At 42.3% G+C, this 72,089-nt stretch overlaps 1 long non-coding RNA gene across 1 annotated transcript; it reads left to right on the top strand.

Moving 5' to 3' along the window:
* Positions 1-46,945: 46,945 nt before the first annotated feature.
* Positions 46,946-62,010, top strand: LOC145516376 (uncharacterized). Its single transcript, XR_014061330.1, has 3 exons — positions 46,946-47,200; positions 49,708-49,919; positions 61,220-62,010. It is a non-coding gene; the product is annotated as an uncharacterized LOC145516376 (long non-coding RNA).
* Positions 62,011-72,089: the final 10,079 nt, after the last annotated feature.

Genomic DNA, 72,089 nt, shown 5'->3' with positions numbered 1-72,089 from the left:
TGGTGTTCAAAATTGGGTGAGCCAATTCCTTAAAATAAATCTCTTTCTATATGATATAGAGTTGACCTTTGAACTATGTGAGGGTTATGGGTACTGACACCTTGCACAGTTGAAAATCCACTTGTAACTTCTGACTCCTTCCAAATTAACTATTAAGAGCCTACTGTTGATCAGAAGCCTTACTGACAACATAAACAGTTGATTAACACATATTTTGAATGTTATATGTATCATATACTATATTCTTTACAATAAAGTAAGCTAGTGAAAAGAAAATGTTGTCAAGAAAATCAGAAGGAAGAGAAAATATAGTACTATACTATGTTTAATAATACCATTCATTTACATCTGTTTACAAGATGAATCATTGGTCAATACCTACAATAATATTGTCTTAAATTATACAAAACATAGATATAGATCATCTATCTGTATTTTTATCCATCTATCTATCTACACACAAAAAGCTCTCAGGAAAAAACAATTGCTCTTGAAGGATCCATAATTAGACTGACAGCTAACTTCTCAACAGCAATAACAGAAGTCTGTAAACAATGGAGTGGTATCTTCAGCGAGGTGAAAGACAGTAGCTGCCAATGTAGAATTCTATTCAAGATGAAACTGTCTTTCTTGAATGAGGACAAAGATAAAGACACTTCCAAAAACAAAGTGAAAAGGGTTTGCCACCAGCAGTACAGCTCTAAAGAAACCACTAAAGGAGGAACTTTAGGGTGAAAGACAGTGATCTTAATGGGAAGATTCAAGATTGCAAGAAGGAATTAAATGTCATTAAGACACATAGATGTTTTTTCTGAGGAAATGCAGTCAATAAATGCCTGAGAAGATATTCAACATCACTGGAGATCAGGGAGGTAAAAATCAAGACCACAATGACCCATCCAATTTTCAAAAATCAGAATGTGTTGGACAATACCAAGTGTCAGAGGAGATGTAATCCATGGGCTTTTACATTGCTGATGGGGCTGTCAACTGGAAAACTGGCTGTATCTCCTAAGTTAACTGATTTATTATCCAAAAATGCATCCTCAGCTTATATTGAGAAATTCTTTGTACATATACAGGAAACAGGTATAAACAATGCTCACAGCAGCATGATTTGGTAAAAACATGAAAACAATCCCAAATGCCATCAACAGGAGAACAGATGAATAAACTGTAATATAGTCACAGAGACAGATATTATGTAGCAGTCAAAACAAATGAACTACAGTAATATGCAGCTAATTGGACAGTTAGGTTTCAAAAGATTACAGGAAGAATGACATTCTTTTATCAACACAATTATGGCTGGCTTGCAAGTGGGAAAAACTTGCAGCAATCATACACATCCTTTCTGAGGAGGATCTGGCTCAGCATCTTTTGAGAGGGAGAGCAAGGGAAGGTGCTGACTTTATTTTGGACCATGGAGAAAAGATGTATATGTATAGATGCTTAATAATCCAAGAATGAATGTTCAGCACATGGATAGCTGTACATAACTGAGTTGGTATATTGGATGTTGTGGTTACCACCCCCAAACCCCCTTCAGGATCAGGACACTTATGTTCCCAGCTTCTATGAATGTGGGGTGCTGTGGTTTACAGCTGAGTCCCTTCCCAAGAACTGTCCTCTGCATAGGTTATGCTCCCCCTTCCCTGAGGGTCAAAATGTAGGATTCAAATGGCCAGCCCTCTTATTTCAATGTAAGATACATCAAGGGCCATTTGGGCTTCCTTAGTAGATCAGCTGGTAAAGAATCTGCCTGAAATGCAGGAGGCCCTGGTTGGATCCCTGAGTCGGGGAGATCCCCTGGAGAAGGGATATGCTACCCACTCCAGTATTCTTGCCTGGAGAATCCTATGGACAGAGAAACCTAGCAGGCTACAGTCTACAGGGTTGCAAAGAGTCAGACACGATTGAGCGAACTTCACAAGGGCTATTCAAGTTTCAAAGTCCCTCATGGATCAGGTGATGCTCTTCTCTCAATAGAATTGCATTTCAACTTCCCCTCTGCCCAATCCTGCTTCCTCACTTCCTCACAGGTGTTGCTGAGATGCCTGCTCTCCCTTAAGACCCCATGGGTCCAGCATCAACTGAGTGTTCTGCTAAGCACCTGGAGTTAAGGGGACCCCAACAGGTTACAGGGGAAGTCCTCTGTATGACCCGCCCCAGCATACAAGTCTCCCCAAAGGCACACGTCTTGGGACCTCCTGACCACCACAATACTGACCACCTGGCTACAAATTTGGGCTTCCCATGACCTCCTTGGGTTTAATAATTCACTAGAAGGATTCACAGAACTCAGGAAATCACTTTACTTATTACTATAGTTTTATTACAAAAGATATACACAGGAAGACCAGCCAAATGAGGAGATGAATAGGGTAAGGTTTGGAAGGTAATACAGTTTCTATGCCCTCTCCTCATGAAATGAGTGTGTGTCACCCTCCTGACACATGGATGACTGATTTGTGTTATGATGTACAGTAACTAATCAGGAAGCTCCACTGAGCTTTTAGAAAGACTCCAGAGTTTTTAGGAAGTTTCCTTACATAGGTGTGATTGATTAAATTATTGGGCAGATGATTAAACTCATTCTCCAGCCTCCCTTCCCTCCTGTCAGTCTGGCTGGCTCAAAAACCCAGCCCTTTAATCACACGTTTGTTCTTTCTCTTAACCAGCCCTTATCCAGTCCACATTCTGAAACTCTAGGGCCCCATCCTGACTTACCTCGTTAGCATAACAAAGACACTCCTATCACTCCGGAAATTCCAAGGGTTTTTGAAGCTCTATGCCAGGAACCTGGGACAAAGACCAGGCAAATTTATATAACTCCTTAAAAACAATACTGCAGGGAAACAGAAAAAAAACAAAAAAACCCCACACTTTTGCACACTCTAAAATCTCTGTCTTAGAGGCTGTTTCCAGGAAACCTGACCTAAGACAGTTTTTTTGCCAGGGGTGGTTGTAGGAAATGCAAGTGCTCTTTCAGTCCCCATTGTGCTACCATTTAAGGAGAAATGAGGAACCAGAAGCAGAGGTTATTAAGAAGAGGTGGCAAGAATACACAGAAGGCCTATACAAAAAAGATCTTCATGACTCAGATAACCATGATGGTGTGATCACTCACCTAGAGCCAGACATTCTGAAGTGCGAAGTCAAGTGGGCCTTAGGAAGCATCACTACGAACAAAGCTAGTGGAGGTGATGGAATTCCAGCTGAGCTATTTCAAATTCTAAAAGATGATGCTGTGAAAGTGCTGCACTCAATATGCCAGTAAATTTGGAAATCTCAGCAGTGGCCACAGGACTGGAAAAGGTCAGTTTTCATTCCAACCCCAAAGAAAGACAATGCCAAAGAATGCTCAAACTACCACACAATTGCACTCATCTCACATGCTAGCAAAGTAATGCTCAAAATCTCCAAGTGAGGCGTCAACAGTATATGAACTGTGAACTTGCAGATGTTCAAGCTGAATTTAGAAAAGGCAGAGAAACCAGAGACCAAATTGCCAACATCTGCTGGATCACAGAAAAAGCAAAAGAATTCCAGATAAACATCTACTCTGCTTTATTGTCTACGCTAAAGCCATTGACTGTGTGGATCACAACTGTGGAAAATTCTTAGAGATGGGAATACAAGACCACCTTACCTGCCTCCTGAGAAATCTGTATGCAGGTCAAGAAGCAACAGTTAGAACTGGACATGGAACAATGGACTGGTTCCAAACAGGAAAAGTAGTATGTCAAGGCTGTATATTGTCACCCTGCATATTTAACTTATATGCAGAGTACATCATGTGAAATGCCCCCGGGCTGGCACTCAGTTGTGTCCGACTCCTAGAGACTCCATGGACTGCCGTAAGCCAGGCTTCCCTGTCCATCACCATCTCTCGGCGCTTACTCAAACTCATGTCCATTGAGTCAGTGATGCCATCCAGCCATCTCATCCTCAGTCATCCTCTTCTCCTGCCTTCAATCTTTCCCAGCATCAGGGTCTTTTCTAATGACTCAGTACTTCCCATCAGGTGGCCAAAATATTGGAGCTTCAGCTTCAGCATCAATCCTTCCAATGAATATTCAGGACTGATTTCCTTTAGGACTGACTGATTTGATCTCCTTGCAGTCGAAGGGACTCTCAAGAGTCTTCTCCAACACCACAGTTCAAAAGCACCAATTCTTTGGCACTCAGCCTTCTTTATGGTCCAACTCTCACATCCATACATGGCTACTGGAAAAACCATAGCACAAGAACAAATCTGACTCCATATTTGATCTGTTACTTTAACTTTTGCATGCTATTGCTCTTGTTACAAATAACAATATTGCCTATATCTTGAAATATACAGGATAACCCATCCTCCAGGCTCTGACCTTTAAAGGTACATAACACTTCTCCATTCATTTAGAGATAAAATGTTGCAGAACAAAGAATGACATTTGTCTTATTGGAGGTTTACAGGACCACCATGACCTGACCTAGGTGGAGAGCTGCAAGAACAAAGGATTCCACACCAAAAATGTATGCAACCACCAGCCACACCCCTCCCCTTTTAATATAAAAGAAGCCTGAATCGTAACTTGGATAAGATGGTTCTTTGGAATACTAGTCCACTGTCTTTCTGGTCTGCTGGCACTCTGAATTAAGTTGCTATTCCTTGCCCCAACAACATGTCTATTTATTGGCCTATCAAACTGAGGGCAGTACTTGCGTCTTACTGTCTTTAGAGCTGAAGTGCTTAGCAAAGTGTCTGGAACAGAGCACGTGGTCAGTTACATTTAAATAAATGAAGGTCTGCCCTCATAAATTTATCAGATCCCACTTCACCCACTCGTGAAGTTAATGGTGGAATCCCGTCTTTTAGGAAGCAGGAATTTTGAAAACTAATGGATCTGGTATATTTCTTTCCCTCTAGTCAATAATAACAATACTGAAATTCAAAGTGCTAGTTGCTCAGTCGTGTTCAACTCTTTGCCACCCCATGGACTGTAACTTGCCAGGCTCCTCTGTCCATGGAATTCTCTAGGCAAGAATACTGGAGTGGGTAGCCATTCCCTTCTTCAGGGGTTCTTCCTGACCGAGGAATCCAACCCAGGTCTCCTGCATTGCAAGCAGATTCTTTACCATCTGAGTCATCAGGAAAGCCCTAATAACAATACCACAAACACTGATACACTCCCACACACACACCATAATATATAGATGAATGCATTGTTTAATTTTGTATTTTCTTCTGATTGTCAAGTTATTTGCCCTAGTTAAGGTCTTCATTCTTGAAGACAATAATAATGGTAACCATAGCTATCATTTATGGTGTTCCTTGGACTAAGGATTTACCAGAATATCTCCAAGGGTAGTTCTAAAGCATAGGCACAATTCTTTCTCTTTCACAAATACTGAGTGTGAAATGTTAATACCACAGCCATTATCACATGGCTTTAATTTTTAAAAAAAAGAAAGAAAGAAAAGCTAGTCCTGTAATCCAGGTGTGTGAGAATTGAGAGCCCATTCTCTTTTCCTAATCAGGCTGTTGCCCAGTATTTTTAGCCCATTGAAAGGGCTGTGGACTCAGGCTTCCTGGTACAAGATTTAAGACTCACAAATTGACAGCTAGTTGGGAATTGCAAACACTTTCTTTTCTTGCTGCTATAATCAAAGAGGCTTTCACTTAAATATTAAGGTTTGATGATAGAAGCATAAATAGAAACAGTTAATGAATATTCTAATTGTTCTTCTGTCCCCTCTTGCATTAACATGCATTGAATTTTTAGCTGGGTCATGTTCCCCAAGGGCTATCATTCTAGTTTATATACCTTCCTTCTAATTTCAACAATAAGCTAATTTCCAACAATAATTATCTATAGTTTAATGTTACCCCTAAGGAGTGTCTAATGTTCTGTATAAGCAAAACACACACAAAGTCTCCTCCTGGGAGTGGCTGTACTTTTCTTTTCACAGTTGAGATTTATAAGCTGCAGTGATGTGCTAAATTGCACCCCTCTTGAAAGGGATTTTTAAACTATACATATCCGAGAAGTGTTTTTTCATTTTAAGGTTGTACACTTATAATTCCAATGATTAAGTACTTTGGCTTTGGAGGCAATCAAACATGTCATCTAGTAGTTCTGTGATCTTGAGCAAGTTGCTTATCTTTTCTTGAGTCTTGGTTTCCTTTTCTGGATCAATATGAGGGGTTTTGTTTATTTATTTTTTACTATAAAGGCAACTATCTAGATTCAGAAAAGGCTATTTTTTGCTATTTGAAAAATTAATTAATAGTTAACTTATCTACAGTACAAATTCCAAAACCTAGTTTCTTCCTTCCAACAATCACATTTAAGATGGCTTTTGATTAATGTTTGCTCAACTCCAGTTGAACAATTTACAACTTAGTTAAACACCTTAAACTCTATTTATAAATTTAATATATTCAATTTCCTTTTCAAGCCCTTCAAATATCTCCCTTCTTAGCCAATCTTTCTAATAACTCAATTCTTATAAATTTAATAAGTGAAACTTTTAATGAATTTCAATTTGTCTTAAACATTAAATGCAATAAGCACACAAAGATTATTTCAATTTTCTTAAACCTAACACGAGAGTAATACTACTGTGGATTCTATCTACTTCATCCCCTTTAAACTCAACTTTAAACCTTCCTGGAGTTAAAGATTCTTGACTTCATGGGCAAGAGTCCCAGGCAAACTGTAGTAACTGTCCCAAGAGAACTGAGGTTACCATCTCAAGCAAGTAAAAAGGCTTAATGACCAGAGACCCAAAATCTGGGGGCTTTGTACATGCAGGAAGATTCTCTCATCCACCACTGGACACATAGATCCATTTCTATGGCTACAATAATAAAAGATTCAAAGTCCTTACTTTTCAAATAGATTTGGTCTTACCAATGTCTTCTGGGGGCAAGGTATACCATGACCTAATTATTTCAACTAAACATATCTACACTGTTTGGATCTAACTTCTTTCAATAATCTCTGTTCAGTTCAGTTCAGTAGCTCAGTCAGTCCAACTCTGCGACCCCATGAACCACAGCACACCAGGCCTCTCTGTCCATCACCAACTCCTGGAGTCTACCCAAACCCATGTCCATCGAGTCGATGATGCCATCCAGCCATCTCATCCTCTGTCGTCCCCTTCTCCTCCTGCCTTCAATCCTTCCCAGCATCAGGGTCTTTTCCAATAAGTCAACTCTTCGCATGAGGTGGCTAAAGTATTGGAGTTTCAGCTTCAACATCAGTCCTTCCAATGAACACCCAGGACTGATCTCCTTTAGGATGGACTGGTTGGATCTCCTTGCAGTCCAAGGGACTCTCAAGAGTCTTCTCCATCACCACAGTTCAAAAGCATCAATTCTTCTGTGCTCAGCTTTCTTTATAATCCAACCCTCACATCCATACATGACCACTGGAAAAACCATAGCCTTAACTATACAGACTTTTGTTGGCAAAGTAACGTCTCTGCTTTTAATATGCTGTCTAGGTTGGTCATAACTTTCCTTCCAAGGAGTAAGCGTCTTTTAATTTCATGGCTGCAGTCGTCATCTGCAGTGATTTTGGAGCCCAGAAAAATAAAGTCAGCCACTGTTTCCACTGTTTCCCCATTTATCTGCATGAAGTGATAGGACTGGATTCCATGATCTTAGTTTTCTGAACGTTGAGTTTTAGCCAACTTTTTCACTCTCCTCTTTCACTTTCATCAAGAGGCTCTTTAGTTCTTCGCTTTCTGCCATAAGGGTGGTGTCATCTGCATATCTGAGGTTATTGATATTTCTCCTGGCAATCTTGATTCCAGCTTGTGCCTCCTCCAGCCCAGCATTTCTCATGATGTACTCTGCATATAAGTTAAATAAGCAGGGTGACAATAATCTCTGTACTATCTACCTGAATTCTGCTTTCTTATTTTTTTAAAAAAAATTTTGTTTTAGCCATTTCAAAAACCCCCCAAAATATGTCCTTTTCATTAGAGGGGACTGGAATGCAAAAGTAGGAAGTCAAGAGATACCTGGAGCAACAGGCAAGTTTGGCCTTGGAGTACAGAATGAAGCAGGGCAAAGGCTAATAGAGTTTTGCCAAAAGAACACACCGGTCATAGCAAACACCCTCTTGCAACAACACAAGAGAAGACTCTACACATGGACATCACCAGATGGCCAACACCGAAATCAGATTGATTATATTCTTTGCAGCCACAGATGGAGAAGCTCTATACAGTCAGCAAAAAAAAGACCAGAAGCTGACTGTGGATCAGATCATGAACTCCTTATTGCCAAATTCAGACTGAAATTGAAGAAAGTAGGGAAAACCACTAGACCATTCAGGTATGACCTAAATCAAATCCCTTATGATTATACAGTGGAAGTGACAAATAGATTCAAGGGATTAGATCTGATAGACAGACAGAGTACCTGAAGAACTATGGGCGGGGGTTCCTGACATTGTACAGGAGGCAGGGATCAAGACCATCCCCAAGAAAACGAAATGCAAAAAGGCAAAATGGTTGTCTTAGGAGGCCTTACAAACAGCTGTGAAAAGAAGAGAAGCAAAAGGCAAAGGAGAAAAGGAAAGATATACTCATTTGAATGCAGAGTTCCAGATAGCAAGGAGAGATAAGAAAGCCTTCCTCGGAGATCAATGCAAAGAAATAGAGGAAAACAATACAATGGGAAAGACTAGAGATCTCTTCAAGAAAATTAGAGACACCAAGGGAACATTTCATGCAAAGATGGGCACAATAAAGGACAGAAATGGTCGGGACCTAACAGAAGCAGAAGATATAAGAAGAGGTGGCAAGAATACACAGAAGAACTATACAAAAAAGATCTTCATGACTCAGATAACCATGATGGTGTGATCACTCACCTAGAGCCAGACATCCTGAAATGTGAAGTCAAGTGGGCCTTGGGAAACATCACTATGAACAAAGCTAGTGGAGATGATGGAATTTCAGTTGAGCTATTTCAAATCCTAAAAGATGATGCTGTGAAAGTGTTGCACTCAATATGCCAGCAAATTTGGAAACCTCAGCAGTGGATACAGGACTGGAAAAGGTCAGTTTTCATTCCAATCCCAAAGAAAGGCAATGCCAAAGAATGCTCAAACTACCACACAACTGTACTCATCTGACACACTAGCAAAGTAATGCTCAAAATTCTCCAAGCCAGGTTTCAACAGTATGTGAATTATGAACTTGCAGATGTTCAAGCTGGATTTAGAAAAGGCAGAGGAACCAGAGATCAAATTGCCAACATCTGCTGGATCATCGAAAAAGCAAGAAAGTTCCAGAAAAACATCTACTTCTGCTTTATTGACTATGCCAAAGCCTTTGACCATGTGGATCACAACAAACTATGGAAAATTCTTAAAGAGATAGGAACACCGGACCACCTTACCCTCCTCCTGAGAAACCCATATACAAGTCAAGAAGCAACAGTTAGAACTGGACATGGAACAACAGACTGATTCCAAATTGGGAAAGGAGAATATCAAGGCTGTATATTGTCACCCTGCTTATTTAACTTACATGCAGAGTACATCATGCGAAATGCCAGCTGGATGAAGCATAAACTGGAATCAAGATTACCGGGAGAAATATCAATAACCTCAGATATGCAGATGACACCACCCTTATGGCAAAAAGTGAAGAAGAACTAAAAAGCCTCTTGATGAAAATGAAAGAGGAGAGTGAAAAAGTTGGCTAAAACTCAACATTCAGAAAACTAAGATCATGGCATCTGGTCCTATCACTTCATGGCAAACAGATGGGGAAACAGTGACAGACTTTATTTTGGGGGGCTCCAAAACCACTGCAGATAGTGATTGCAGCCATGAAATTAAAAGATGCTTGCTCCTTGGAAGAAAAGTTACGACCAACATAGACAGCATATTAAAAAGCAGAGACATTACTTTGCCGACAAAGGTTCGTCTTGTCAAAGCTATGGTTTTTCCAGTAGTCATATATGGATGTGAGAGTTGGACTATAAAGAAAGCTGAAGAATTGATGCTTTTGAACTGTGGTGTTGGAGAAGACTCTTGAGAGTCCCTTGGACTGCAAGGAGATCCAACCAGTCCATCCTAAAGGAGATCAGTCCTGGGTGTTCATTGGAAGGACTGATGCTGAAGCTGAAGCTCCAATACTTTAGCCACCTGATGCAAAGAAATGACTCACTGGAAAAGACCCTGGTCCTGGGAAGGATTGAAGGTGGGAGGAGAAGGGGATGACAGAGGATGAGATGGTTGGATGGCATCACTGACTCAATGGACATGAGTTTGAGTAAGCTCCGGGAGTTGGTGATGGACAGGGAAGCCTGGTGTGCTGCAGTCCATGGGGGGGTCACAAAGAGTTGGATACAACTGAGTGATTGAACTGCACTGAACTTTAGCCAGTGCGTGTGACTGAGCACATCCTTTGGTTGGACGCTACGTTATCTCCCATACTGGTTTTTCAAGTCATGAAGCCAAACTCATGCTAATGACTATATAACCGTAGAATTACATTTATATAACATTCTAAAAGGCAAAACTATAAGAGAGAAAATGGTTCAATAGTTGCCAGAAACTCAGGGTAGAGGGAGGAAACTGATTACCAGTGTACACTGGGGAACTTTTGGGGAGTGATGGACATATTCTATATCTTGCTTAAGGTGATGCTGCACAACCATGTCCATTTATCAAAACTCACCTCTTATACACTTAGAAAGGGTAACTTTTATTGTATGCATATTTCAATAAACCTGATTTAAAATGCATTAAAAAAAATCTTGTCAGGGTATTTTATTAAGCGTGGTGGATTGAATCGATGTGTATCATTGCTCCTTCCTGAAATCCTGTGGAGATGACTGAAAATGAGAGATGGAAACTTTTGGGGGAGACTGAAAGTGGATGGGCAACTGGTAACTGACTTCACAGAAAAGAGGGAGTTAATGTCTAATGCTCAGCAGATAGGATGCCAAGGTAAAGCAGAAGAATATTCTCACTAGAACCCAAGAGAGCTGAAGAGCACTAACTGGTAGGTTCTGAAGGGCAGGGTGAGAAGCGGGGTGGACATGAATATGACTGGCTTAAAATTAGGCCTCCAGATCCATTCAGTCACCCAGTGTATTCAGAACTCCCCTCCCCCAACACAGCAGGTAATAGGAGGCTTATCCTCCCGAATACCTGATCCCGCAGAGACTCAACTCTGAGTCATCAAGATAGCTGAGAAGAGTAAGAAAGGGGTAAAACAAAGAATTAACCCAAAGTCTCTGTACCGAGACTCAACCCCACGTTCCTCCACCACCCACTTTTCTTGATCAGTTCCCAGACGCCGGCAGCCAGGTGTATATCCATACCAAACAGGATATACTTCCAGCTATTTCCTCCCTGGACCAACACACTTGAGAGAAACTACATAGAAATACTGACAAGTTCACATTTGTCTAAGAAATGGATAGGAATGAACTAGAGTAAAGCCCACTAGTCAGCAAGTCACATCCACACAGTGCTTTTATACCTTATTCTAATTATTACACAGGGTTGCAAAGAGTTAGACGTGACTGAAGCGACTTAGCATGCACGCATGGTTGCTAATTACAATCAACAGCTAAGAACAAACAAAATGTGGAAATCTCTCACCTGAAAGAAAAAAAGACCAAAATATTTAAACTGGAAAGTTAGAATAAAAAGAAGCAATTTAAAAAGGTCAAAAAAGCAGAGCAAAATTTCCAAGGAATGAAAGAAGACCCTAAAATATCCTTGCCTGGAAAATCCCATGGACAGAGGAGCGTGGTGGGCTACAGTCCATGGGGCCACAAAGAGTCGGACACCACTCTTTGGTGGTAAAACACCACCACCAAAATATCCTTAGAGAACTAAAAAGAAGATATCCATTAAAAAGGAGAAACCATTATTAAAATGATAATTCATTTTTATGTTAAAAATCACAGGGACTTCCCTGGTAGTCCAGTGGCTAAGACTCCACGCCCCGAATGCAGGGGGCCTGGGTTCCATCCTTGGTTGAGGAACTAGGTCCCACATGCCTCAACTAATACCTGTGCATCCAAATAAATAAATAGATATTTTTTAAATAACATAGCAAAATTAAAAAGAGAGAGAGAAAGGGAAGGTTTGAAAAACAAAGTTGATGAAATCTCTTAGGAAGTAGATCAAAAGGCCAAAAAGGGAGTCAATTTTGTTATTGGGAGTCCAATAACCAAATAGCAAGTGTTAGAGAAGGTAAAACAAGAGAAAAATTAAAAGAGGAAAGTGTGAGGAAAAGAATAAAAGGAAACTATCCAGGACTGAAGTAGATGGGTTTCTAGACTAAAAATGTTCATGAAAAAGGTTCATCAGGCATTTTTCATCATAAAACTTCAGACATTTACAGATAGAGAGGATCCTTAAAAAGCTTGCAAAGAGGAAAAAGGGAAAACAGTTCTTGGCATGGAATGGGGCTTTTCCATAGCAATATTTCTAGCTGTGTTGGAAGGAAAGGAGACATTTCTTCAAAATTCAGAGGGATAACAATTTCAAAATTAGAATTCAGTAGTTGGCCAAGCTATTAGCCAACCATATTTTCAAATATTCGAGGACTTATATTTTTCTTTACCTCTCACGCACTGTTTATAAGGCAGCTACTGTGTTTGTCCAGCACCAAAACAAGAGAATAAACCAAGAAAAAAGATGACAAAGAGTTGAGGCAGAAAAAGATGCAGTGTGGGAAGAAGTGACCTAGAGCCCCAGGTTGTTAGCTCTGCACTGGGCACGGCACAGCCGTTCCAGAATAGAACAGCACAGAGGGTCCCAGGAGGAAAGGCTCGCGGAGAAAATGGAATCAATAGGATTCTCGACATGTTTGAGTATGTAGAGAATAATAAAATTTAGTAAGTTTTTCAAACAAATCTATAGAAAAAGAATCAAATTTGTCTTTACCAGAGACAGGGGATGGGGGGTGGGGGTGAACTGGAAGAAGACATCCAAAAGGTACAAACTCTCAGTTTTAAGATAAATATATTAGGGAGGTAACATGCGTGAGTACTCAATCACCTCAGTTGTGTCTGCCTCTTCGTGACCCCATGGACTGTAGCCCACCAGGTTTCTCTGTCCATGGGATGCTCCAGGCAAGAATACTGGAGTGGGTTGCCATTTCCTTCTCCAGGGAATATTCCCAAACCAGGTCCAACCCAGGTCTCTTATGTCTCCTATATCGGCAGGCGGGTTTTTATCACTAACACCACCAATGAACACATCTATAAATTTTACATGAAAGTTGTTAATAGAGTAAATCTTAAGAGTTCTCATCACAAGGAAAAAACTTTTTCCATTTCTTTAATTTTGCATCTATATGAGATGGGAGATCTTCACTAAACATTGTAATAAACATTTCATGATGCACGTAAGTCAACTCATTATGCAGTACACCTTCAACTTATACAGTGCTGTATGTCAATTATACTTTAATTAAACTAGAAGAAAAAAAGATTTAGTAAGTTTTTGCAATTCTGGTAGAGTTGATAAGAACCTATAAGAATCTGGGGTCTTGTTTTTCTTTATTGAACTTTCTATATTCTTATTGCTACTCATTATGTCCTGGAGAAACCAGTAAGTCCATTAAAAGGAGTTGCGGTTCAGAAATGAACAACAATTGCACAGTTAAAATGATGTGAGAAAAAATATTGATTCAACAAAAAAGTTTTGATCGGCCCATGTAGGAAAGATAGATGTATGTCAAGAGCAGGGAAGATTCCAAGGGCAGTGGGAAATGAGAGTACTTTGTTTCCTCCTTCCATAACAAAAATTCAAGTTTTGACTTTCGGTTTGGATGTAGAGAGCTGTAAGACACCATTGTACCAACCTGACAATGAAACACGATGGATAAGATACAAAGTCATAGTTTCATTGAACACATTATGGAGCTGAAAACACACGGAAACCTGAATGAACAAAAACCCAGAAGAAAATAAAAAGTTCTTTGCGGGAATGAAGAGACTTATGCCTGTTTTCATCTCTGAAAGAGCATCAGAAGATGTAACTCACCAGAAACAGGAGGAGGAAAAAGTCGGCTAACTGCTGACAATTAATAGTTGTGAGTGGGCTGTCATAAGAGATTAGAATTTGAAAGATCCCGGTTGAAGGCAAGACAGGAGCGCAGAAAGAAATTGCCTCTGAGGCATGCAAGTCTTCCCCCAAGGGTAAGGCAGCAGCTGCTGAAGGCTGGGGATGGGGAATGAGACACATTAAAAATACACTCACATAGGCTAAAGGTAAAGATACCATGCTAACTAACTAGCTGGAGTGATTTATACAAATATCACATAAAGTAGGCTCAGAGGAAAGAATTACCACCCAGGGATACAGATGTACATTTTATAATGATTAAGGGACGAATTCATCAAGAAGGCATAGTATTCCTAAACATTTATGTGCTTAATAACAGAGCTTCATTATACCTGAAGCAAAAGCTGATAGAACTGTAATAAGAAAGAGACAAATCCAAAATCACAGTCAGAGATTTCAACGCTCATCTCTCAAAAAGTGAAAGACCAAGTACTCTGAAAATCAGTAAGGACTGAGAAAACATGAACAACAATAATGACCAACTTGATGTAACTGCCACTTACAAAAACCACTCCATTCAGTAGTAGAATACATGTTATCTTCAAATACACATGGAACACTTACCAAGACAGACCATATTTAGGTCCATGAAACAAATTTCAGTAAACGTAAAAGATTTAAGTCATACAATATGCTCTCTAACCACAACGGAATTAATTTAGAAATTAATAATTAAAAATGCCTGGAAAAATCTATGATTATTTGAAAATAAAATAACATACTTCTAAACAACCTGTGGGTCAAAGACAGGATTAAAAAGAAAATTAGAAAGTGTTTTGTAATATAATAGAAACACAATATAATAAAAATTGGTGGGATGTACCTAAAACAATGCTTAAAAGAAAATTTATAGCTTTTGATGCTTATATTAGAAAAACGTAAACAGTGTTCTGATCTCCCACCATAAGAAGCTAGAAAAAGAAGAACCAATAAGAAGGAGAAATAATAAGCAGAAAGCAATGAGATAGAAAATAGACAATAGAGAAAAATCAGCAAAGTAAATAGTGAATTTTTTTAAAGAATATAATCAATTAATAAGCTTTTAGCTAGACTAATCAAGAAAAAGAGAAAGAAAACAAAGTAAACAGTACCAGGAATGAAAAAGAAGAATTACTACAGCTTCTGCATATATTTAATGAGTAATAAGCAGATATGTAGAATAATTTTATATCAATAATTCTAATAATTAGATGAAAATGAAAAATTTCTTGAAAACCACAGCTTACCAAAAGAGATACTAGAAGAAATAAAAGCTATAGACAATCCTATACCTATTAAAGAAATTTGATTTATAATAAAATACCTCCTTCCTGAAAACCTCTGGACTCAAACTGAAATCTCTCAAACATTTTAAAAAGAACTAGTAGCAACCTTACCCAAAATTGTTCAGAAATAAAAAAGATAGGGATATTCCCCAATATACTTTATGAAGTCACCATAATCTTAATACCAAAACCCAGTAAAGATATTACATGAAAAGAAAACTAAAAACTGATATTGTGTGAACAAAGACACAGAAATTCTTTCCAAATATTAACAATTCAAACCCAGAATATTTAAAAAGAAACATACATCATGGCCCAATGGTTACTTAAGCATTTTAAAATTAATCATTGTAATTCACCATATCAGCAGACAATATAGAAATCATATAATCTTTTCAAGAGATGCAGAAAAAAATTGATGAAATTCACCACCCATTGATGATCAAAATAATCAAACAAACACAATTCAGCAAACAGAGAATAGAGGCAAACTTCCTCAACTTAACAAAGGGAATCTATTACTACAAAACTCAGCAAGTTACATCATACTTCAAAATGAAAAAAATGAATGTAATTTTACCCCTAAGATAAGGCAAACTTCTTTAAATATCATACAGGAAGTCCTAACGAGTGAAATAAGCCAGGAATAAAAGATAAAAGGTGCTAAAATTGTAAAGAAAGAAGTAAATCTGTCTTTATTTTTAATTCAATAAATACTTCCTAAAATTGAAAAAAAATTAAACACTGTAAGTATATGACTGAAAAATACAGATGTAAATTCAAAAAAATTAAGACATTAAATGATGTGGGAGAGGAGAGCATTGGGGTAATGTAGTGCTTTTTAGCTTTGTAGTGCTTTCTGAGTTTTTTAAAAACTCTATTTTACTTTGATAAAAAACAAATTAAATTAAAAAGAAAAAGAGAAAAAAAGGCCTCAGCAGGCATTAAGAACATTTATTCAACTCCAACCACTTCTTCAAAGACAGTTTCTCTATTTAATAAGGACTTTTTCCTTGACTGTAAATTAAAGTGTTGACTGAGCTTTGCCCTCTTTGGAAACAAAGCTTGTGAAATCCAGAAGTACTTAAAAATGCAAGCACATTTTCATGTATTAATAGACTGCAATCAAAGCTTGGAATAAAAATAAAAATGTAAATTTCAGGCATAATTAATGAGCTTTAAAATTGCTTTTCCCATGGAAAGAATTAATAGTTTTTGGCTGTTAGCCCCAAGGGCAAGCATCTATGCTAGCATAAATGGGTCTGTAGACATATGAACGTATATTTTCATGGTTATTTGCATTAATATCTATAAATGTGTATACATTTATGTCCATCAACTAGTCAGCAAAAAGACAATTTTATGATACTTAATTACAATTTGTTTTAAGAACTTATTCTAACCAGAAAAATTCTACATTAGTTTTACGCTTATGCTACTAACCTCCATTTTTAGTATCAGCAGTCTATTTTTAACTCACGTTTAATGGGTAGAGACTGTTCAAGCAACTTTCTGAGTCCAGACATTCAGTTCACTCAATCTCAGGCCAAAGGCAAAAATCTAGGAAAGGGAAGAAATAACACATTTTCAATGGGGGACAGAATACTTCTTGGGTCCACTTCCTCAGTCCCTTTGACTTGCCCTCCTGCTTATATTATGAATAAACACATTGCTGCATTCTGTGGACATAGCCCATGGTCTCTATTTTTCTTTGTATCTGTGTATCTTGAAAAGTTTCCCCCAAATGAACTTATAATTGACATTTTACACAAGATGTCAAGAGATGGCAGTTACTCAATAACTACCAAGATTTCAAGAATTACAAGAAACAGAATTATCCCTCCAGGGAAATGCATGTAAAGCTTGTGGACCGCTTCTCAAGAGGAAAGGGGAGAAAATGCAGTAAGGCAGAGTAGACATATTTTGGAAAGCCAACACCCTCTGCACAGTGTTGACTGGTGTCAACTGAGAAAGAGGAGTATAACTCACATACATGAAACACATCAGGTAAATAACTATACCAGCCACCTGATCTGTGCCTATCAGATTCAAAGTGGCCACGGTTGCCTTTAGGTAGGTTATATCCTCATGAACTTGTCCTGATTCCTTTCCGTAGACTCAAAGAATAGCTGGTTTTTTGTACCCTTTTGAGAATCACTTTTTCTTTGCCCTCCACCCTAGCCCAAACAACCTCTTCATTTTACTTTTTAACTGGAAGACATTTATCTTTAAATAATGTCTCCAAGGACTCTGTTTCTGGGAAAATGGAGTAGACATATGTTTCCCTACTGCTCTCACTGTGAACAACTATAAACCTTGGACAGTGTACATAAAACAAACATAAGAAGACTCGGAAAGCTAGAGAGAAGAAGGCAGATCAACTAGGGACCTTGGGACTCAAGGAACAGTAAGATGATGAGTTCTTTGAGTTTTTAATTTATTTGCTTGCTTCTCAGCCCAAACTCAGAGCTAAAATAGCCAGCAACTCAGAATTACCCACAAGGGTAGATTAGCAAGTCCCCAATAAAAAGAAAATGGCAACCCACTCCAGTATTCTTGCCTGAGGAATTCCATGGACAGAGGAGCCTGGTGGGCTATGGTTCATGGGGTTGCAAAGAGTTGGAGACAACTAAGCGACTAAAACACACCCAGAATCACCTACAAGGGTAGATTAAAAAGCCCCCAACAAAAGTCTGCTTTCTCTAGCCAAAGGATCAGGGAAGGGGCAGCACTGCATGATAGAAAACTCTTAGACAATAACCAAGCCACTCCAGCCAAACACCTCTGAAAGAACTGTGGCCTCACCAACGTCTATGCCAGCAATGGTCGGGGGGGGGAGCCTAAACTTCCACCCAGGCAGGGGGGTGATGAGGCATCCCAAAGCCCCACCCAGGCAGGGGGGTGATGAGGCATCCCAAAGCCCCAGCAGATGACGTTAGAGAAGACCAAGGAGGGGCTTGGGACTTTCATCTCTGCCAGACAGTAGCACACTACCTTCCCCAGAAGTATTAAGAGAGACTATATGGGGAGCTTGGACTCTCACCTTCTCCTGGCAATAATGAAAGATCCCTCCTTCTCTTTGCTGGAGTGACGTCAAAGGAGGCCTATGGAGGGTCAGAACTTTCATTATCACCAAAGAGTAAAGAAGCTGTTTCCTTCTGGTGGGACCAATTGAGGTCACAGGGGAGGCGATAATAAGGCATTCCTACTTATACCAGTTACTTATACCTACCTACCCCAAGAAAAAGAAATGCAAAAAAGCAAAATGGCTGTCTGAGGAGGCCTTACAAATAGTGAAAAGAAGGGAAGTGAAAAGCAAAGGAGAAAAGGAAAGATATTCCCATCTGAATGCAGAGTTCCAAAGAATAGCAAGGAGAGCTAAGAAAGCCTTCCTCAGCCATCAATGCAAAGAAATAGAGGAAAACAATACAATGGGAAAGACTAGAGATCTCTTCAAGAAAATTAGAGATACCAAGGGAACATTTTATGCAAAGATGGGCTCAATAAAGGACAGAAATGGTCGGGACCTAACAGAAGCAGAAGATATTAAGAAGAGGTGGCAAGAATACACAGAAGAACTGTACAAAAAAGATCTTCACAACCCAGACAGATAATCATGATGGTGTGATCCCTCACCTAGAGCCAGACATCCTGGAATGTGAAGTCAAGTGGGCCTTAGAAAGCATCACTATGAACAAAGCTAGTGGAGGTGATGGAATTCCAGTTGAGCTATTTCAGATCCTGAAAGATGATGCTGTGAAAGCACTGCACTCAATATGCCAGCAAATTTGGAAAACTCAGCAGTGGCCACAGGACTGGAGAAGGTCAGTTTTCACTCCAATCCCAAAGAAAAGCAATGCCAAAGAATGCTCAAACTACTACACAATTGCACTCATCTCACACGCTAGTAAAGTAATGCTTAAAATTCTCCAAGCCAGACTTCAGCAATACATGAACTGTGAACTTCCAGATGTTCAAGCTGGTTTTAGAAAAGGCAGAGGAACCAGAGATCAAATTGCCAACATCCACTGGATCATCAAAAAAAGCAAGAGAGTTCCAGAAAAACATTTATTTCTGCTTTATTGACTATGCCAAAGCCTTTGACTGTGTGGACCACAATAAACTGTGGAAAATTCTGAAAGAGATGGGAATACCAGACCACCTGACCTGACTCTTGAGAAACCTGTATGCAGGTCAGGAAGCAACAGTTAGAACTGGACATGGAACAACAGACTGGTTCCAAATAGGAAAAGGAGTGTACGTCAAGGCTGTATAGTGTCACCTTACTTATTTAACTTATATGCAGAGTACATCATGAGAAACGCTGGGCTGGAGGAAGCACAAGCTGGAATCAAGATTGCTGGGAGAAATATCAATAACCTCAGATATGCAGATGACACCACCTTCATGGCAGAAAGTGAAGAAGAACTAAAGAGCCTCTTGATGAAAGTGAAAGAGGAGAGCAAAAAAGTTGGCTTAAAGCTCAACATTCAGAAAACTAAGATCATGGCATCTGGTCCCATCACTTCATGGGAAATAGATGGGGAATCAGTGGAAACAGTGGCTGACTTTATTTTTCTGGGCTCCAAAATCACTGCAGATGACGACTGCAGCCATGAAATTAAAAGACGCTTACTCCTTGGAAGGAAAGTTATGACCAACCTAGACAGCATATTAAAAAGCAGAGACGTTACTTTGCCAACAAAGGTCTGTCTAGTCAAGGCTATGGTTTTTCCAGTGGTCATGTATGGATGTGAGAGTCAGACGATGAAGAAAGCTGAGCGCCGAAGAATTGATGCTTTTGAACTGTGGTGTTGGAGAAGACTCTTGAGAGTCCCTTGGACTGCAAGGAGATCCAACCAGTCCATCCTAAAGGAGATCAGTCGTGGGTGTTCATTGGAAGGATTGGCGTTGAAGCTGAAACTCCAATACTTTGGTCACCTGATGCGAAGAGCTGACTCATTGGAAAAGACCCTGATGCTGGGAAAGATTGAGGTCAGGAGAAGAAGGGGACGACAGAGGATGAGGTAGCTGGATGGCATCACCGACTCGATGGACATGGGTTTGGGTGGACTCCGGGAGTTGGTGATGGACAGGGAGGCCTGGTGTGCTGCAGTTCATGGGGTCGCAGAGAGTCAGACACGATGGAGCGACTGAACTGAACTGAACTTCTACCAGCTAGAGAGGTATTGGCAGATGCTTAGTGGCGAAGTCAGAATTCCCAACTCTCCCCAGCAGTATAGAGGAGCCCTCCCTCATGGGTATCAGTGGAAAGCCAGTGGGGAACTTAGATTTCTACCTCGACCTGGCGGAAATGAGGCAGCCTCCCTTGCTTCCTTTCCTGAGCAGAGTCACAGACACAGTGAAAACGGAGAGTTTAAATTAGATGCAGAAATGTCAAAAACGTCTAGTTTTCAAAAGAAAATCATTCATCACACGAAGAAATAGAAAAGATTTCAAACTGAGCAAAAAAAGACAATGAATAGTTGTCAACACCAAGATGACAAAAGTGTTAGAATTATTTGATAAATAATCTTTATTGATAAAGGTTTTAAAGCAGCTATCATAAAAATGCCTCCAATGAGCAATTATGAATACACCCAGGACCAATGCAAATGTAGAATGTTTCAGTGAAGAAACAAAACCATTCAGCAAAGAAACAGAAAACATGATGAAGAACCAATTGGAAATTTTAGAACTGAAAAAGGCAATAACTATAAATTTAAAATGCTACAAGCGGGCTCAAGAGCAGAATGGAGAACAGGGAGGAAAGAATCCATGAATTTAAAGATAGAATAAGAGATGTTACTCAATCTGAACAACAGAGAGAAAATGGACTAGAAAAACAAATAAACAGAGCTTCAGGAATCTGTGGGGCTATAACAGAAGATGTACCATTTGTATCATCAGATTCCTGGAAGAAGAAGAGAAAGAGGGCAGGGCTGAAAAAGCACTTAAAGGGTAACTCCTGGAAGCTGCCAAAATTTAGAAAACAATAAAAACCTGCAGATTCAATAAGCTGAACAAATCCCAAACAGGATAAACCTGAAGAAATCCATTCTAAGACACATCACAGTCAAATTTATGAAAACTAAAAGCATAGAAAATATCTTGAAAGCCGTGACAGAGAAACAACATCTTATCTATTTAGAGAGAACAATTTGAGTGACAGTGGGTTTCTCAACAGAAGCCATGGAGTCCAGAGGGAAAGAAAGAAGATAAAGAACCGTCAACCTGGTATCTCACTTAGGAGACAGGTGATGCTATGGGTTGAACTGTGTCCCCTTAAAAAAGATTTGTTGGAGTCCAAACCCTCAGTCCCTCAGAATGGGGCCTTATTTGGAGATGGGTCTTTACAGAGGTAATCGAGTTAAAGTGAGGTCATTAGAGTGGGCCCTAATCCAGTATGACTAGCATCTTTATAAAAGGGGGAAACTTGGTCACAGAGATAGACACACAGAAAGGAAAGATGATGCGAAGAGATCACAGGGAGAAGACAGCTGTCTGCAAGCCAAGCAGAGAGGCCTGGAACAGATCCTTCCCTCTCAGCCCTCAGAAGGAAACAATTCTAACATCTAAACTAGTATCTTTTGTTTTGTTTTTGTTTGGTTATTTACTTAGTTAATTTTTTTTAAATTGAGGTACAGTTAATGTAGAATACTATATGTAGAATACAAGGGAGCAGCATAGTGATTCACAGTTTTAAGAGAGCATATTCCTAAGTGCTTAGTCACTCAGTCATGTCCCACTCTTTGTGACCCCATGGACTGTAGCCCGCCAGGCTCCTCTGTCCATGGGGATTCTCCTGGCAAGAATACTGGAGTGGGTTGCCATTTCCTTCTTCAGGGGATCTTGCCAACCCAGGGATCGAACCCAGGTCTCCTGCATTGCATGCGGATTCTTTACCATCTGAGCCACCAGGGAAGCCCAAGTATAGTAGAATGGGTAGCCTATCCCTGCTCCAGGGGAACTTACCGACCTAGGAATCAAACAGGCCATCTATAAGCCTTATAAAATATTGTCTGTATTACAGTCCCCGTGTTGTACAATGCATCCTTGTAGCTTATTTGTTTTATACACAGTAGTTTGTACCCCTTAACCCCTCTGCTCGTCCCTCTCCCCTTTGGAAACCACTGGTTTGTTCCCTATAGCTGTGAATCTGTTTCCTTTTGTCATATTCACTCATTTGTTTTATTTTTCAGATTTCCAGTTAATATCTTGATTTCAGATTTCTAGCCCCTAGAACTGTGAGAAAATTTTTTTGTTTGTTTAAGCCATCAGTTTCTGGTACTTTGTTATAACAGCCCTATTAGCAAGCTAATACAGATGTAAATCTAAAATTGTATGTATAGAACTTGCATGTTACAAATTACAAAAAGCTCATGAAAGAAATTAAAGACCTAAAATAAATGGAGAGACACACCATGTTGAGCGTTAGCATTAATGATAGTGTTAATGAAATTACTATCAAAATTCCAGGAAGATTTTCTTCATAGATGTAAACAAGATTATTCTAAATTTACATAGAAAAGCAAAAGAACTACAATAGCTAAAACAACTTTTAAAAGAGAAGAATAAAGAGGAGGAATTAGTCCCTCTGTCTTCACAACTTATATTATACTTACAGTAATCAAAACTATTTAGGGTCAGCAGAAAAATAGACACATAAATCAATGGAACAGAAGACAGAACCCAGTAATAGACCCATACAAACATGCTAAACCAATTTTTGACAGATGTGTGAAAACAATGCAATTGGGGGAAAACAGCCTTTTTACAAATTGTGCAGGAGCAATTGGACATTCACAAGTTAAAAAAAACAAAAACAAGAAACAAACAAAACTCAAAAAAGCCTTGACCTAAGTGTCCTACCTTATAAAGAAATTAATTAAAAAATGAGTCTCAAGTTAATCATAAAATGTAAAACTATAAAACTTTTAGAAGAAAATATAGGAAAAAAGTCTTCACAGTCTTGGGCTAAGCAAAAAAAAAAGCACACAGAGTTAACACCAAAAGCAAGATCTTTCTAGATCTGAGAAACTGACAAACTGGACTTGATCACAATTAAAAACTTTTACTCTGTCAAAGACCCTGTGAAGAGAATGAAAAGACAAGTTATAGATTAGGAGGAAATATTCTTAAATCATATATCTGAAAAAAATAGCATCTAGAATATATAAAGAACTCATTTGAAAAAGCATGTGCTCAGTCACTTAAGTCGTGTCTGACTCTCTGCGACCCCATGGACCATGGCCTGCCAGGCTCCTCCGTCCATGGGATTTTCCAGGCAAGGGTATTGGAGTGGGTTGCATAAACCCCACTAAAAAATGAGCAAAAGACACAAAGAGACATTTCACTGAAAGGGGTGTATAGTTGGCAGATAGACATATAAGGAGAGGGTCAACATTATTCGCCATTAAGGAAATGCAAATTAAAAACACACTGAAATATCACTGCACACCTATCAAAAGGGCTAAATCAAAAATAATGATACCAACAATGGGCAGTGAGGATCACTCATACAATACTAGTGGGAATGTAAAATGGTACAGCCACTCTGAAAAATGGCTCAGTAGTTTCTTTAAAAACTAAACATGCAATTACCAAACAACCCAACAATTTCCCTCTGTTTATCCTAGAGAAATAAAAGCTTATGTTCACACAAAGACATGTACACTAACGTTTATAGCATCTCTGTAATTAGTCCAAAACTGGAAACAACCTGCATGTCCTTCAATATGTGACTAAACTGTGGTTCATCTGCTCCATGGAATACTCTTCCACAATAACGATGAGCTGACTATTAATATACACAACAACCTGGATGAATCTTCAGAGAATTATGCTGTTAGAAAAAGGGCAATCCCAAAAGGTTATATAATACATCATTTCATTTTATATAACATTCTCTTTTGTACTCATAAATGAAATATATTTGACATATCAGTTCAGTTCAGTTCAGTCGCTCAGTCGTGTCCAACTCTCTGCGACCCCATGAATTGCAGCACGCCAGGCCTCTCTGTCCATCACCAACTCCCGGAGTCTACCCAAATCCATGTTCATCGAGTCGGTGATGCCATCCAACCATCTCATCCTCTGTCGTCCCCTTCTCCTCCCGCCCCCAATCCTACCCAGCATTAGGGTCTTTTCCAATGAGTCAACCCTTCGCATGAGGTGGCCAAAGTATTGGAGCTTCAGCTTCAACATCAAACCTTCCAATGAACACCCAGGACTGATCTCTTTTAGGATGGATTGATTGGATCTCCTTGCAGTCCAAGGGACTCTCAAGAGTCTTTTCCAACACCACAGTTCAAAAGCATCAATTCTGCGGTGCTCAGCTTTCTTCACCGTCCAACTCTCACATCCATACATGACCACTGGAAAAACCATAGCCTTGACTAGACGGACTTTTGTTGGCAAAGTAAAGCTTTTAAACATGCTATCTAGGTTGGCCATAACCTTCCTTCCAAGGAGTAAGCATCTTTTAATTTCATGGCTGCAGTCACCATCAGCAGTGATTCTGGAGCCCAAAAAAGTAAAGTCTGACACTGTTTCCACTGTTTCCCCATCTATTTCCCATGGAGTGATGGGACCAGATGCCATGATCTTAGTTTTCTGAACGTTGAGCTTTAAGCCAACTTTTTCACTCTCCTCCTTCACCTTCATCAAGAGGCTCTTTAATTCTTCTTCACTTTCTGCCATAAGGGTGGTGTCATCCGCATATCTGAGGTTATTGATATTTCTCCTGGCAATCTTGATTCCAGCTTGTGTTTCTTCCAGCCCAGCGTTTCTCATGATGTACTCTGCATAGAAGTTAAATAAGCAGGGTGACAATATACAGCCTTGACGGACTCCTTTTCCTATTTGGAAACAGTCTGTTGTTCCATGTCCAGTTCTAACTGTTGCTTCCTGACCTGCATACAGGTTTCTCAAGAGTCAGGTCAGATGGTCTGGTATTCCCATCTCTTTCAGAATTTTCCACAGTTTATTGTGGTCCACACAGTCAAAGGCTTTGGCATAGTCAATAAAGCAGAAATAGATGTTTTTCTGGAACTCTCTTGCTTTTTCGATGATCCAGCGGATATTGGCAATTTGATCTCTGGTTCCTCTGCCTTTTCTAAAACCAGCTTGAACATCTGGAAGTTCACGGTTCACATATTGCTGAAGCCTGGCTTGGAGAATTTTGAGCATTACTTTGCTAGCATGTGAGATGAGTGCAATTGTGCGGTAGTTTGAGCATTCTTTGGCATTGCCTTTCTTTGGGATTGGAACAAAAACTGACCTTTTCCAGTCCTGTGGCCACTGCTGAGTGGCATATAATATTTGACATATAATATTGAGTAAATCTAAGGTGTACAACATGTTCATTTGATACTTTTATATATTGTAGAATGATTGCCACTGTAGCAACAGTTAGCACCTCTATCATGTCACACAGTATCATTTATTTTGTGCTGATAATAATTAAGATCTAGTCTCTAAGGAAGTTTGATGATTATAATTCAATATTGTTGTTGTCTATAATCTATATACCATGCACTAGATCTCTGGAATTTATTTACCTACTCCTTGCAAATTATTTAATAATCTTGAATTGACAAAATTACAGAGATGGAGAAGAGTTGTTGCCAGGGATTAAGCAAAAGGTGTGGGTATAAAGGAAATGGATGTGGCAATAAAAGGGCAACATGAGGGATCTTTACAGTGATGGAAATGTCCTGTATCCGTATGGTATCAATGTCAATATCCTACTGCTGTGGGGACTGGGGAGAGCTACAAGATCTGTCTGTATTATTTCTTACACTCGGATGTGAATCTACAATTATCTCAAAATGAAATATTTAATACCCAAAATGCAAAACCAGTAAAAATAACATTTTCCGATAATTAGGAAATTTCAGAGTTCCTATAAATATTTTTAAAGGAAATCAGCTCTAAATTCAATTCATCGCTTCCATCAAATTCTAGAGCAGAGCAGATGTTAAGGCTGCTAAACTGAAACGAGTTGTGATTCAGTCAACATCTAGTGGGTCTGTAAACTGTTCACAGCAGAGCGCTGGGTACTGTGCCTGCCCCAGACACTGCCCCGTCCTCAGGTGAGCTACAGTCAAGGTGGACAGGCAGGTTCAGGACGTGCAATTAGAGAAGCAGCAGCTTTGTCCTCAAGCCCAAGCCACTTTCTCCATTCCAGGTTTCCCAGGGAGTCCTATACTTTGGGGGTTAGTTAGCCTGCCCATTAATAATGCTGACAGTTGGACTTTCAATTGGCTCCCAGCGTTTTCTGAGTATGCACCATCATTAAGGAGAAGGGTGAAGTTCATCTCTGCCAGCTTCATCTCTCACCACCATAAAGAAATACTGAAGTTGAAACAGTGGTACCTCCCCAGCTGGTCTGGGGTACTAAGGGCCAGAACACATGGCAGTACTTACACTGCACACATAAAAGAAGATGTTGGGACACCCTGAAATAATGGGAAAGCTCCCTGGGTTTATCCTTATCCAGAAGAGATTATAAACTTGGACGGATAAGTCTACACTTTTTCTTTCATGGGCCTCCTTTTGAATAAAGGCATGAATTTATCATCAGATTGTCCAGAGGTTGTGGACAACGTGACCTCTGTGGCCAAGAGGTGATCCCCGCCTTTACTGTGAGCTCTGCTTTGACTATACGGGCAAAAGTCTATATAGTCAAAGCTATGGTTTCTCCAGTAGTCATGTACGGATGTGAGAGCTGGACAATAAAAAAGACTGATGCCGAAGAATTGATGCCTTCCAACTGTGGTGCTGGAGAAGGCTCTTGAGAGTCCTTTGGACAGCAAGGAGATCAAGCCAGTCAAGCCTAAAGGAAATTAACTCTGAATATTCATTGGAAGGACTGATGATGAAGCTGAAGCTCCAATACTTTGACCACCTGAAGGTTACAATAACCTGCAGGATGCGTAAGCCTCACTTCCTTCTACTGTAAAAGTTACCATCAGGCTTGGATGCATTTAAGGACAGTCTGTGTCTAGTACTCGTCATGTTTCTGCAAATGTATTAGTGAAGACAAAATTTGGGGCACAGAAACACAGTACCATTGGGGAACTGTGGAATTAAAAAAATCTGAATGCAAGTTTTTCTTTTTTTTTTTAACCAAAGAGTAACTTAAAAAATAAAGAGAATATATGTATTTCAATGCTACTCTCTCAATTCATCCCACCCTCTCCTTCCTCCACTGAGTGTAGAAGTCTGTTTTCTACGACTGCATCTCTATTACTGCCCTAGAAATAGGTTCATCTGTACCATTTTTCTAGATTCCATATATATACATTAATACATGATATTTGTTTTTCTCTTTTGGACTTACTTCACCCTGTATAAATAGGCTCTAGGTTCATCTACCTCAGTTCAACTAACCCAAACTCATTCCTTTTTAGGCAATTATATTTGATATCCTGTAGTAAATAAACCATAATGGAAAAGAAAAAAAAGAAAATGATGAATTTGTACAGTCTTCCAGCCAACGCTGGACCTATGACTCGCGATCCACTTCCTAGATTGTAATATTGATGAAAGTTAGGGGGAACCAGAATACGATGGGCATAGAGGGAGGAAGAGATCTAAGGAAGGTTAAAGTCTTGGGAATATTAACTCTCAGCTAATACCAGCCCCTTATAACATACGAGGCTGTTGTTAGGCTTTTATATATTTGGATTCAATATATATTTTCCAGGAATCTGTTAACCCAAAGCAAAAAATGCCTTAATTATTTATAATCTTTACTAATTTGGTGAGTGGCCACCCTTTCTCACTGTTATCTCAGTCGGGTTTTCTTTTATTATATGTGTGCTGACTATTTTTTCATACGACTTTTTTGCTATTTGCATTTCCTACATTATGAATCATCTGTTTATATTCTCTGCTCAATTGTCTGTTGGATTCTTGGCATTTTTTTCTTGCCAATTTTTGATGATTGAGATTTTATATAATGAGGACATTAAGATGTGTGTGTGTGTGTTTTGTTAACCAGTTGACATGAGCTCTTATGAATTTTCCAGCTAAGTAGCTGTTCTATTTTGGTTTGAGGGGGAAAAAAAGTTAAACCAAGATAAGCTTTTAAACTCGGCTTCATTTTCAGCAGAAAAGGAAAGCAGGGATTGTAAAGCTGCTGAACAAGAGCAATTTTCATTCTCTCTTGGTTTGAATGAGATTTTTTTTTCTTCTCTCTCTCTCATGGAATAAGAACTTCTTTTCTGTTTATTCATACAGTTGTTATCTGCAATAATAAGGAACCTCTATTGAGAAGCAGCTGTGGACTGGAGTGTGGGGCTCTTCAGATTGGGACCTGAAGGCCAATCGAGCGGTCTGATTTAGACAGGGCCCCTCGATTCTGTTTAGAAATACATTTTCAATCACTTGGATGAAAAGAGCCAGGGCACCGGTGGGATCTTCGGAGACTCAACGTGACACAGCCTGTAAGCTCCACGGTCTTGACTTGCTGCCCTTGGTTCCGCGTGGTGAACATGGCAGTAAGTCAGTCCTAATAAATTCCTGAGCGAGCGCAGCCGCGGAAAGAAGATGCCATGAAGTGCCCTCTGCTTGGCAGTCTCCACTCGATGAACCAAAGTTCCAGTGGGGTGGAGGCAGCAGGGCAGAGACTCTGGGATGGATACCGAGGGGCAGGAGGAAGCAACAAAGGAACCCAGAACTCAGGCTAAAAAAACTCAGGGTGGGTGCCTGAGACCTGGAGAGCCGTCGGCAGAGCCCTGAGCCCCGAGAAGGAATTTCGCTTTCAGGCCTTACCGCCAGAGAAGGCAGCACGCGAGGACGCCAGCCTGGGGTTCATCTCAACCCCCTCCTCTTTCATTTGGGGAAACCAGCTGGGAAAGGGGAAGTGATCTGCTTCAAATCACGCCCGGGGCGTGGGCGACAAGGGCCAGGACCTCACACCTCCTGCTAACAGCCCGCTCAGAGAGAGCGTATCATTTTTCTTAAACCATTTCCTTTTTGCGTTCTTCCTGTGGTTTGAGATGAGGATGTCTAGTGTGAGAGCCCGCAAGACCTGACCAGCGCTTGAAGGGTCTCAGTGTGTATATACGGATTGCAGGCCTCATCCTAGGCTTTAAGAGGAAACGTTTCAAAACCAGAAAGATTCAGGCCCACCTCCTGGGTCAGCTACTTATCAGCTGTAGGATCTTGAGAAAAGGAGGCTTCTCTGAGTCTCAGTTTCTTTTACTGTCAAATGCAGGATGGTAATCTCTCAAGGGGCTATTCTGAGGCCTGAGTAAGGTAATGCCCCAGTCACTAAATGCTGTTAAGCCACTGGTTAGATCTTACAGAAAAGGAAGTAAAAGCCAGAAGAAAGGTAAGCAGTTTTGCCCAAAGTAACTCATCTTTTAAGGTGTTGCTTGGATGCAAACCTGAGTCTCAGGTGCTAGGACAGTCCCTTTCATTCTCCTACATTAGTTCCTATTCACAGTGGCTCATTGTTCAAGGGCTCAAGAAAGTCACTGGTTACAATTCAGTATCTTAGATTGTTAAAGAAAAATCTACAGTAATCCCAGGTATGTATAAACTACTGTAACCCAGTGTCTATCATTAAATATTACAAGGTCTAAATTACATTGAATCCTGCCTGTGAGGTCAGAAAAGACTTTTTTAAAAGCCCATTGACAAAAGACACCATTTGGAAGCTGGAAAGGACAGATTTAAGGAAGACATGGGTTTGTAGGGACTGAAGAAACTGGGGACATAGTATCAGAGGATACTCTCGTCGCCCCTGCCGAGCGCTGTATGGTCTGGACAAACCGCTCCATCTCTCTGCACTTGTGTCCATGTCATGTGAGGTTTTTTTAGTTTAAGGTTTAACTGTTAGTCGCTCAGTCATATCCAACTCTTTGCAATCCCATGGACTGTAGCCCGCCAGGCTATGTCCATGGGATTTTCCAGGCAAGAATACTGCAGTGGGTTGCCATTTCCTTCTCCAGGAATCTTCCTGACCCAGGGATCGAACCCAGGTCTCCCACATTGCCGCAGGCGTATTCTTTACCACTGAGCCATCCCCCATGTCATGTGGGATTAGGAGCAGCTAATGCTGAGGTCTCACCTGGCTTAAAACAAGCCTAGGAGGAACCCTACAAAAACGATTGACTCAGACCATACATAATTTTGCCATCATTGGGAAGAATCCCTTGGCTGCAGGTTGAATTTAGGGAAAGAAATTTGCCAGTTGACAAGTGGGATAGGAAGGGATCTCATGAAAATCACTACATTAGGAATGTCATAGCTCCCACTAGCTCCACTGTAAATCGATGCTATGTCTCTGATATTGGGCGAATTTGCTACTAAAACTGTCTTTTTTGCAATTGGCTTCATATCCTTAATATTCACCTCCCCAAAGCGTGTTCAGTAGCACTTACTTCCAAAAGGAAACCAACATTTCTGTTGTTACCATTGCCATAAAATTTTTGACATCTAAAGGGAACAGTGCCCCCTAGTGGAAGTATAATCCTACCAGGCACCTAGGCCCACCATTAAAAGCTGTTGGATCGTGTTCATGTTTGGAAAATAGTTCCTACAACCCCCTTCCAAAAGTCATTTGTGTTGCCAAAAAATGTACGCTGGGTTTAAAGTTCTACCAAGGAAATGTTCCTTGTTATTATTGTTTTTTTAAAGACTGAAACCAGATTCATGACTTTGGGTTAGGATGACGAGAATACAGAACAAGAAAAGGATCAAGAGTTAGGAACACAAAAAGGGGGCAGAGAACAAAACACAGACAAAGGAAGGATGACATGAAAATACAAATTACAAGCAAATACATTTTTCCTTCATCTTACTGAACAGTGTTCTTGACACAAAATGCTTCAGATGGAGAGAAAGGCCTTATTCTATAGAACAATTCCAAGCAGAGGCCCTATTTTATGAGGAGCACTTTGTATGACATTAGATGGGCAATAACTCTATTCCTAATAATGAAACAAGCCACCACTACTCAACCCCTGATTTAACAGAACAGACATCCTGTCTTTTTTTGTTTTTTTCTGTATGCTCTCTCCCTCTTGAACCTCCCTCCCACCTCCCACCCCACTCCTCTAGGTTGAGCTCCCTGAGTCATACAGCAAATCCCCACTGGCTGCCTGCTTTACACATGGCAGTGTGTGTCTCCACGTTCCTTTCTCCATTCATCCCACTCTCTTCTTCCCCCACTCTGTCCACTCTGTCTGTTCTCTGTGCCTGAGAGGTTCTGTCTTGTTCAAGTTATGCATGAGGACTTTCAAAAGGAAAAAAAAAATGTGCCTGATGCCAAATGAGGACTTTGACAAGTGCGTGACTTGGATGGGTCAGCGGGAGGCAGGTGCCTCCTACGGCTCCATTCCAAGTGACTTCCGTGTTCAGGGAGACGGCTCCTCCCATCGAGGGGCAAGCGGTAGCCTCCGGGGTAGATGAATGAAGACTTTCTCTTTTAATAGTCATGTGTCTATAATAATGTGTATTAGGAAAAAAACTCAACTGGTATATCAAAGCTGTGAATTTAAGGATATGATCTTTAGCAAGAGGCTGCATTTTTTTTCTAAAGTGAGTTATTTTAAAGACAAATAATAAATAATGTAACGGGTGGAAAGGAGAGGGGGTGAAAATCATGAGCGAGTATGCAGACTCCCTGAGGTTTGGAAACACTACTGGAAGTAAGCAGTACTATTCAAATATTTTCCTCTCCTTTCTCTGGAGAGACAGTAAGCTGATTTTCTCTCATATTTATTTCCTCTGTCTTGCTTCTTCAGTTTGCCTGGCTCTTGTCTTTCCCTGACACATTTCCTGCTGCTCAGAAGCAACTGCAGTGTTGATATGGAGAGAGTTCTCCTTCTTCAGGTTTGTGTTATTGTTGTTCAGTAGCTAAGTTGTGTCTGACTCTTTGCAACCTCCTGGACTGCAGCAAGCCAGGTTTCCCTGTCTATCACCAACTCCCAGAGCTTGCTCAAACTCATGTCCATTGAATCGGTGATGCCATGCAACCATCTCATCCTCTGTCATCCCCTTCTCCTCCTGCCTTCAATCTTTCTCGGCATCAGGTTCTTTTCCAATGAGTCAGCTCTTGGCATCAGGTGGCCAAAATATTGGAGCTTCCGCTTCATCATCAGTCCTTCCAGTGAATATTCAGGGTTGATTTCCTTTAGGATGGACTGGTTTGATCTTCTTACTGTCCAAGGGACTCTTCAAGAGTCTTTTCCAGGACCGCAGTTTGAAGTATCAATTCTTTGGTGCTCAGCCTTTTTTATGTCCAACTCTCACATCCGTACATGACTACTGAAAAACCATAGCTTTGACTATATGGATGTGGAGGAGAGTTCTCCTTCTTCAGGCCTATCCAGCAGTTGTTCCAAAATTGAGATCCAGCTAAGGAGGCATCACTAAACTGTTCCCAGCATCTTGTCTTCACATCGGGCATCCTCTCTGGTCCTTCCTGCCCTCTCATCAGCATCCCTCAGCTCCCTCCTCACCCCAACAGAAGGGCCATGTGCCAGGGACATGGCCAACAGCTCCAGCAGTGGGAAAGATGGATTCCTGCCCTGAGGACATGAAGGAAGCAGCTGCTTTTCTCACATGTGATCCCTGAGAACACTCTGCCATCGACACCATGGTTAGGCAGGGGAGTAAATGCTACAATGAGAACCTTTCATCTGAGCCACCTTGGGGCATTCTTCTTGCCAGCACCCTACCAGTGTGGGCCTGGGTCTGTCCTCCAGGGCTCCTCCCAGTTCAGTTAAGAAGCTTTCTTCGTTTATGGGATGACCTAAGAGCGGGTTCTTGTGTCATTTTTCCCTTCAAAACGTCCTTGCAGGAATGTAACTCACTACCTACTCCAGATCTCAGAGCCAGTAAGAGCCCCTGGTGTGCACAGCTGACCTTTTCCACGTCTGTGTTTTGACTAAGGCCATTCTTCCCCTCTGATGCCCCGGTGAGTTTCTGACGAATCAGCCAATCACAGCCCAGAAGCCTGAAACGGTCAGCAGCCCACTGACCACGAGGAGCTTCCCAATCCTGCCGCCCCATCCGAATGAACAAGACTCAAGACTGAGGACAGATTAGCCCATTTGGGGTAACACATAGACTGGCCCTTACCTCTTTGCACCAGAGTTTGGGGGCATCTACTCAGTGATGCGCTAGTCAGTGTTTGACAGTTGGTCCTGGGCAGGGGAGTGGGTGGGGTATAGTCCTCGTCTGTAGCCTTTGCCAATTTCTGTGGTGTAAAGACTCCCATCATAGCCAGTTTCAAGCTACCAGCATCATGTCAACTGACTGGCAAAATTCCTGAAAATTTAAAATCAGCTCTTGGAAGTCTGTTCAAGCCTGCTGTGGCATCGTACTGCGTGTACTTCTTAAGTGTATGTGCTACCGAGTTCCTTAATAACATGCAGTGTGGCGTGTTTGGGAACATTTCTACAGCTTTTGGCTGGTGCTAGGATCTTGGATATATTTCCTCATCTTCCCCAGCATCCTTCCTTTTCCTTCTCCATTTCTCAACTAAAAAACAAATGACAAAACCCCTCACATTCTCTCTTCTTCCTGTATGAGTCCTCATCCTGTATGTATCTTCAGCCATAGGGAACTGAAATGATACATTTCTATTATACCACGTCACTCACTCAGTGATAGCTGAAATTTGGGCAGAGCTGGGGATGAACAGGATGGGGATTGAAGTTTCCACAGTTGATACAGGCACAGTTCAAATGTAAAAATGATTGAAGGCTAGTAATTAGAGACCCAAAGCTGAATAAAACAGTCTCCACCTTCTAAAAACTCATGGACAAATGAGAAGATGGCAAATAATGTCTCCATAGCAAATGTTAAGAATCACAGAACTCGCATGCAGGTGTTTTTTAAAATTTATCTTGATAGACTGGTCTAGGCAGTACCTGAGGCTTCCCAGGTGGTCCAGTGGTAAAGAATCCGCCTGCCAATACAGGAGATGCGGGATACTCAGGTTCGATTTCTAGGTCGGGAAGATCACCTGGAGGAGGGAATGGCAATCCACTCCAGCATTCTTGCCTGGGAAATCCCATGGACAGAGGAGCCCAGCGAGCTACAGTCCACAGGGTCTCAAAGAGTTGGACACAACATGACTAAGCACACGTACACAGTACCTACTAATTAATCAGAGTTAACACTCAAAATTCAATGCATTTTCCATCCTTGACCTAGTAGAATAAATACAGTAAGTGCAGGGGAGAAAAGACTGGAAAAGTGTAAAAGAACAAAGTGTATATAGGGGAAGAGAGGAGAGGTTGCCATAGACAAGCTGAATTACTATTCACGCCCAAAGCTGGCCTGTCTGTGGACCTACCTCTGAGTGAGTGCATCTCAGGGTCACCATGAAAACCTCTTCTGTCCCTGAGGACCATCCCTGGCAGGAACTAGTGAGAGGGCACTGGCATGCCTGACTCCAGGGGTGCAAGGATGATGGGAGGAGCTGGGTTGATTGCATGGGGAAGAGAAGGCTGGAGCTGTGATGGAAAGGGGTCACAAGAACAGTGGAAGCCAAACTCTGAGTTTAGAAACAGTCCCAAGCCTGGAGTTCCAGCCATGATCTGCTTCCTTAAAGGCGGGTAGCTACTTGCTCTGGGGCCTCTCAAGAAGGAGATTTATACTCAGCCAATAGGGAATCTGATGACTACTCCCTGCATCTCTGGGGACCTGGGATTTTATATTCACATGTGGTCTGGGGGCCAACAGTTGGCTACAGAAATGAGTTCTTTTCAATGAAAGAGAAGGAAATTGAGTTTCAATACATACATTGTTCTGAGCACCCATCTGAATTCCAGATCAGTGCTCCCAGAGGGAAAACAGAGCCCCAGGGACCAATGAGCAGCACAAGCAAGACTGCAGGCACTTTGGGGACGGCAGGACCTGGGACTGGTGCTTGTTGTCACACCCAGGGTTCCTAGATTCTGTATTTTTCTTGTCTCAAACTCTAGGACCGACTGGTTCCCTGAATTTCCTGACCCCCACACCTCTGACCTGGAGTGACACAGCCTTGCCACATCTAAATTTGAATCTATGTGGCCCTTTATAAAACTTTACCTTCTTTCAAAAGAACCTTTGGAGTGGATCTCAGTGAGCGATATTCAATTGAATGGATCTTTACTGGAGATCCAGTGGTTCCACGCTCATCCCTCCTCCGTAACATAGTCTGAACCACCCCTCTGCTGAAAGATGGGTCTTGTCCACACAACTGATGTGTAGAAAAGGTCCAAGAGATAGACAACCAAGCTCAACATGAAATGATCCAACTGAAAATGCTGGGTCAAAAAGGTTCTCCTGAGCCCTTAACCCTGTGGGAGGAATGCAGAGAAGTTCAGGGATTTGGTAGTGATGTTACTCACAATCCACTCAGAGGTATTGCCTTTTCTAGATTCTGATTAAAAGGGGATAAACTGCCTGTGCTATCTCAGAAGCTGGCTGGTGGTGGTTGGCTTTATTACTGGGAATGGAGTCACTGCCCGTCTACAAGGTGTCACACAAGGTTGTTGTTATTGTTGCTCAGTCGCCAAGTCATGTCTGACTTTTTGCGACCCTATGGACTGCAGCATGCCAGGCTTCCCTGTCTCTCACCATCTCCTGGAATTTGTTCAAGTTCACGTCCATTGCATCAATGATGCCATCCAACCATCTCATAAGGAGTCCCTCTTAAAACAGGGTCTCTGGTGGGGGGTTATTCTAGAATAAGGCATTTCCCATCACCTAAGCATTTTGTGTCAAGAATAAAGTTCAATAAAATTAAGGAAGAAAAATAGTCAGAAGTAAAATGCATTTTCACGTCGTCTTTCTTTCTTTGTGTTCTCTGCCTCTTTTTTAACGTCAGATCTCTTGAGCCTCAGTCACCTCAGTCACAGCATCCCTAAGGAACAGGAGAGGAACCCGGATCTAACCCTTGCTATTTTTATTTTTGGAGACACAAATGAGGCAGTCGGTTCTGGAGGAAGTCACGAAAGACTTTCTGAATCAGATGGTATTTCACCCACCACCACAGGCCAGATGTCTTTGCTCTCATCTCCCAAATCAAAGAGTTCTCCAGGCTTGCTAAATGGGACACGAAATGGCCTGGTGCAGCTCCAGCACTGAAAATGCGGGGACTACGGTACAAGCCAAGCTGCAGACACAGGCTTTCCTGACCTAGAGCCTCAGTGTTCTTGAAGGGAGGGGGGAGTGCAGGAGGAGGGCTCATACCCTGTGTCAACCACCGCCCCAAGGAGCCAAGGCCTTAGCGCCAGCGGCAGAGAGGATGGATGTGACATGATTTCCTCCCGAAGCTGAAATCGGGTCTGGCAGGGTGGAGGGCTTCTGTGTCTGTGAACCCGAGCAGCTGATGTCAGCCCTGGCCCTGGCCCACCCCTTTGTCCCCTGTGACTCCCTATTTCCTGTGTGCGTGCATGCTAAGTCGCTCAGTCGTGTCCGACTCTTTGTGACCCTTTGGACTCCAGCCCAACAGGCTCCGCTGTCCATGGGATTCTCCAGGCATGAATACTGGAGTGGGTTGCCATGCCTTCCTCCAGGGGATCTTCCTGACCCAGGGATCGAACTCACATATCTTATGTCTCCTGCATTGGCAGGCGGATTCTTTACCACTAGCGCCACCTGAGAAGCTATTTCCTGTCTCAAGTCCAATTCCAGATTCTTCTGCCAGTTCTTCCTCTAACCCTGCCTTCTCACAGTATCTCAAGTTTACCCTATTAAAAACAAGAAGAATAAGTTTGACCTCTCAGGTCCCTATGTCCCCACTAGCTATAAGCTCCTTTGGGAATACCAGTTGGACCTTACATCACTCAATTTCCCTCAGCATCCAGCCATGTACTTGTAATATACTATGTGTGCTTGATGGAGATCTTTTGATTTGATCCCCTCACTAATGATTAACTTGAATACTAAAACCAATCCTTCTCCCCCATTTAAGGAATCCCAGAGATTGTTGTCATGAACCAGCTGTTTGGAGCAACTTGAAAAATTTTATGGTAGATTTTTTTCAGCTTTATTGAGGTATAATTGATAAAAAAAAATTGTTAAGGTATTGAAAGTGTATGTTGTGACTTGATACACATACAGATTGTGAAAGATTTTCCCATCTAGTTAACTAACACACCTATCAACTCACATTTATCTTTTGTGTGTGTATGAGAACATTTAAGTTCTACTCTCTTAGCAAATTTCAATTATATAATAAGTATTATCAACTATAGTCAACATGTTATACACTAGATTATCATCTTATACTTGAAAATTGGCACCCTTTCACCAAACTCTCCCAATTTCCCCACCCCTCTCGCCCCTGGCATCCCTTTTTCTACTCTCTGTTTCTATGAGTTTGACTTTTTTTTTTTTAGATTCTACATATAAGTGATACCAAGCAGTCCTTGTCTTTCATTGCCTGACTTACCTCACTTAGCATATGCCCTCAGGGTCCATCCATGCTGTCGAAAATGGCAGGATTTCCTTCCTTCTCAGGGCTGAATAATCATATATAAATAAGTAGATCTTCTGTATCCATTCATCCATCCACAGACACTTAGGTTGTTTCCATATCTTGGCTATTATGAATAATGCTGCAATGAACATTAGGGCAGGTAAGTCTCAGATACCCTGCTTTCAGTTCCTTTGGATATATACCCAGAAGTGGGATTGCTGGATCATAGGGTAGTTCTATTTTCAACTTTTCTGAAGATCTTCCACACTATTTTCCATAATGGTTGCACCAATTTACTTTCCCACCAACATTACACAAGGGTTCTCTTTTCTTTACATCCTTGTATGGCAGATATTTTGATTGAAGACACCACAGAGAGAATGCCCACTATTTTGAAAGGAGCCTCTTCCATTATTACAAAATTATTATTTTAAAATTGGACCTCCTCTATGGGAAGTGGTTACCCTGCATTGGGTGAAACTTCTTCAGGGACTGGGAACTCACTCCATCAAAAGGCAGCCCATCTTATCTTTTGACTTTCAAGCCATGAGAAATTTCTACTTTATCAAGAGCTGAAATGTGTTTCTAGAGTATTCTTCCATCAGTATTACTGCACACTTTTGGAACATTTTCAGATAAGCTGATTCTTCTTCTACACCATAGCCCTTCTTATATTAAGATTATAATATAGGATGTGGGAGGGGTCCCTTCTCCCCTCATCTCATTTTTTTTCCTCAGGAAAGGAACTTTTATCCCTCTTTCATAGATAATCTTCTGATGAGATCCTGATGCCTATTGGGTGTAATTTCCTTGTCAGCCTGATTACTGGGCATCCAAGGCAAGTCTTGGGCTGGTGATCTCCTCTTTCCCTGTTTGGGAGCCAGGGGACTCTCACCTGCTCTTGGCACCTCTTGAGAGCTGAGTGCCCTGAGGTACCTGCCTCCGTGGAAAGGGGTTCAGGTAGGGCTTTGCAATGGCTGCCCGTCAGCCATGCCCTACCTGTTCTTCTGGGAACTGGTCTTCAGCCATGCTGAAGCTGGTTGGGTGCCTGGGCGTGGACGTTGCTCTGTAGACCCATCTCCATCCTCCAGGCTCTCAGTCTCTTCCTTTCTCTGTTTCTTTTACTCTCACACACAATCCCCCCCCGCTCCCCTTCCTTCCCTCTTTCTCTTTCTCCTCCTTCACCCCTGAGTGTGCGGTTGTGGGGAGCCCCACAGTTCCACAAGTCTCATCTTTAATTTTGGAATCAAAAAGCCTTTAAAAACAGTGTGTCATAGATTGAAACAAACTCATTTGGCAGTGAAACTTGACGTGAGCTGACAGGAAGCTATTCAGTAGTTCAGTTCAGTTCAGTTGCTCAGTCATGTCCGACTCTCTGCGACCCCACGAACCGCAGCAAGCCAGGCCTCCCTGTCCATCACCAACTCCCGGAGTTTACCCAACCCATGTTCATCGAGTTGGTGATGCCATCCAGCCATCTCATCCTCTGTCATCCCCTTCTCCTCCTGCCCTCAATCTTTCCCAGCATCAGGGTCTTTTCCAATGGGTCAGCTCTTCGCATGAGGTGGTCAAAGTACTGGAGTTTCAGCTTCAACATCAGTCCTTCCAATGAACACCCAGGACTGACCTCCTTTAGGATGGACTGGTCGGATCTCCTTGCAGTCCAAGGGATTCTCAAGAGTCTTCTCCAACACCACAGTTGAAAAGCATCAATTCTTTGGCACTCAGCTTTCTTTATAGTCAAACTCTCACATCCATACATGACTACTGGAAAAACCACAGCCTTGACTAGACGGACCTTTGTTGGCAAAGTAATGTCTCTGCTTTTTAATATGCTGTCTAGGTTGGTCATAACTTTCCTTCCAAGGAGTTAAGCGTCTTTTAATTTCATGGCTCCAATCACCATCTGCAGTAGTAGACTTTATTTATCTGACTTGGTGTGACTATGCAGGCATTATTCCTACAGAAATATTAATGTATCTGATCACAGGATATGCCCTCTAACCCACTGGGGTATGTGTAGCTTCTTAAAATTCAACGCATTCTGAATTTCAACCTTACGCCATGTTTCCCCGATGTTTTTTTTTTTTAAATTTTACCTTTGAATTTTGCATGATATAAATTCCTGATTAAAAGCGTGGTATAGTGCTGCAGCTACTGAAATCTGCACACCTTACAGCCCATGCTCTGCAACAAGGGAAGCCACCGCGGTGAGAGGCCCGTGCACCACAATGAAGAGTGGTCCCTACTTGCTGCAACAAGAGAAAGCCTGCACAGCAGCAAAACCAGCACAGCCATAAATAAATAAAACACATCTTAAAAAAAAATCCTGGTATAATATTTCTCACTTGCCTAGTAATCCTTGTCTTTGTATTTCATTAGTAAGAATTTTGGATGATATAAATTCCCGGGACCTAGCTGCGGGCCCTGTGCGGTATTTGGAGGTGGCCCTGTCTTGAACACATCCACCAATGATTTAGAAGAAGAAATGGGAGGTCAGTGGTCAGATCTGCATGTGACTTGAAGCCCAGAAGGACACCAAACAAACTAAATAACAAAATTAGGATCCAAAAATATCTTAATCTGACTGGAAGAACTAATTCAAAAAGAAAGAATTTTTAAAAAGCAGATGTTTGCCTTTATCCATGAATTAGAGTGTTTGATTTATGGTTATTTAATGAATTAAGAATCCACCTAATTTGACATGAGTAAAGTTTATAAATGCTTTGGTACAATCCAGACACACTATTTCCCCTACTTTGCTGAAATATCTGTCTACTCACTTCCAGATCTTGGACTATGAGTTTAACCTCATGACTTCAGTGAATTCAGCTAGAATCATGGCTTCCTGTGATGCTGTCATATGATGACAGCTTCCTATGATGTAGGCATGTGATTACAGCTTCCGTGTGACAGTCACTAACTGACCCCAAGCTCTTTCCCTATCACATTCACCCTCTGTCCCAAATATAGTAAATTTAATTCTTGTTTTAACTGCAGTGGTTTTTATTTTGAAAATAGCCAGAAAGTCTGCCTACATCTTTTCCAATTTAAATTCCCTTTGTTGGCAGTTAAAAATTAAAAAGATAACTGAATGGTGAAAATGTTTCTTTAGTTACTGCTAGGATCAGTAATTCTTTCTCACAACATAAAATCTCCAGATTTTTAACTTCTGTTTGTCTTTTGAACCCCTCCCCATGGAGTAATAAATAAATATGCAGGATTACAGGCAAATTTTATTTTTTCCTTTTGCTTATATGAATAATCTAAACTTTTTCTTTATAGGAACATGTATTTTGATTGAAGAAAAAACATAATACAGATCCTAACAATCCCCCCCCACCCCAAGCCTTGATGAATAGCAGCAATTTGGCTGGTTGGGACATGCAGGGCTTCCTAGGTGGCTCAGTGGTAAAGAGTTCACCTGCCAATGTAGGAGATGCAAGAGATACAGGTTTGATCCCTGGGTCAGAAAAGATCCCTGGAGAAGGAAATGGCAACCCACTCCAGTATTCTTGCCTGGGAAATTCCATGGACAGAGGAGCCTAGCGGGCTACAGTCCATGGGGTCACAAAGAGACAGGCATGACCGAGCAACTGAGCGCATACACACGAGTAGGGGCCTCTCCTGGCTATAGAGAGGAGGGACCACCATCACTTCCTTTGCCTCAACATCCTGAGAATCAGCACTGGTCCAGCTGACTGTGAACTTGGGGGGCTGTCCAGCGGTAAGGGGTTCCCTAGACACAGACAAGTGTGAGGACTCCAAGTTTAAGGAGACTTTCCGGGAAAGCCAATTGGAGTCTCCAGGTGTGGTCCTTTAGCTGAAAAGGCCAGCTGTGTTTTAAAGGTAGGGAGGACCTCTGACATGATGAGAAACCCACTGTTCATCAGGTAGCCACAAGGGTTGACAGTAAGATGAGCTAGGTCAGTGAAGGTGCTGGATTCTACTGTTACCAGAGTTATGGACACAGGTTTACCTTGGAAATACTGCGGATTTGATTCGGGACCACCACAATAAAGCAAGTAAGAGAATAAAGTGAATCACATGATTTTTTTAGGTTTCCTAGTGCATATAAAAGTTATATATATTTACACTATACTGTAGCTTAGTAAGTATGCAATAGCATTATCTCTAGAAAAACAAGGTACATGCTTTATTACTAAAAACGCTAACCATCTGTGCCTCTAGCAAGTTGTAGTAATAACATCAAAGATCACTGATCACAGGTCACCATAACAAATATAATAATAATTTTAAAAATGGAAATATTGTGAGAATTACTAAAATATGATCGAGACACAATGAGCGAATGTTGTTGACAAAATGACTGAAGAGACTTGCTCGATGCAGGGTAACCACAAACCAAGATTTTTTTTAAAAAATCTGCAAAGGCCCTTCATTAAATGAGGTCTGCCAGTATAAAGGAACTGGGATAAATTGATACTTTTCTCCCCTAGCTTTTCATTGATAAAAAGAGATAATAACAACCTCTTACCTGGTGGTCTCTGAGATGTCTAAGGAAATTCATGTCAGGCTCTCGAGTTACTCTGAGAAAGAAGGCTGATTTACAAGCACAGTTACCAACCCTCAAAGTGTCAATCTGGAGACATGGTCTGAGATTGAGCTAATTGCCTATAAATAATAAGAACCGATTAACAGTTCATATTTTAAGTTTTTACTGTGTGCCAGGCAGGGCTCTAAGCACTTTACATGAATTAGGACATTTTGTCCTCAAAATAACCTTATGAAGCAGGTACTATAATTATTCCTAACCTATATCTGGGAAAGAGAGGCACAAAGAGACATCACCACAACGTATATCTAAGGAGTGTCAGCACCTGACCGGATGCCCTGCCAACAGCATCAACAATCTACACTCCCAAGTCCTCCACCCTCTTGGTAAAGTGGTCCTGCAGGATACTCTCCTGGGTTCACAGCAAATCAGATTCATCAACTTGCATACAAATGGGTACTTTTAGATTGACACTGATTGTTTTATCTTTTTAATCTGGTTTATTCACAAGTACAAGGTGGCTCAGACAGTAAAGAATCTGCCTGCCAATGCAGGAAATGCAAGGGATGCGGGTTCAATCCCTGGGTGGGGAAGATCCCCTGGAAGAGGAAATGGCAGCCTACTTCAGATTGTTGCCTGGAAAAGTCCATGGACAGAGGAGCCTGGCGTGCATGGGGTTGCAAAGAGTCAGACACGACTGAACACAGTACAGCAGCAAAGATTAAAATAGCCAGGACAGATTAGGGAAACTGACTCATGATCACCTGCTGTCCCCCATGGGAGATGTAAGCTGAAAAGATGCTGAAGAATGTCCCTAAGAGCAAGCTTGTTGGGCAGAAGATGGTGCTGGCTTTAAAATAATCCCCTAATAAGCAATCTGATGGGAATCCTAATATCTTCCCCCTCATGCCCCCACCTCCTCATGATTTTGGAAACATCATCTTCCAAAGTCTACTCTCTAATTCTGTCGGCCAGAGAAAACTGGTGTCTCTTGTCCAAGACCTATGCATCTACGGCTCACACATCTTCAACCCAGTTGGAACCCGGGCAAAGGCTTCAATGTTCTCCTATAACAGAACAGGAGGACGCAGAAACCTGGGCACCAAGTCCTAGCATGTGTGGAAATGCAAGGATCTACTGACCTACAAAATGGAGGGGATATAACTGAAGCCAGGTTGGTAAAGTTAAGTACTTTTTTTTCATTTTTCAGTCTTTAATGAAGTTAGGATGAGCCTTAGAGATACAGCACTCTGAGACAGTGAACATTACATTAAAAATAAAATATTCCCCAAAGGCATAACTCTAGTGTTCAGCCTAAAAGTACATTATGCCCTTAAGCGCATCATTATTTTTCACCAGCAAATACATGTGAGGTGAGCTCACGAACACGTCCAAAGTGGCAACATTTTTATTGAACTGAAAGATAGTTCAGCCAAGATTCAAAAAATCTGAATGCTACAGTAAAAGTCCAAATAAATATATCATGTCAGGTTAAATTCTGTTAAGTCTTCATCTAACATACTCTTCTTCCAGTTATTAATGACCTAAGTCAAATGACCTTTCTCAGCAGCCCTAACCCCAACAATGCATGTACCAAAAAACACCTTTCTAAAAATGTCACTTCAGAATTCCCCTTTCCTGATACTCCTCCAATTTGTTCCTATATTATATATGGCTTTTCTGACCAACCTAGACAGCATATTAAAAAGCAGACATTACTTTGCCAACAAAGGTCCATCTAGTCAAAGCTATGGTTTTTCCAGAGTCATGCATGGATGTGAGAGTTGGACTATCAAGAAATCTGAGCACTGAAGAATTGATGCTTTTGAACTGTGGTGTTGGAGGAGACTTGAGAGTCCCTTAGACTACAAGGAGATCAAATCAGTCCATCATAAAGGAAATCAGTCCTGAATATTCGTTGGAAGGACTGATACTGAAGCTGAAACTGCAATACTTTGGCCACCTGATGCGAAGAACTGACCCATTTGAAAAGACCCTGATGCTGGGAAAGATTGAAGGTGGGAGGAGAAGGGGATGACAGAGGATGAGATGGTTGGACGGCATCACCAACTTGATGGACATGAGTTTGAGTAGACTCCAGGAGTTGGTGATGGACTGGGAAGCCTGGCATGCTGCAGTCCATGGGGTCACAATGAGTCAGACACGACTGAACGACTGAACTGACCGGAGAACAGAAGTTATGTACTTTTTTAAACATATTGATAAGCCTTTTAGTTATTAAAGTAATTAAATTTCCAAGTACAAAACTTTCTCACAAAGAACATTCTAGTACCAGATACTTTCACTTTTTGAACTTATTCAAACTTTAAGGAAGACATTTTCTAATGAAAAATATTCTTCAGAAAAATGAGGAAGAGGAAATATTTTCCAACGAGCTTCATAAGGCAATATATCCCTCTTACATAATCATGACAAAGACATTACAAGAATAGAAAACCTCAGCGAAGTCATTTACTTTAGATCATGCAGCTAGTCAACACCTTATTCCTCTTTGTTCCTCTAGAAATTGATCATAGAAGGTGCTCAGTAAATGCTTAATGAGTTATCTGTGTGAGTTTAGGGAAGTGTCTTCACCTCTCTGGTCTCATTTTTATCAACTATAGAATATGGAAAATAATACGTGGTCTATATACCCCACAGAATTATTGTGAGATGAGGAGCCAATGAAATTTATCCTACCTCCCTTCCTACATGGCTTCCTTGGTGGCTCAGTGGTAAAGAATCTGCTTGCCAATGCAAGAGATGTGAGTTCAGTCCCTGGTCTAGGACGATCTCCTGGAGAAGGAAATGGCAACCCACTGCAGTATTCTTGCCTGGGAAAACCCGTGGAGAGAGGAGCCTGGAGGGCTACAGTCCAAGGGGTCACAAAGAGTCAGACACGACTTAGCACCTAAGCATGAGGACACCTCTTACATAGAAATACACTCAGACAACCTTTCCTCCAAATAAATGCACAAGTGGAAGAGGAAAGAGGTGCAATGTTATTGCTCTTCCCCTCCCTCTTCCATGTTAGGGATTTTGAAACAAAGCATCATGGTGACTGAGGCCAGGCCAGGCACTGATCTAGGCTGGGCAAGCAAACAAGAGAGGAAAACTAGTTGACCTGGTGGGGTTTGGTTTCTTGATGTCTTTTTTTAATAATGAATTGATTTTTTCCTTACAATAGGGAGAAATTTAAGTTTAAAAGAGTCATACTCGACGCAAGCATCTTAGACATGACCTGGATCAGTCCTGTCGCTTCAGAGATGAGAGACTAAAAGCAAAATCAAGATTTTCACCATGTCACACAGAGGGTCAGGACTGAGACTGCTGACTCCCCATCCTCTCGTGTAACAACCCCCTTTACATCTGGCTTCCAGACCTGCTCTAAAGCTGTTGGTACACAGGCTGGCCGCTGTGTGTTCAGTCACATCCGGGTAAGTGACTAACCTCTGGACCCAGGCCTCCTCCCACTCCTCGACGTTCCACCCTTGCATTTCTTTAGCAGATGCTGCAAAGGGCAGTCCCAGGGGCCTCCTCCTGAGCTATCCAGCAGCCTAGACTCTGGCCTCCTCCCCAGCTTGCAGCACGCGGCTGCTTGGCCAGTTCACCCCCATCTAATGCTCCCGCCTCCCCTTTTCCCTCTGGTCCCGTTACGACCACTCTTTCCCTGGAGCCTCTTCTCCCTCCTAACCTGGATGCAGACGGAACCCCAGGCTTCAGCAATAACCCCGAGTCAGAGAATTCTCCTCCTTTCTTTCAAGCTCCACCCTCTCTTCTGAGCTCTACATAAGCATTCCCACATTAATATCCACCCACCAACCCCACACTTCAAACCCAATAATCCCAATGAGCATGTGGTCTTCCATTCCCACCTCGCTCCGTCCCTGACTTTCCATTTCCATACCAGCATCGCCTTTACACCGCACCTGACCTAGAAACCTGACACTCATCTTCTCTCCTTCTATTTTGGCCCCGGCTCCAATTAGCTTCAGAATCCTTCCTGTAGGTCCTACCTTTGTCGTGCTTCTCAAAGCAGCCCACTCTTTCTATTCTTGCTGCCACGATTCTATTTCTGGCACGATAGCCATAATCTTCCTGCATCCAGACATCCTCCCACTCAATCTATTCTGCAGACTGTTCTAGAACTGTCTTCCTTAAAACCCAGATATGATCAGAAACTTTATTGTTCAGTAATCGTTAATGACTTGACAGTGTTCACCAGAGCCAATTTGAATTCCTGAGCATGGTTGTGTTAGTCAAGATTCTTCAGAGACACAGTATCAATAGGATTTATATACACACACACACACACACATACATGTATATATATATATATAGAGAGAGAGAGAGAGAGAGAGACAGAAAGAGATTTATTAAAAGGAATCATCAGATGACTCAGTGGTAAAGAATCCATCTGCCAATACAGGAGATGCAAGAGACTCGGGTTCGACCCCTGGGTTGGGAAGATGCCCTGGAGGAGGAAATGGCAACCCACTCCAGTATTCTTGCCTGGAGAGAGTAGCCTGGCAGGCTACTGTCTATGGGGTCACAAAGAGTTGGACATGACTGAGCACATACACATACACCCATGCAGGCTTCTAGAACACTCTGTGCTAGGCACTGTGCTATACGCTTTCCCATTACTACATGGACACCAAGTCCAGCAACTTCAAAGTCATAAATAGAAATGGTGATGTGTGTGCATGCGTGTTCTAACATTTTCAACCTACAGCCAAAGAAAACCAGAACTAAGTGGATTTTCTTCAAGTTGCATGTTTAAAAGGAACACTGAGCAATTAAGAATCAAACTGATTATGGGAATTATTCATAACTAACATTTTTGAGCACTTGCTGTGTGCCCGTCACTGGGGTGAGTGTTTACAAGCATTGACTTACTTAAATGTCACAAGAAACCCATGAGTCATTGTTATGGTTCATTTACAAAAGACAAACCTAAAGGCTAAAGAGGTCAAGTGCCTTGTCCAGTGTCAGAGACTCTGAGGTCACAAAGCTGAACAGGAGCTCAAGTGGGTCCGATCTTCAAGCCCCTATACTTGCTCTTCACGTTCTTCTGCTTATTAGCAACAGCCTGCAAGAGGGGCCAGCGAGTGCATGACTCCATCTCCTTCTCCCCACACAACTTCATTTTCCTGTTTGCATGACACCAAGGGACTAGAAATCACATACCTTAAGTATAAAGCATGGGGTTCTTATTTTAATGGCAATTTTTGCTTTGATAGTGTTTATGGAAGACATCGTGACAAGCTAGTACCAAGGTCTAGTGTTTGAATGTACTTGCATTGGCAGGGATCTTGGTCTAATCTGAAGCCATGAGGGGTCTCCCCTCAGATCTCAGAACTTTTCCTCGCATTCTCTCCCTGAACTCTCACCGTGACCTGGAAAGCTATTACCATACTTATCGTTAAAAATAAGTAAACTACATTATAGTAGTGTGTAAATGTTAATCCTAATGTATCCCTCCCCACCTTTCCCCTTTGGTAACCATAAGTTTGTTTTCTCTGTCTTTCTGAGTCTCTGTTTTGCAAATAAGTTCACTTGTATTGTTTTTAGACATCTCATATAAATGACATTATACGCTATTTCTCTTTCACTGTCTGGCTTGCTTCACTGAGTATGAAAATCTCTAGGTTCATCCATGTTGCTGCAAATGGCATTATTTCATTCTTTTTTAAGGCTGAGTAATAGCACAGGGGACTATACTCAAAATTTTGTAATAACCTATAAGGAAAAGAATCTGAATAAGAATATATATGTATGTCTGTACAATTGAATCACTGTACACCTGAAACTAACATAACACTGTAAATCAACTATACATCAATAAGATAAGTAAACAAATAAACTGCAGTTCATCGAGTTAGGAACTGTCCAAGATCATACTCCCTGTAAGTGGTCCATTTTTTGACAGCTCCATGTTGCCTCTTAATAACACCACTTATTCTTGAATATAAGTCATCCTCTGACAGATCTCACTGTCCAGAGTTTTTCACGGTATTGCTCACAGTTACTGGACTAGAACCACATAAAATGGTCACCGCACAGGATTGTTAATAGCAGAGGATTTGCTGAATCCAGGGGTATTCCCAGGATACAGAATAGCTTTGCTGAGGCATTTCTGCGTGAAAGGATTTGCTGTCATATGATTTCACCTGAACGTTTAGCCATTACTGCAAATTCTGCTTCAAAGAGAGGGTCTAACTTAACAAGCTGCTGTGGCAGCTGCTCCTCTGCAGCAGCTAGCATTCCAGAGCAAACCAGAGATGAAAGGAGCCGCTCTTTGGATTTAGAGATAGAGAAGGCAAGCTTGGGACCCAGATAGCAATCTACCTGCCCTTTCCCAGAGGGTGATGTGTGGTGAAACAGGCAGCCTCTGTGATCCCTGGTCACTCGTGCCCACCTGGCTGTCATACCAGAAGGGAGAGTCACAGCCTGGGAGGACAGACCAGACTTTCCAGGAACCAAAATCACCAGCCAGGTTTGATGGGACAACCACAGTCCACATCAGGAGAGCTGGGGAGGGGACTGAGAAGGTTTAGGAGCCTCTAATCACACTCTAGATGCCCTCGGGCAAACTTCCAGACACCCCTTCCATCAAAACTGCTCACCCAGAGAAAATGACCAATGACAAGCAGCCCACAGTCAGACCACATGACAGCAAAATGATCCCAGGTGCAAGAGGGGCGATGGCTATGCAAACAGTCAGCACTCAGCGCCATGCGATGAGGCACAGTGTGGAGGTGGCAAAGGATTCCCCACCAGCACGCGCACACACACACACACACACACACACACACAACTCTCTCTCTCTCTCTCTCTCTCTCTCTCTCCTTATGTCATGGTTACCAAGGCAACCCAACATGAGTCATCAGATCTCAAGGTGGATTAGCAGAGTGGGAGAGAGGCTTTTGTTTGTTAAAAGCTTTCCCCTTCTTTCCTCTTAATAGCTTGGTCTGATGTTGATATCTGAGTAACTCTTTTACTCTCAGAAATCCTAAAATCACTATATTGAGCCTGTTTCATCTTAGAAAGCAATCAACATAATTTTTTTTTCATAGTGGGTCAGGTTGGGAAAGCCAGGGCTTAGTAATTATGCTGCAATTGGCAGATTTGAAATGATTACTGGACCTATTAGGGTGGCGACTTAGAAATCGTATCCCCTCTGCTCTGAGGGTCAGCACTATGGCCCCGGAGGCCCACGAAGCATCTGGCCTTATCAGAGAAGCCTACTCTCCTAGCATCTGAGCCAGCAGGCTCTGCCAGGGCACAGAATGGTCCTTGGGGACACAGCTTGCCTGTGGACTTTCTATTTTGGACCCTGAACGTCTGCACAGTTCATTTTCTATGCTTGCTCAACAGGAAGGTCTTCCCAGGAACACATCCTGACTTTATCAAGAGCAGAAATAAGTCAGCGGAGAAAACGATACGACAAGTTGTGAGGGTAAAGCACAATGTAGGAGAATATGTCCTCTGTCCTGGCCCGATATTCTGTCTGGATCTACTCAGAAAGCCCCAGAGAAGCATCTTGTGACTTATTTGGAGGCAGGCCCTTTGCCAAGTGGAAAAGACAGGTACAAGTTACTGGACTTGACCCGTATAATAAGGCTTTCCCCCAACACGATATGGTTCAAATCACCCATGAGTAATTCTTGGGTGAAAGCAAGGGCTTTGAACTCAATGAAGGAAGAAAGATGGTGGCCAAAGTGCCAGGAAACTCATGTTTTCCCTCCCTTCCTCCTTAGCTCAAAGATCCCCTGGGCCTTCCTCCCACATGGGTCTTAATTTAAGGCCTGAATTAGGTTTTGTTAAGGTAGAGGTCCCTGACCTGGTGAAGTTGAGCTGAAGGTAACTAACTGCTCTTTGATGACAAGACAAAAGAAGCCCAAACAATTCCATGTCAGCTCATCTCTCCCCACCGACGATGTAAAGAGCAGCCATCAAGACTTTCCGTCATCGACTGTAGCAAAAAGCCTAAATGGGACCAGGGAAAGTACTTCTCTAGCAAGGATTCCTGCTGTGGAATCTGTAGGCACTAGAGGAGTAAAATATTGTTTCCACAGGGCTGGGGTGAGGGGTGAGCTTTATTTTACAGACTGTTTCAGATAGTTTTCATTTTTATAAACTTTCATCCCTAGCTTCCAAGGATATCACAGGCCAGCAAATACTTCCCTGGGTCTACATACAGCAGAGCTGTCTCCCAGGGCGTGTAATGAGAGAAGGCAAACCTTTGCTTACGTTAATATCCATGACACCTACAAGCACGTTCCTATGCAGTCTAGGCTGGAATGACGGGCTCTGTCATGGTTCTCATCAGCTTCCCCTGTGCTGTTCTCACCAGCCCTGCCCTAGGTCTCTCCTAGACCTAACAGCAAAGTAACTGCTCAATCCTTGGGCTGTTCTGTGGAGCTGGACCAAAGCCATGCTAACTGACCTAGTTTTACTGGCAGGTAGCATCTGGAAGATTTTTTTTTAATTAATTAATTTTTATTTTTGGTTGCACTGGGTCTTTGTTACCATGCTTGATCTTTCTCTAGTTGCAGCCAGTAGGGGCGACTCTACATTGAGGTTCATGGGCTTCTTATTGCCGTGGCTTCTCTTGTTGCTGAGCACAGGCTCTAGGGCATGTGGGCATCAGTAGTTGTGGCTCAGTAGCTGGGGCATGCGAACTTAGATGTTCCTCTGCACGTGGAATCTTCCTGGACCAGGGATTGAACCCGTGTCCCCTGCACTGGCAGGCAGATTCTTTTTTTTTTTTTTTTTAATTTATTTATTTTAATTGGAGGCTAATTACTTTACAATATTACGGTGGTTTTTGCCATACATTGACATGAATGAGCCGTGGGTGTACATGTGTCCCCCTGTCCCGAACCCCCCTCCCACCTCCCTCCCCACCCCATCCCTCTGGGTTGTCTCAGTGCACCAGCTTTGAGTGCCCTGCTTCATGCGTCAAACTTGGACTGGTGGTCTATTTCACATATGGTAATATACATGTTTCAATGCTATTCTCTCAAATCATCCCACCCTCACCTTCTCCCACAGAGTCCAAAACTCTGTTCTTTACATCTGTTTCTCTTTTGCTGTCTCGCATATAGGGTTGTTGTTACCATCTTTCTAAATTCCATATATAGCATTAATATACTGTATTGGTGTTTTTGTTTCTGACTTACTTCACTCTGTATAATAGGCTCCAGTTTCATCCATCTCATTAGAACTGATTCAAATGCTCTCTTTTTTTATAGCTGAGTAATATTTCATTGTGTATATGTACCACAACTTTCTTATCCATTCATCTGCCAATGGACATCTAGGTTGCTTCCATGTCCTAGCTATTATAAACAGTGCTGGCAGGCAGATTCTTATCCACTGTATCACCAGGGAAGTCCCAGAAGATTTTATAAAGGGATTTTTAGAGATGAACCCATCCCATCTCAATTCAGATGAGGAAAATGGGGCCCTGAGAGGTGAAGTGACTTGCCCCAGGTCACACAGCACCCAGGTAGCAGAGACAAGAGGTTGAGCTTCTTGGTTTCGAATTGTAGTTCTTAGCACTCCACCTTAGAGAGGTCTGAAGGGAAGGAGGCTTCTTCAAATCCCCTCCTCTAGTCTTCTCCACCTGATTTTTTTCCTCCTTTTTACTATTGAATTATAGTTGATGTACAGTATTATATAAGTTACAAGTGTACAACATAGTGATTCATAATTTTTAAAGATTATACTCCATCTATAGTTCTTATAAAATATTGGCTATATTCCCTGTGTTGTACAATATATCCTTGTAGCTTATTTTATACCTAATAGTTTGTTATCCCCTCACCGAAGTTGCCCCTCCTCCTTCTGATTTAATATTTATTAATTTAAAAACCTACCTGATTATTATTAACAACAACAGAGATATATTTGGGGATAGGAGAGCAATATTTTCAACCACCAAACCTTGAGTATAAATTAAGAGATCTTAAGAGAATGGAGGTCCCTGGATGGTGGGAGATCCCAGGGTACAGAGATAGCCATGGGCCCCATAAGGAGCCTAATAAGAAAGGGCAAAGATCCCCGAAGACAAGTACCACCAATATCATAGGTAGCTTCCCAACTCTGAATAAAGAGAGTGGTGGAAAACATCCAGAACTCGTGGCTAGACTACATCCATAGAACCAGCTCCTCATCTCCAAGGAGACTGAGTGATCAGTCTTTGTTTTGCTTCCCGTTGACCTTGGACTGACCCTCAGGAGGTGTGAGCTGCAAGCCTCCGGTCTACTGAAGGGCACTGTCACACCACTGAGGGGGAATTAGATGACCTGCGTCATCTGAAGCCACCTGCTGCTGCCCTTGGCTTCATTCTGTTTCATTCACACGGGCTCCCAGTGTCCCGACATTTCCCATTCATAGCTGTTCTCACCAGCCTCATTCTCTCCCTCTTTGAAAAGGTCTCTTATAACCACCTCTGAATCAAAAACAAAAACGCTTATCTTATGCTTATCCTAACATGGTGAAAAATAGCAATTAATCTGAGCCCAATTATCTGAAGGCTGCAATAGGTGGATTTTTGTGGTTATTATCACATTCAATTTTCAGAAGAGGAATCATTCCATCTTGTGAATCATCTGAAACTATTCTGCTCTGCAAAAACCCCGCTAAGTCACAAAACAATGTCAATGGTACATTTTCATCCCTTCCCATCTGTGTCAGAATTAGGCAACATGCTGTCATTCCACTCACATAGAACATCAGATTCCTAAGGCCAAGTTGCCTTGGCTACTTAATTTCTGAACTCATTGACAATGCCCTTGACATTGGTGTAGCTGGAATAATTCCAACAGGGAGGTTCCTGGTTGGGAAACTTACTTCCTGTTGGAGTGGCTGTGATTTCCTTGACCTGCCTTTCTTCCTAGCCTGCCTGCTCCCAACCTCTAAGTGTGATGCTCAGAAACTGGTACCTGGCACAGATATTCTTAGCTTTGCCCCAGGCCCTAAACCCAATTGGTTCCTCCCACTTACATGATTTATCTCACTTTGGTGGAGATACAGGAGTTACTTTCCTGTAACTTCTGACTGTTCTTCTCTTCTATACCTTAAAGAGCCTCTTCTCATGCTGAACCTGCCTCCAGGCTCTTTCTGGAATTACCTATTTCTTTCTCAACTCTGTCCATCAGCACACTGCTAAGTGATTCTTCCCCAAATGGCAGCTTGGCCAGGGGGGTCCTTTTTGAATGCCTCTCTCTCAAAGCCAAGACAGAAGAGTAAGGATGTTTAAACATTTGTGGGGGGGGTTGGGGAGAAGAAAGGAGACTCAGTGCTCGGCAGAGCCTAAGGGGAAAGATTGAATGAAGCTCAGTTATTTCTAGAAGGAAGTCAGAACTGGGTGCTGAGTTGAGAAATAATTATAGTGTCACTCTCTCAGTGTTTACATGCCTGCTGATGACCTTGCGTTATAGGCTCCACTCCGATACTCAGCTCTGGTTTCTGGAAGGCTCTCTAGCAGCCAGAGTTTGTATCCACATGCAGCCTACATTCCAAAAAAGAATGCCTTCATACTGGTATCAGACCACACAGGTGTAACTTTGTGTATTAGATATGATGCTATGATTTTTTAAAAGGTATCATAGATTCAATTTTTGGCTGTGGATAGATGGCATAGATGGCAAACATGGGGAAACAATGGAAACAGTGAGAGACTTTACATTTTTGGGCTCCAAAATCACTGCAGGTGGTGACTGCAGCCATGAAATTAAAAGACGCTTGCTCTTTGGAAGAAAAGCTCTGGCCAACCTAGACAGCATATTAAAAAGCAGAGACATTACTCTGCCAACAAAGGTCCATCTAGTCAAAGCTATGGTTTTTCCAGTAGTCAAGTATGGATGTAAGAGTTGGACCTTAATGAAAGCTGAGTGCTGAAGAATTGATGCCTTTGAACTGTGGTGTTGGAGGAGACTTTTGAGAGTCCCTTGGACTGCAAGGAGATCCAACCAGACCATCCTAAAAGACATCAGTCCTGAATATTCATTGGAAGGAATGATGCTGAGCTGAAACTCCAATACTTTAGCCACCCGATTCAAAGAACTGATTCATTTGAAAAGACCCTGATGCTGGGAAAGATTGAAGGCGGGAGGAAAAGAGGATGACAGAGGATGAGATGTTGGATGGCATCACCAACTCGATGGACATGAGTTTGAGAAAGCTCCGGGAGTTGGTGATGGACAGGGAAATCTGGTGTGCTGCAGTCCATGGGGTCGCAAAGAGTTGGACATGACTGAGTGACTGAACTGAAGGCTGTGGAGCATGTAATAAAATGGGCAGGCTCAGAGTCAGGTTAAACTGGATTCTGGAGCAGACACTGAATAAATATATGTGTGGCTTTGGACCAATTATTTTAATTCTCTGAAATTTCAATTCCCCTATCAGTAAAATGTGATTAAAAATTAAAAAGTGATTTATACAGTTGTGTAGATTACTTTAAAGTTAACAACAACAACAGGAGAAAAGAATTAAGGTCTGAAGAGCACTTTGTGTGTGTGTGTGTGTGTGTGTGTGTGTCAGGCTCTATTTTCAGGCACGTTCCCTGGGGGCTCAGATGGTAAAGAATCCGCCTGCAATGCGGAAGACCTGGGCTGGAAGATCCTCTGGAGGAGGGCATGGCAACCCACTCCAGTAGTCTTGTCTGAAGAATTCCATGGACAGAGGAGCCTGGCGGGCTACAGTCCATGGAGTCACAAAGAGTAGGACATGACTGAAGCAACTTAGCATGCACTCATCACTAATCTTAAAACGTTATTATTAACTATTATTAAAATCAGTGCTATGATTATCTTCATTTTATAGATGAGTAAACTGAGACACAGAGCAATGAAGTAACTTGCCCATTGTCTGGCAATACCCTTAGGTCCTGGTGATCTTGGAAGGGATAGGCACACAGGGGAAACCTGCTCTTGATTGAGACTGGGGTACTGGGTTCCAGACTCTCAGGCTTTTCCCTGAGAGGAGAAAGGCAATCAAGTGCTTGTGAGGCTTTGCCTGGATTCCTGGGAAGAGGAACTTTTCAAGACACGGGAGAGTTTATGCTATCCATGGTGGGTCCCTGGGACCACACCCGAATTTATGCTCATAGGATGACTACTGGTAAACCCCTAGCTAGTTTTAGGACAGGGGTTGGCCAGGCTGGAAAGACCACCCATGAGATTAGAGGATTGGGGTGGCATGGGGAGGATCTGGAGATTTGAGTTCAATCACATGGCCAATGATTCAACTAATCATGCCAACATAATAAAAACTCCCATGAATGTTTTGGACACCAAGGCTTGTTAGTTATCCTACAATGATGTTTCAGGACGGTGATGCAGCTTGGGGACCTGGAAGCTTCACTTTAAGGACTCTCCAGACTTCCTCACATACATCTGTTCTTTTGGCTGGTCTTAATCTGCATCTTTTATAAAAAGACTACAGTCATAAAAATAGCACTTCCCTGAGTTTGATGAGTCATTCTCCTGAACTATCAAACCTGAGAGGGGAGTGGGAAGCCCCCAGATTTGTAGCCAGTTGTTCAGAAGTGGGGGTGGCCTGGGAAACCCAGAGCTTTGACTCAGTCTCAAGTGAGGGGGAGTCGCCTGGGGGACTGTGCCCCCAAACTATGAATTCTGTATTAGTTCTGGTACTTAGTGTCAGAATGGCACTGTGGCAGGAAAAGGAATGCCCAGCCCCACGAGGCTATGCCGGGACAGGGAAGCGGTGAGAGGGCAATGGGACAGCGGGATCTCGTGTTTTATTTTTTAAGGATCCTCTCCCCCCAACTTGGCCTCTCTAAGCATTGTCCTGTCCTGTATCCTCCACTTAACAGCTCTCCACTTCCACTGCCACAGTTTAGAGGACCTGTCTGACACACAGAAACAGCTTCTCAAAAACAGCCTTTTCTTATTCATAAGCCTCAGTTATCTGCTGACAGTGAAGAAAAAAAAATTGAGCAGATTAAATTGTTCACCATGATCCATCCCATACCTACCTTTATACTCTCTTCCAAGGACCTCACATACCTAACACAGGTGCATGCAAGGCTTTTCAAACAGGACAAAGTCCTCTCTCCTGAGTTTGGACAAGGTGTGGTTCTGCCCAGTGGTCTTTCTCAGTCCTTAGAGTTTCATGATAAAGCAGAAAGAGCGTCAAATTGGAGACAAGCGCCTTGAGTCTAGTCCTCTCTGGCGCCATGCATCCCCTGGAGGGTGGGGTAGGTGAGTGGGACCAGGGGCTTGTCAGGTCCCACCCTAATCATCCAGGGTTCAAAGCCAGTGGGGAAATAAATGAAATGTAAACCTAGAATTGGGGAAACCCAACCAAACAGACTGAAGAAGAATCAGGTCTGAAGGGCACACCGTTGCCAAGGCTCACTGCAGGTGTCCAAGAGAGCAAAGGTTGACAGCTCCTGCTACTCTGGGCTTCTCACATGCATCCCACAGAATCCATCTGGGTGGACTGGGAAGGGGGGAGAAGCCAGCACTTCGAGCTGGGAAAGCCTGTGGCTGAGGAGGTCAGACAGGAAGGTCCCCGTGCTGACGTCTCTCTCACCAGTCACTTGTGTCAATCACCACACCCTCTGAGGTGTTAGCGTCCAGACACTCCAAACTAACTGCTGCCTTGAAACAACAGAAGGCATCTGAACGAACTGGCAACACAGGAGAGCACGCAGTGGGTATCTCAGGAGCTGAGTCACAACGATGCCTTCTAGTTCTGGACTGATGAGGGGAGAAATAATAAAGAAGAAAAGACCTGTGCTTCCCTGGTGGCTCAGAGGTAAAGAACACTTGCCAAGGCAGGAGGCACAGGTTCGATCCCTGGCCTGGGAAGAGCCCACGTGCCATGGAGCAACTAAGCCCATATGTCACAGCTATTGAGCCTGTGCTCTAGAGCTTGGGAACCACAACTGCTGAGCCCACGAGCCACAACTACTGAAGCCCGCATACCCTAGAGCCCTCGCTGCACAACAAGAGAAGCCAGCACAATAAGAAGCCCATGCACCACAATGAGAGTGTAGCCCCTGCTCTCCGCAACTAGAGAAAAGCCCCAGTAGCAACGAAGACTCAGAACACTCAAAAATAAATAAATTAAAATTTTAAATTATTTTTTAAAAAGAAGTAAAAACCTACTGTCTCTTTCACCTCCCTCCTTCTTCTCTCAAACCCTACTCTCTTGTCTATTTGTTATTAAAGCTCTCATTTAAAATTACTCTTTTCTCCACATTGTTGTCCAATAAACCAAACATATTAGAGTGCTGTGATCTTTGAATGTTCTTCCAAAGCCTGCTATGGACCCGTATTTGCCAATATTCATGAAGCCAGTAAATGTTAGCTCCTCCAAAGCAGGATTTTGCTGTTGTTTAGTTGCGAAGTCATGCCTGACTCTGCGACCCCATAGACTGTAGCCTGCCAGGCTCCTCTGTCCATGAGATTCTCCAGGCAAGAATACTGGAATGGACTGCCATTTCCTTCTCCAGGGGATCTTCCCAACCCAGGGATCGAACCCAGGTCTCCTGCATTGCAGGCAGATTCTTTACCATCTGAGCCACCAGGGAAGCCCAAGAATATTGGAATGGGTAGCCTATCCCTTCTCCAGGGGATCTTCCTGACCCAGGGATTGAGCCTGCCTCTCCTGCAGCTCTTGCATTAGCAGGTGGATTCTTACCACTGAGCCACTGCGGAAGCCCAAAGCAGGTTTGAGTTAGTCCAAAAATGAAGATTTACAGTGAGCAAATCTCACTAAAATGTTACCACAACCCCAAATTTAAGCCAAACAGACACAACCCCTGTGCCCCTGTCCCACAAATCTAAGCCTTCTGTGGAAGCAAACACCTATTTCGGGAGAAATTATGGAAGCAAGAGAGAGATGGATGGCAGCTGCTGAAAATCATATCAGAGCCATTTCCAAGTATCCAAGATGACCACTGGCTGTATCGATTAGATAATGACAAGAAGATCTGGTTTGAGTCCAAAAAGCAAAGCTACTCAGAGAAGACAGAGGGAAGAAGGAGTACTTAATTTTTATGAACCTGTTGGCTGGTGCTTGATATTCATATTTCAGGTTGTCAATCTTTTTCTTTATTTTAAACTCAAAATGAAGAACTATCCCTGGCTATGGTCCCAGTAAGAGCGTGTGGCATTTTCATCTACTGCCCCCTCCTCCACACCCGTCTAGTTACTGGCAGCCCAGCATCTGAACTGCTCTTGTCAAGCCACTGCAAGTTCAATTTTGGAAACGTGTCCTCATTTCCAGGACTAAACCAAATCAACACATTGCTAAATACCAGCGCTCTTTTTCTTAGGCAACAGTACACGGGGTCTACCTTAGGGGCCATGAATAGATCTGGACAACGGCCCTGCCTGAAGCAATCTTCTGTTTTCCCCTCTATCTTGCCTCACCACCCCCAGTTTCTCGGTTGAGTCTACGGTTTGGTTGCTAGGTCAGCAGAAGGTGAATGGCTTCCTGCGTGGGTGAGACAGAGCGATTGCAAAATGTATATCTTGCCTCAACTCAGCAAATGGTGCCCCAGCTGTCAGGGGTACACGGCATACTGGAGGCTCTGATTCAGGAGGGAGCTCGAGGTGAATTGCATTGTCAGGCGCAGGATTAAACGATGGGGGTGGGGGTCGGCAGCTCCCTCGCTACCCTGTCTTTCTCTCAAAGTGGATCTATTCCAGTGGCAGGCATTAGAACAAACGTTTCCTAGTGGAATCATGGGGTATTAATTTGGAAGGCGTTGTATGGACTAGCCTTTACTCGTTAGAGATAAGAGATCTGAGATCCAGAGAAGGCAGGGCAGTGTGGTGTTGTGTGGTTTTTTTTTTTTTTTTTTGGTGGTGGTGGTGTAGGGAGGGTGGCTACTGCATGAAAAGGATCTAATGTGACCAACGAAATAGTGCTGACATTTCTCAAGAAAATGGCTAATTGAATTGTGAACATAAAATAGTCTTCACAGTGCATGAGAGAGAAAGATTCAAATCCTACAGTCAGAGAAATGCAAAGTACTGAAATGACCTGCATTAGTCGTCTCACATTGCCAACAACCTTACTCCAGTCATGAAGCAACGTGCTAAGGTGGGGCAATATTGATGGCTCCCTCTCTACCTGGAAGCTTGCAGGGTTAGCTCATCTTGAACCATATGCAATCATTAATTCATCTGATAAAAGCATATTAACCAGTCTTCCCTGGTTGCCCAGTGGTTAGGAATCTGCCTGCCATTGCAGGCGACATGGGTTTGATCCCTTGTCTGGGAAGATTCTACATGCTGTGGAGCAACTGGGTCCCTGCCCCTCAGCTACTGAGCCTGTGCTGTAGAGCTCGGGAGCCAAAACCACTAAGTCCATGTGCCGTAACTACTGAAGCCTGAGCACCCTAGAGCCTGTGCTCTGCAACAAGAGAAGACCCTTCGATGAGAAGTCCACGCACCGCAACTAGAGAGCAGCTCCCGCTCACTGCAGCTAGAGAAAATAAAAAATAAAGAAAGCTTTTTAAAAAGTAAAACATAAAAATATCAACACAAAGTCTATTAGACAAATAGCCCTGATTTAAAAAAAAAAATTAATCACCTACTATGTGACAGAGTCTAGGGATAAAAATGTCGGTAAAACATTATATCTACCTTCAAAACCTTCCAGTCATGAAAACATTTTTTATTCAATGTCAGAAACTCAAAGAAATTTATTACAATAAAGAAATTTCACCTACAAGACAATCAATGGCTTCCACACATGGCTCAGTTTTCTGCTTCCATGTTTGATAAGAGCCAATAGCCATCAAAGTCACATAAAATTATTATAAATGGTAGACATTTATTTTCAGACCTTAAATGATGGGAAGCAGTAGTAAGTATCAGTTGTGTAGCATTTTATGTGTGCAAAGTGCTTTACTGTCATATTTTATGGCTTGTTCTACATAATAGCTGTGTGTGAGATGGGTTGAAACAGCCTCTATTTGAGAGTTAGGAGAGAGCAGCCATCACCAAATATATCAATGTCCTCTTTGAATGTTATTTGGCTTGGGGTTTGATAAAAGGTCATCATATGTTTTAATTTCTTGGAATTTGCATTCCACATGTTTAGATTCAGTTCGCACAGTCTTTTTATAACAGTTCAGATTCAGAGCTCAGATTCTGAACTGCACAGGTCACATTATGTGCAGCAGCCAAGATGAGCCATGGCAGGCCTGACCCAACCCTCTCAGCCTTCATCATGATCAATAGCTTTTACCATACTTCCACTGGAATTCCATTTCATTCTCCCCATCACTTACCCTCCAAGGTCACAGGAACTGTCCCTGGTCTCCACCCTGTCTCCTTCCAAGTAAGTGGTCCTTGGGGTGGTCCTTGTTGGCCTCTCACCACCCAGCTTTTGGTCCCTCTTCCTCAGGCATTGAAGTCACAACAGAGCCACTGTGGACCAGCTAGTGGTGGGGGTGGGGTGGAGGAGTGGGGGGTGGAATCCAGATCATCCTTTTTTTTCCCCCAAGTCCATCCTTTGCATTGTTGGGGGGTGGGGGGTGGTCAGGAGAATGCCCCCTTCCCAAGCTTTTAGTATGTGCTGAGCTTTCTTTCTGAGGCAGGAGGGTGAGGCCTGGAATGGTGAGTGAGGTCCCTATATCAAACGGTTTGGTGGGCACAAGACTGAGTGCTTGGTTTTAGGTTTTATTTTTTTATGAACGTCCAGATCTGTTTACCCCTGCCCTCCCAGACTCGTGTGTCCTGTTGGAAATGTTACTGGACCAGCTCTGGTAACGAATGAGCGGTTCCGTTCCCAATCCCTATGACTAGAGTAGAACTTTGCGGAAACAGGTGTAGACTGTTGACAAGTCTTGGAAACTCTTATTAACTCTTTTGTTTCCTCTTTCCATTCCTAGCAGTGTGATCACCTTGGGGACAGATCTGCTGGTCAAGAGGGACCCTCCCCTGCCTGTGAGGAGCACACAGTCTGGTGGGGATTTCAGAGACACCAATGGGCAATTGCCAATCAAGGTTGCTGTTCCCACGAGAGTGCTGGGAGCAATGGAGCAGAAGAGATGGACACCTGCCTCAGGTCTGGGAAATCAAGGAGGGCTTCCAAGAGGAAGTAGCCCCAGGGCTCTGTGTTTTGGAGTTAGACTGGAAAGGCTGTCTTTGGCTTGGGAAAAACTTGGAGTCTAGAGAGCCAAGAAGGGCCAAGAGTGTGGCCCAGGGGAAAGGGAGTGGAGACTGTCTTTATGCTCCAGGCATTAAGGAAAGGGTGGAAGGACTAGCTTTCCTTTGCTTTGCCATGACCCAGACACGTTCAGGGATAAGAAGTACCTTTGATTCACCCCCTGCAGCATTTCTCTTGACATATGATGGGCAAGGTTCAGATCCAGCAAAAATACTTGCCCCTACAAAGCCTAAGAGGATAGGATGGGCTCCTTTTCAATCACTGCTGACAAACACCACAGCTAATCTTGGTGCTGAGGGGGAAGGAGTTCAGGAAAGGGAATCAGGAAACAGCTCTTTGTTTCATCAGGTGCGTGGCCTCAGTCTGTCACTGGGCCACTCTGGACCTCAGTGCCTCATTTAACTTATTGGATCAGTAGTACCTGGCCTACTCATTCAACAGTTTGTTGGGAAGATCAAGTCATAATAAATATGAGAGGCTTAAGATAAATAAAGACTTCCCTGGTGGCTCAGATGGTAAAGCGTCTGCCTACAATGCGGGAGACCCAGGTTTGATCCTTGGGTCAGGAAGATCCTCTGCAGAAGGAAATGGCAACCCACTGCAGTACTCTTGCCTGGGAAATCCCATGGATGGAGGAGCGTGGTAGACTACAGTCCATGGGGTCACAAAGAGTCGAACACGACTGAGCGACTTCACTTTCACCTTCACTTAAGATAAATAAAAGTCAAGCCCAGGAATGTATCCAGTGTTGTTCTGCGATGTTCATTTGCTTCTGCTTCTAGGTTAGTATTCTCCTCACCCGTCTGAGGGTCTTGGGTGCCCCCTCATTTAGCTCACCCACTGCCAGACACCACCCTCCACTTATCCAACTCCATCAACAGCTGCTAATCATGTGGCCATGGCTAAGTCATTCCAGACCTTGACCCAGGTCATCACTGACACCATCAAAGTATTCAAGCAGCCCCTTCACTTCAAAGCCCATAAGCCCATATTCCCCAAGTCTCCTCTGAGTCCAGGGCCAGTGAAGTGCACCCCAAGGGGAAAACCCTCATCTCTGACACCACAGCCCCAGGTTCTCCCCCTGGGCCCAGCAGCTGTCTTCTAGCTGGAGCACGTGTGCGTGCTTAGTCACTCAGTCGTGTCTGACTCTTTGCAACCCTATGGACTACGGCCCGCCAGGCTCCGCTGTCCATGGGATTCTCCAGGCAAGAAGTGGGTTGCCATGGCCTCCTCCAGGGGATCTTCCATCTGTCTTTATTTCTATAGAAGAACAAAGCTTAGGGCTCTTTCGGCAATAACGATAGAAGCCCCATTTCTTTCACACTCTTTTCTGTCTTTGGTCATAGACAGCCATAACATCTTAACCAACTGATCTGTTAACATGACAATATGACCTTGACTGTGCCCTGGCTGGCTGAGCTAACTGCCCAGCATACAGTGAGAGTTCAGTAAATACTTGTCAAATGAATGATTAGACCTTTTTATGGACCGAACTGTGTCCCCCCCACCCGCCCCAAATGTGTGTGCTCAAGTCCTAACCCCCAGTATCTCAGAATAGAATCATATTTGTAGATAAGGTCTTTAAAGAGCTGATTAAGTTAAAATGAGACCTTCAGGGCGGGCCCTAATCTACTACGACCAGCTTCCTCACAAACAGTAATTTGGTATAGGATACGCATGCACACACAGAGGTAAGACCACATGAGGGCTGTTGGTAAGATCTCAGAAGACACCCAACCTGCCAAATAACTGGCTCTCAGACTTTCAGCTTCCAAACTGAGAAAATGAATGCTAGCTGTTTAAGCTACCAGTCGGTGGGATTTTATTATGGCAGCCGTAGCAGACTAATACAGACCTACTTAAGAAAAGTAGCAATTACACCGCAGAACAGAGTTGTGGTGTGGAACTTACAGTCTCATCAGTAAGGAAGTGATTTGCCCATAGTGGGGAAACTGTTTGGGGATTCATCCTTTTTTTTTGGAAACTTCACGGGCCCACAGGGGACCCTCAGCAACAAAATGACCAATAGGGTAGGGAACAGAGGCTTTCCTGACAGTAAGGCAGGGGCTGCTCTCTGGATATATATGAGCTCTCTCTGTGTTAGATGAGCAGCAGATATTATTTTTCCATTTTACAGAAAGGTGACTCAGATTAGACAATGAATCTGGAGTCAGTTTAGAATGGAATCCCAGCTACATTTTCCATCTACAATGTGCCCTGGCTCATCTTGGCTCCATTTCTCTCTCCTCATCTCTACTTGCTCGTCAGCAAACCTTAAGGCATATACATAAGTATATAGATATTTGGAAAGTGGGGGAGAATTTGAGGGAAAGGCCAATATTTAGCAATAGCAAAAAATTGCACAACATCTTTGCCTACATAGCCTTGGCAGCTGGGACTCAAACTGAGAGCCCAACTGATGAATTATACCCTGCCTGAATTCTACCAGCTCTGAAGCTGAATTAAAGAGAAGTAAAACTGTAATGAGCATCAGACAGACTGTCCCCAGGGGTACAGATGACAGAACAAAGCAAGCGAATTGGGGAGATGATCAGAAGAGGCACGGAGACTCCCCGAGGGATCCAGGGCTTCTTTCTACTGAGATCCAGGCTCTGCGGGCTGCCCTCCCTCCTACATAGGGAGCCGGTGCCTGTGTTTGCTGTCTGTCCCCTTCCTGGTCTCTCTCCTGGGGGGAGGACACCGGCTGCCCCTTCCCATGCCTGCCTGAAGCCCTCCTGGTGAAGGAGACCAGGAGGTCTCCTTTCTGGTTCGTCCACGAGCCTTACTGCGGGGCCACGTTGTGCATGACTGGATCAAGATCAAGTCCCCTCCTCCAAAGTTTGCACTGCACCGTCCAAAATCTTCCTGAGTTTTCCCAAACCCTAAGGAGCTCACAAGACCCTGCCCAGTGTGTCTTCCCTGTGTTCTCTTTGGTTTCTGCTCCTTGGACGCTCCACACACACTCCTGCCACAGGCCCTTTGCACCTGCCATTCCTCTGCCCAAAACACCTCTTGCCAGGTAGCCTCATGACGCCCCCTCTCACCTCCCTCGGGGCTGTGCTCAAATTGTCAATGAGATCCATTCTTCCCCCCAGCATTTAAACTTCACCCCTCATTGCTGGGGGCTTCCTGGTGGCTTAGTAGTAAATAATCTGCCTGCCTATGCAGGAGACATAGGTTCGATCCCTGGGTCGGGAAGATCCCCTGGAGAAAGAAATGGCAACCCACTCTAGTATTCTTGCCTGCGAAATCTCACGGATAGAGGAGCCTGGCGGGCTACAGTCCATGGGCTTGCAGAGTCGGATACGACTTAGCGACTAAACAATGACAACCTCATTGCTGGCACCCCAAGTCCTTTTCTCTACTTAATGTTGTCCATTATGCTCTTTACAGAGGGTGAGATGGTTGGATGGCATCACTAACTCGATGGACACGAGTTTGAGCAAGCTCCAGGAGTTGGTGATGGACAGGGAAGCCTGACATGCTGCAGTCCATGGGGTTGCAAAGAGTCAGACACAACTGAACGACTGAACTGAACTGACTGATGTTCTTTACAAGTTGATGCTATCGAGTATTTTATTTATTCTTTGCTTCCTGCAACGAGAAGATAAACTCAAAGATGGCGGGAAATCTTTCTTCTCTGTTAGTGACATCAGCACCTAGAACAGTGTCTGCCATGGTTGAATGAGTAAATGAATTCAAAGGACAGCTCTTTAATTGGAAAACAAAATCCACGATGGGACAGGAGTGTGGGAATGGACTCATGCATTCTTTCCTGAGACTCTCATTTTATTTTAAGTACTTTGACCACAGCTTGGTTGCCCTCTCCTATGATGGATGGTTCTTCTTGCACTGTCTGTATCGGGCCTCATTCCTCTTTCTCAGGTATCAGCCGAGTGGTTTCCATTGGCAGCTATGGCCTCGTGAAACATTTGCCTGGCTTTCTGCAGACTCTGCAAGTCAGTGAGCATGAAATGTAAAATGACCTTCCTGACAGGAATAGCATCCGCTTCCCTCTCTCACTCCCACACACAGCTCTTATTATCTCTGAAAAAAAAAAAGCTTCTTTATATTTTGTTTGTTTTTATTATTTTTGCCAAAAAGAGAGACTGTCTTGGCATCTTTGAATTTGTAATGTTTGGGGTTACCAAACAGAATGGGCAGTGGAATCCTATTTTTATAGTGTATATATATAGTTATATATCCCTAATGTTTATATATTTTTGTATTTTATCTTTATATATTTTACATGTTTCTACATACACAAAGCTTCCCTCATGGCTCAGATGGTAAGAATCTGCCTGCAATGCAGGAGACCCGGGTTTGATCCCTAGGTTGGGAAGATCCCCTGGAGAAGGGAATGGCAACCCACTCCAGTATTCTTGCCTGGAGAATCCCATGAACAAAGAAGCCTTGTGGGCTATGGTCCATGGGGTCACAAAGAGTTGGATACAACTGAATGGCTAAACACATACATATATATTTCTAAAGACTGGAAAAATATACCAATATGCTAATAGTTGAAGGTGGCGAAAATATTATGATTTTTATTTTACTGTATTCCCTACAATGAGCATATATTACGTCTATGATAAGAAAAATAACAGTACATTTTCTAATTTTTTTAAAGTAAAAGTGCTCGTATTACTTGGGCACCTGCTTATTGCTAAAGGTCAGTTTTCTGGTACAAGGAGATGTCAAAAGATCCCCTTGGGGTGTGGCCTTTCCTTTCACCTTGTGATTTTAGCTTTTAGGTCTGACTTAACAAACTAAATAAAGGCAAACTGAACTAGCAGTGCTGGGTTCTCATGTTTCCATTTACCCTGAACCTAAGCCAAGCCCCGGGCTAACGTGGGAATGGCTGATTAAGGAAGACAGTTTGCTCCATCACTTCCTTGAGAAGTTGCTTGTGACGTCAGAGCTGGCTGTGGAGTCTTAGGACTCTCATTGCACTGGATGCCTGCCTTGGAGCAGCTGCATTTCCCTTCGTGGCTTCCTCTCCTTTCCTCTGGTAGGGGTGTCTGTGTTTGCCATCTGCCCCTTTTCCTGACTCCTTCCTTTTTTGCTCTGAATATCGGGGTAACGTGCTTCATGCTGCCTGGTAAACCCATGTTCACTTCTCTCCCCCACCAGTAAGCGAATTCTTGAGATCCAGGCTACAGCAGTCTCCTTCATTCCCCGATACTCCCCAAGTGCTTCATCTTCTGTCCAAAAGGTCTATTTTTCCTGGTCAGGCTTTCTGTGTTCGTGCATTGGCTTGGGTGTTTATTTAGGGAGTTGTGCAGGGACAAGCCCCTCCACGAGTGCCCTGACCTGGCTTCCTCCAGAACTGGTAAGACAGCTTCTTCCCTTTAAGGGTTGCTCTCAGTCCTTCTGGAACACATCTTTCAACATGTGAGACTTCTGGTTGATGTGATTTACAAAACGTAAAACTCCTTTTCTTGGTATTGAGGACCCACAGTCATTTGGTCCCTGCCTGTCTTTCCAAACTAATCTACCATGAATGCTCCCTATGAGTCCTCCCCAGGAGCAAAAACCTTCTCTTCATTGTGCTCAGACTCAACTGATGTCACTGTACATCTCTGTGCTTTTGACCAACTCAGGAGTCTCCTCCATAATCTGCTCTATCGACCTGAATCCCATCCATCCTTTAAGTCTTCATTCAGAGATTTATCCTGTGAGTCCCTGTGATCCCAGTTCACAGTGACCTTTCCTACTCATTTGGAAATCCTCATGTAATGTGAATATACGCATAAATAAAAATAATAATCTCACACTGCCACCTAAGAAGAGATGAAAGCAAATGTGTGATAGTGTGCTTTCTATACTCTAAGGAAAGTGACAAAAGGAATATAAAAATAGGAAGAAACTTCCATTGAGACTGGAACCTAGAAACAGAGGTTATTTACATGCCAGAAACTATATATGATTACCATGTTCTCAGATCCATCAGACATGGTGTAGGTACAGAGCTAGACTTAGGAAAGACAACCTCAGATCTTGCCCCTCATAGGTCAGAGAGGAGCCTTGGAGAAGTGGAGGAGACATCAATAGAAACCCTTATTAGAAAAAGGAAAAGCTGGTAACAATATAAGTTTATATCAACCATCATTCATTAGTAAGAAATGAGAAAAGAGTTCTAAGCATAACCAGAGGGAGAGAATTTACCTGCTTTCTTCATGGGGAAAAAAACAAAACCAATATTTAGTTAAGAAAGGGTTTAGGCAACAAGAGAGAAATAGAATATAACCCTCAAGACAGGCATCAAGATGATAACCTTTGGAAAAGATTTGCCTCGAGAAACACAAGTAAGTTGTAGAAAGAATCCCCCAGCACCCCCACAGACACACCAGTTTCTCTGGACAATGTGTGCAATCATGTAGGAAAGAAGCTTCTGTTTTTCCTGGGCATAAGTGTCTGGCCTTGGGCTCTTCTCCCCATGGAGTTTAGGAAAGCACACAGGAGGTATCTGTTCTACGTATGTAATTTCATCTAATCTCCTGTTTTCAGCCCCAGTTCTCATTCCAGCCTTCGACACATCTGCCCTTTCCTAGTCCAGTGATTCTCTGGGGTCACATTAGCTCCATGCTTGACACATGGTGCAGGCTGCAGCTTCCTTTTGCTTTGCGCCCTCTAAGAATTTGATGCAATTTCATGTCGTTGGCGTTGTCTTTCCATCATCTGAAGTGCTATAGGCTCTAATTTTTCTATTGCTTTCCTGTCATATCCTGGGGCATCGAAAAAACAGATAGATGTATGTTCAATCTGTCAATTTCACCTGAAAGGCTCTCAAAGTTTTACTCAGATATTTTATAGATATAATGAAATTTCATTCTGATGACAAGTGGAATATTTTAATGAAATAATTTAAAGTTTATTTGGAAGGCTAATACGGTAGACCAAATGAGAAATTCTGAAAGACAAGAATTATGGGAAAGGACAGACACTGGAGTATTTGGTTATGAAAAATAAAACAGAATGACAAGTGCTACAGAAAAGAAAAACACAACCCAGACCTAAGTATATGCATGAATTCAATATGTGATTAAAATAATACTTCAAACTGGCTGAGGGAAAAATTAAAGATGAAGATGGCAAATGGGGTGAATCATTTGGAATGAAGATAAAAAACCACCTTTATTCTATACAAGAGATATATTAGAACACATTCCAAATAAACTAAAGCATTAAATCTTTAAGAGAGAATGAAAAAAAATGACAGCACAAGATAAAAATATACATTAAAATGGTAGCCAATCCTGGTGGTGGCAAAGAAGGCATTAATAACACAAAAAAGGAGCAAGGACTCCAAAGGAAAAGACTTGAGAGCACTGATTACATAAAAATGGAAAAGTTCTGAAAGCTTAAAAAAAGCTTTTAAAAGATGTAGACAAATCAGGTAAAATATTTGCAACATATGAGCCAGGAAGAATAAAAGTATTAGCATACACAGACCTCTAAAAATCAATAAGAAAGTATGAACATCCCATGAGAAGAGGGAGCTAAATACACAAAAACACAATTTACGGAAAAGAAGAAATGATCAATAAACAAGCAACCATGTTCAAATTCTCTAGTAAGCAAAGAAACATTAATTAAAATATCATTTTTAACCACCATCCTGTGCTGAGTCTCTCAGTTGTGTCCAACTTTTGCGACTCCATGGACTGCAGCCCGCCAGGCTCCTCTGTCCATGGGGATTCTCCAAGCAAGAATACTGGGCTGGTTGCCATGCCCTCCTCCAGGGGATCTTTCCAACCCAGGAACAGAATCTAGGTCTTCCACATTGCAGGCAGATTCTTTACCATCTGAGCTACCAGAGAAGGCAGCTTCCATAAAACCTCTCATCCTTATTCATCAGAGGGCAGACAGAATGAAAACCACAATCACAGAAAGGTAACCAAACTGATCACATGGACCACAGCCTTGTCTAACTCAATGAAACTATGAGCTATGCCGTGTAGGGCCACCCAAGACGGATGGGTGAAAAAGAGTGAAAAAAGGAGTGGAAAAGCTGGCTTAAAACTCAACATTTAAAAAACAAAAATCATGGCATCCAGTCCCATCACTTCACGGCAAATAGATGGAGAAACAATGGAAACAGTGAGAGACTTTATTTTCTTGGGCTCCAAAATCACTGGAGATGATGACTGCAGCCATGAAATTAAAAGACGCTTGCTCCTTGGAAGAAAAGCTATGACAAACCTAGACAGCATATTAAAAAGCAGAGACATTACTCTGCCAACAAAGGTCCATCTAATTAAGCTATGGTTTCTCCAGTAGTCGTGTATGGATGTGAGAGTTGGACTATAAAGAAAGCTGAGTGCCAAAGAATTGATGCTTTTGAACTGTGGTGTTGGAGAAGACTCTTGAAAGTACCTTGGACTGCAAGGAGATCAAATCAGTCCATCCTAAAGGAGATCAGTCCTGAATATTCATTGAAAGGACTAATGCTGAAGCTGAAGCTCCAATAGCCACCTGATGTGAAGAATGGACTCATTGGAAAAGACCCTGATGCTGGGAAAGATTGAAGGCAGGAGAAGGGGACGACAGAGGACGAGATGGTTGGATGACATCATCAACTCAATGGACATGACTTTGAGTAAGCTCTGGGAGATAGTGATGGACAGGGAAGCCTGGAGTGCTGCAGTCCATGGGGTTGCAAAGAGTCAGACACGACTGAGCAACTGAATTGAACTTTTAACCACCAAATTGGCCAAACATTTAAAAAATTATAACATCCAGGGTACCCTTATTCATTGTTGGGTGTGTGTAAATTCCTATAGCTTTTTTGATAAGTAAAACCATATGGCCCAAACTTTGCATGCGTATTTTTTAAATCCTTTAATATGTTTTCCTGTCCATTACATTTACATATAGGAAATTTTCCTAGGGAGCTATTTTTAGATGCAACAAAAATGTACACTGCAATATTTGTAATAGTCAATGGCTTTAATCTACACAATGCCCAAAAAGATTTGTTTAATTATTGTGCATACAAACAATGGAATATCTCATACCCATAATTTTTAATCATATTTAATGACTTTGAGAAATGGTATCATTCTAGTAGGTGAAAAAGACACCTTTACATGTCTATACTATGATCCCAGGGCTTCCCAGGTGGTGCTGGTAGTAAAGAATCCACCTGCCAATGCAGGAGACGTAAGGGACACAGGTTAGATCCCTGGGTCGGGAAGATCTCCTGGAGGAGGGCATGGCAACTCACTCCAGCATTCTTACATGGAGAATCCCCCCATGAACAGAGGAGCCTATCAGGCTATAGTCCACATGGTCACAAAGAGTTGGGTACAACTGAAGTGACTTAGCATGCATGCACGCATGATATGATCCCAAATTTGTAAAAAGGAATTTAAACATATCCACATTAAAAAAACTATACCAAATGTTAATGGTGATTATCTCTGGGTAGTGGCATATGGGTGATTTAAATTTTCTTCCTTATATTTTTACATATTTTCCAAATTTTCTACAATAAACATATGTCATCTTTATAAGCAGAAAACATTTTTTTAATATAATGATTTTCTTAACCAGATTTTAAATTGCTTGAAGGTTTTTTGTTTTTTTAATTGAACACATCATCATAATTCCTACAGGGTGCAGACCCGGGATGTTACTTTTTTTAACTTTTTATTTTGCATTGGGATATAGCCAATTAACAATGCTGTGATAGTTTCGGGTGAATGAAGGGACTTAGCCATACATATACATGTATCCATTCTCCCCCCAACCTCCTGTCCCATCCAGGCTGCCACATAACATTGAGTAGAGTTCCACGTGCTTGTTGGTTATCCATTCTAATACAGCAATGTGTATAGATCCATCCCAAACTCCTGAACTATCCCTTCTCCCCATCCTTCTCCCCCACCAACGATGTTTGAAATGATACGAATGAACTTATTTACAACACAGAAAGAGACTCACAGACCCAGGATGTTATTTTAAGTGTAGTGGATAATAAAGAAATATTTATCTGATTAACGAAGTTCCTTCTTGGGTTTTTTTTGTATTCCTTTTCAAATGACTCTAAGGCATGTTTTTAAAATATGGACCATCGTCTAAAACCTGTTTTTCATGCAGGCATGTGATAAATACTGCTTCCCGCTCTGTCGGATACGGAGTGCAAACTCATTGCTGGCAAGGGTTAATTTCAGGCACTCCTGACCACCTGTTCAGCATCTGTCACATGTCGTTCATTTCAAAGGCCTCTGAGGCTCACCAACTCAGGAAAAGGATTTTTGCTTTGCAGTAGGTATATACACAAAGACAGCGCCAATGCAAATAAGATATTCCCGGTCCAGAAATAAACATTTCTTAAGCAACCTAGACAATGAAATGGATGCTAGCCTTTTCTCCCAGAACTTTTTTGTAATTACATTTTTATTGACTTTGCAGAGGAAATGAAAAAGGCTAACATGTAATTGACTAAAAGAAATAGAAGTAATAAACCGAGCCAGAAGTCTTGAGGAAACATGTATATAAGGTAAAATAACTCTAATAGGAAAATCTATTCTAGGATGATGAAGTTATGTAATTACCTCCGCATGCTGCTTTGGCTGTGAAAAGAG

The sequence above is a fragment of the Giraffa tippelskirchi genome, chromosome 8 (genome assembly GCF_054371585.1).
Source record: "Giraffa tippelskirchi isolate mGirTip1 chromosome 8, T2T-mGirTip1v1.2.pri, whole genome shotgun sequence".
Classification (NCBI taxonomy): Eukaryota; Metazoa; Chordata; class Mammalia; order Artiodactyla; family Giraffidae; genus Giraffa; species Giraffa tippelskirchi.
Note: the sequence above shows the minus strand (reverse complement) of the source record. Positions and strands in the feature narration are given on the sequence as shown.